Source organism: Lactuca saligna, chromosome 4, assembly GCF_052625555.1.
Source record: "Lactuca saligna cultivar CGN05327 chromosome 4, ASM5262555v1, whole genome shotgun sequence".
NCBI classification, from domain to species: Eukaryota; Viridiplantae; Streptophyta; class Magnoliopsida; order Asterales; family Asteraceae; genus Lactuca; species Lactuca saligna.
The window spans coordinates 252881310-252953398 of NC_136420.1; the positions used below are offsets into that span (position 1 = coordinate 252881310).

Below are 72089 nucleotides of genomic sequence, written 5' to 3' on the forward strand. Positions count from 1 at the left end.
GTAGTGGTGTAAAGATGTTTGTCAGCCAAAGCAAATAAGCATTTCTGACCTTCTGCCCTGGTGAACATGACTGAGTTCTGTTTCGGATCAATCTTTCCCATCTTCATTCGGTTTATATCGCTTGCAGAACCGACTGGAGTGATGATGGGCTTCTTCCTGAGAACATTAGCAACCTCTTGATCCAGCTTAGCCACCTCCAAAATATAGCAAACTAACATTCTCTTGAAATGGTCTATGATCGGACCATATTCTGCTTCATTGACAAGAAGAATGTTGTGCAAGACAATCCAATCATGAGGATTTAAGTTGGGAAGATCAGCCAGAGAGATGGAATGCTCGGATTTGTCAGATGCCCTCAAGACATTGAGTCTAACATTTACGAAGTTGCCTTCATGAACAAGTTTGAGAACCCGAACGTTGGTTATCTTCTGTGCGCTCCATGTCTGATACTGAGGTTGAGTGGTCCTCAGATAATAGTCTACAAGCTCCCTATCAACCTTCGGGTGAGGATGGGGAACTTCAGATATATGAGCGAATGCATGGAAGATAAAGGCTTTTCGAGTCAGGGGCATGTCGAACTGGGAATCGACCGAATTGACACGGTCTAAGGAGATCACCGGTTCTAACCAAAGAGTGCAGGGGGACTCAATGGATTCTTTGATAAGCACTTCGAGAGTCCAAGGAGGAAATAAAGTTTTTCTGCTTTCAAGGAGATCATGAGCCTCCTTTATCTTCCTCTCCTTGGCCTCGGCTTCCCTGACGATGCGAGCGTTTTCATCCAGCTCCTTCTCTCTGGTCTGTTTCCTCACTAAGCTGACAATCGATTCTTGATCATCACTTTCATCACTGTCATCAACAATTTGTTTGGCTTTGCTTTGAGCACTCAAACCTGATGCAGGAACAGTTGTTGGTTTGGGTGCTTTCGGAGGGACAAGTGATGAAAATGGAAGTGATTGACCTTTGGAACTCGGAGGGGGTTTCGATTGAGCTGTGGGCTTCTTTTCTCCCCCTTGTTTCGGATGGTTCTCCTGCTTAGGAATGCCTTCAATGCGGCTAAGCAGGGCAAGAGCAGGAGCGAGCTTCTCTGCAAGAATACGCCTCACCGAATAGTTAAGAATCGGATCATGGGCTTCGATAATATTAGACAAAGCCCCATGGACATCTGAAACACAACTCCTGACCACAGCTTTCTCAGACCGAAGAGAATCGATCTCCTTCTCGGCTTGGGAGAGCTGATGAGTTGCCAGAGTAAGCTCGGAAGACTTTCGAGCAAGCTCGTCCTTTGTGGTGGATTCGGCGGCAAGAGTGGCTTGAAAGGAAAGAAGACAATCCGCAACCGAATATTGAAAAGATTGATTCTCTTCTTTGAGTTTCTAGCAAAACCTGGCAAATAGGTCTTTTCTGTTTCGAACAAATGGACCAGCTTCTCCACAACGGTGCAAATCTTCTTGGTATTTATTTCTGATGCCGCCTACAAAGACTCCAGCCAGATCTGGGCGTCTTGAAATAGTTTTTCGACTTTTTCGGTCGCAACAGCACTAGCCTTTGTCGATTTATCAATAGCAGCAGCAGCTGAGCTGATGGAGGCTTCGTGTGCTTTGGAGAGAGATTCCACCATTCCCTGAATGGCAGCCTCCGAAAAGTGAGATGTTGAGGAAGAGGAAGAAGCCACAAGTTTGTCAATCTTCTCGTGGATTTCCTTGATTTGCTTTTTAGTAACTGGAGCATCATCATCATCATCACTTTGAAGTTGGTAGGGTCCGTAGTAGATGGAATCAAAAACCGTATCCTCCCCTCCCAAAAAGGTTTCGGTTTCAGCAGATGGAGTGGGAGATAAGGGTGCGGTGGGTGGTTCGGTAGTGGTAGTGGGTACGGGAATGGAAGTGGGTTCAGGTTGTGAAGTTTGAACCCCCGTATCAGATACGTTGGTTGGAACCTCAGTGGTGGTAGTTTTGGTGGCTTATGTGAAGAGTGATGGGGGAATGGAAGTTGTTGTGGTTGAAAGAGTAGTAGAGGTAGTTATGGGGGGAATAGAAATAGGGTTTGATATGGAGGGAATGGAAATGGAGGAGGTTATGATGGGAATGGAAGAGGTTATGGTGGGAATGGAAGAGGTGGATATAGGAGAAGGGGAAGGAGGTTTTGATGAAATAGGTACCTCATGAGCCGGCGAGTGAGGAGGAGTTTCGCCTCTAGCCGACTCATATGAGTCAGAATGGTTATCTTCTGAATCACTGGATGAAGAAGAGAGAATAAGTTTCCTCTTCGGCTGTACTTTCTTCTTCTTCGCTGGGGGGGGGGGGGGGAGATCTGTCTCTGAGGGTTTTCGCTTCTTAGGATAAGGACCCTTTGCCCCCTTTGTTGCTTTCTTGATCTTCCCTTTCTCGGGTTTCTTCCCTCTAGCAGCGGGTTTATCTACATCGTTGATGGACTGAACCATTTCCGCAGAAAGTTCCCGTGGACCCGAAGGACGAAAGTCCTTGTAGGCCTTCATTATAACGCTCTCATTGGACACCCCAGCGGACATAGAAACCGGAATGGATCCGACGAAGGAAAACTTGGTCGGATCGGTAACAATGATCTTGGTGGTGTGGAAGACACTGATGGAGGAGAGAAGGGAACTTGCAACTGTTGGAACATGAAGTTTATCCATGGCCCACTTGTTGATAAGCGTCCAAAATCTGGCGTAGGACACCTCAGTGTGGCGAGAGGAGGAGGCTAGGCTCTAAATGAGTTGTTTCCTGAGAACTGAGTCGTAGTCGAGGTTGATGCCGTGATATAGACCATAGAGAATGGTCATGAACAACTTGCTGGCCCCATCAGAACCAAAACTGCGCTCAGAGAGCCCTTTGAACAGAATGGTGAAGAAACCATTCCATGGAGGAGGAAGACACGACTTCTTGAACTTAGTGACCGTCGTAAGAATCTCCATGTAACCCATGTTGTAGAACATCGAAAATAACTGTCCTACTGTGATGGAATCGGGATTAACCCTAGATTCATTGGCTTCAAAACCTAGGAGCCAACAGAATCGTTGCTTGGAGATGGAGGTCTTGTGAGAAAGAAGGTCAAAGTAGATTCGATCCACTGATCTATAATAATGGGTAGTGGAGAAGACCTGGGAAAGGCATTCCATGGGCACAATCTCGACCTTGGAAAGAGCTAGCACCAATGGAGAGTATTTGAGACACTCCACCATGGGATACATATAATTCTCGTAAGCTTTAGGGTTTAAATCGATCACCAGACTTTTGTTGAGCGCGGATGGGAAGAATGTTGGTGCGGGAAGAGGTTTCCTGAACAGAGGAAGAGTCCGCCATTGTTGAATGTGGAAGATGATGAACAGTAGAGTATAAATTGCCTTATATTGCTCGTTTGATTTTTGAATCCTGTAAGTATGGAATGAAGCAGAGGTGTTCCTTTTATACTGTGGGTAGAGGAAAGAGAAAAATCATCCCACAAATCTTCTTGATACACAAAACGGTTTCGGATGTGACAGAAACGCGACGGTTGGCACCCCCGATGATTACGCATGAGAGAGAAAATCTGTTTCGTTTTGCACGCGTGCCCGTCACCTCACTATTGAAGCCGTTACTCTGTCGGCTGAGTCAGCATCTTATCTTTTAAATAGTTGTCATCCAAACATAAGATTATAATGGAACCGAACGAGATTTTTGGAAAATCAAAGATTTTCGTGCATAGAGTGTGAAAGATAAGGAAATAAAGCGAGATATATGTGGGAATTTGTGATGTTAATATAGACACAAAAAAGTTGATCCCGGGCACGAATCACTTTCTTCAAGGGCAAGAGAGACCTTAAAGTGTCTGTGTGGATTCCCGTTGAATTACGATCAATCACTTTCTAAGAAGTGTTGAAAGGCATCTTTTTATAAGGTTTAAAAGGGTGGCTTTCGCTTCAGTTTAGAATCCCGAACCTTGACATAAGACCGAGACTAAATGAAGTACCTGTGAGACCGATGTGGTCTGTTGAACAAGTAGGCTGGATTATGTATATAGTGACTTATTGAAGATGTGTGATGGTGAAATCTCAAAAAAAATATATAAACTGGATTCTAAGGGAAGAAATGCTATGGTAAATAACAATTTCATAAGAATCTCACAACCAAAAAGAGATTTCATGTTTACCGTCAATTCATGTTAGGTATGGAATTTTGGGTTTCACTAAGCATGTAGTGACACGAGGCTTAGATCATAAACACAGAGATTGTGTAACCATAAACCTCAGTGGTTAATTCTGAGAGTCTCAAGGGTTACGATATGAGACCAAAATATGATGGAGAAAAATATTGAGGTGGTGAAGAGAAACTATAGTACCTCTGCTTAAAATAGTGAGCAAGCAGTAAACTCTTAACCCATATGAGAAAAGAGTAAGGTAGCTCAGGATTAGAATAAATGGAGCAGCCTTATTGGGAAGATAAGGTTTGTATATACCTAGTCATTAAGGCTTTTATTCAAAATCAGGTTTGGACAACATGCAGCAACATGCTTCTAGGGATGCTTAACTATTAAAAACATTTGAGAACGAAACCTGGCCCATCGATATTTAAACAAGAATGAAAGAAAATTTTTTTTTTGGAGCTTTTAAGTTTTTGAAAAGAGAAAAACCAAACAGAATAAAAATAAAAAAAATTGAACCGAACCCGAAATGAACCGAACGCTCGGTTCATTTCGGTTCCTAAAAAATATTTTTGGATTTTTGGAAAACAACTTTACAAAAGTTTACAACCATAGACACCACCTTTTTGAGATTGAGCGAAAATATGTGCAATGGGACCGAACCCGAAATAGACCGAGCGTTCGGTTCATTTCGGTTCCCATGTGAACCGAACCCAAAATAGACCGAACGTTCGGTTCATTTCGCTTGTAACTTTTAACTTTGACATGGTGTTTTTGGTACCGATTCTGATTCCATCATTCCTAGACCTTGAAGGATTTTATTGAAACTTGCTTCATGCAGGGCTTTGGTGAAGATATCGGCCAGTTGATCAGTGGTTCGAACAAAGTGAATTTCGACATTTCCATCCTCCACATGATCCTTAATGAAGTGATACCTCAGTGCTATATGCTTGGTCTTAGAGTGTTGCACTGGGTTATGACAGATCCTAATTGCACTTTCTGAATCGCAATATAGTGGGATCTTTTTCATGTTGAGTCCATAATCTCTGAGCTGGCTTTGGATCCAAATGACTTGAGATGTGCAAGAGGTGGCTGCGATATACTCTGCTTCGGCTGTAGAAAGGGAAACGCAGGTTTGCTTCTTTGACTGCCAGCTGACCAACTTCCCATCAAGGAATTGGCAACCCCCTGTGGTGCTTTTCCTGTCTAAACCGCATCCTCCAAGGTCTGCATCAGAGAAGGCTTGAACGAAGAAGCCTGAGTTGGATGGATAGCATAGACCGAGAGAGGTAGTTCGCTTTAGATACCTGAGTATATTTTTCACTGCAAGCATATGTGGTTCTCGAGGGTTCACCTGAAACCTAGCACAATAACATACGGAAAACATGATATCAGGCCTGCTAGCAGTAAGATACATTAAGGACCCAATCATCTGGCGATATAGCGTAATGTCAACTACCGGTTTCTCCAGCGAAGGTGTGAGTTTGGTGTTGAATCCCATTGGAAATTTGACCTTTGAGTCTCCCATCATACCAAATTTGACAAGAATAGTTTTGGTGTATGCTTCCTAGTTGATAAAGATGCCTTCGGGTCCCTGTCTAATATTTAAACCAAGGAAAAAATTAATTGGACCCGTGGAGCTCATTTCAAATTTAGTCTCCATCAGCTTTCTGAATGCAGCTGTTAAGCTGGGATTCGTTGAGCCAAAGATGATATCATCGACATAAATTTGTAGAATCATAAGGTGGTTACCTTCCTTCTTACAAAAGAAGGTTGGGTCAACCGAACCTTGTTTGAATTTGGACATCTTTAAAAACTTAGTTAGCGTTTCATACCAGGCCCTAGGTGCTTGTTTCAGACCGTAAACCGCCTTGTCCAGAATATAGCAGTGATTTGGGAACTTCTCATTGACAAAACTAGGAGGTTGCTCCACGTAGACTGTTTCTTCGAGTTCTCCATTCAGAAAAGCGCATTTGACGTCCATTTGGTAGACCTCGAACTTTTTGTGTGCTGCATAGGCAAGAAATATTCGAACAGATTCCAGCCTTGCAACTGGAGCGAAAGTCTCTTCATAATCAATTCCTTCTTCCTGGCAATATCCTTTCACCACTAAACGAGCTTTGTTCCTTATTACGTTGCCTTCCTTGTCCATTTTATTTCTAAAGACCCATTTGAGACCAACAACGGAGGCATCTTGAGGAGTTGGAATGAGACGCCAAACTTTATTTCTTTCGAACTCAATAAGTTCATCTTGCATAGCTTGAACCCAATCAGAGTGATCAAGAGCAGTGTTTACCGTATTTGGTTCAACCTTTGAGACAAAAGAATTAAACATGCAGAACTCAACTTTGGAAAATAAAGAAGTTTGTTTTGCCTTCAGTTGAGATCTGGTCAACACCTTTTCAGAGACATCACCCACAACTTGTGAAACAGGATGATCTCTAGTCCATTTGACAAGAGGAGGGTAATTTGGATCATAGGAAGGATCCAATTCAGCGTTCACTAATTCTTCCAATTCTGATTGACTATCTTCGTCATAAAACGTATTAGCATTCTCCCCCTCGAATGATGAGCTTTCTAGTGCAGTGGGACTTTCGGGTGTAGTGAAGTGTTCGGGTGCTACTGTGCCTTCAGATGTTGTGGAGTGTTCGTGTGCTACAGTACCTTCAGGTGCTGTGGAGCGTTCGGGTGCTACCAGATCAGAGTGCTCCCCCTCAACTGGTGCATTGTGCTGAAAAGTTTTATTTGGAACTGATTCTCCGTCACCAAGTCGTTTGGCAACTTCATCGACGATTTGCTTCAGATGATTGATTTTGTTGTCCGCTGCCTTGGCTTCAGAGAGAGTTGCTTTCTCAGGTTCATCGAATAACTCCACAAACTACTCAAACAAATTTGCAATCGAGGCCGTAACATGACTTGTCTGATTGAAAATTTCTCCAATTGCTTCTTCAGTAGCGTTTATCCTTTTGACGAAGATGTCATTGAAAGTCACATAATATGTCTCTTCAATCTTCCTTGAACGCTTGTTTAAGACCCTATATGCTTTTGAAGTTAGAGAATATCCTAGAAAAATTCCTTCATCGGATTTTACGTCAAACGTGTTACGATGTTCTTTAGAATTGAAGATAAAGCATCGTGAGCCGAACACGTGAAAGAATTTGACATTCGGTTTTCTGTTGTTGATGATCTCATAAGGGGTGAGAGTGAAACGCTTATTGAGATAGGACCTTTTTTGTGTAAAACAAGCTGCAGAAATAGCATTAGCCCAGAAATATAATGGTAAGGAAGCGAAACTTAACATGGTTCTGGCCGCCTCACACAAAGATCGGTTTCGTCTTTCGACAATTCCATTTTGTTGAGGGGTGTAGGGAGCTGAGAAGTTGTGGCTGATTCCTTTATCTGCTAGAAATTCTTCAAATTCTTTATTTTTGAACTCCAGCCCATTGTCTCTTCTGATGTTCCGTACAACTTTCTTCAGCTTCACTTCAACTTGCTTGATAAACAACTTCAGCTTGTGAGTTGCCTCAGATTTGTGCTTCAGAAAGAACACCCATGTAAAACATGAAAAGTCATCGACAATAACAAGAATATACTTGTTACCGCCTATTCTTTCAATAGAAGATGGGCCACACAAGTCAATGTGAATTAACTCAAGTGGTTCAACGACCTTTGTGTTTATGATGGATGGGTGACTTTGACGACTTTGCTTCCCCATTTCACATGCAACACACAAATTTTCTCGATCAAATTTAAGCAATGGAAGACCCCTAACATGACCTCCTGTGACAAGTTTATTAATATCCTTGAAATTGAGATGGGAGAGCCTTCGGTGCCACAGCCAGCTTTCATCAGAATGTGCTTTGGATAACAGACAAATAGTTGGGTTTCCTTTGATAGGTTTGAGATTGAGAGGAAGCATTTCGCCTTTGCGCTCCGATTTGAGAATTACGCTTTTTGTATTCTTCTCTATGATTTCCGAACCCTCATCATCAAACGAAACTTTAAGACCCGTACCTCCAACAAGTTGAGACACACTGATGAGATTATGTTGCAGTCCTTCAACATATGCAACCTTTCTTATTGTGTAGTCTCCATTCATTATCATATCATAACCTTTAATCGTGCCAAACGAGTTTTTCCCAAACTTGACATTGCCACCATGTGAAAGAGATCGAAATTCCCTCAGCTCTTCTTCCCTTCCTGTCATGTGATGCGAGCATCCACTGTCAATGTACCATTCTTCGTCGAACTGCTCGTCACTGATAACCTGCAAGAATTAAGCAGATTTAGGAACCCAAAGTTTCTTGGGTCCATGTGAGCCTTTCACAGGAACAGGAATAGTGAGAGAGATATCAATGAAATATGTTCTTTTTATTAACGCTGTTTCATTTTTCTTTTGAATGGTGTAAACTTTAATTTTATTGGGATTTGTTGCAGTTGGTTTGATTTTCGGTTCAGGTGTTTGAACTTTGGAATTCTTTTGATCACTCTTGATCGAGGAAACCTTCGATTTTCCTTTCAAATCTGTTGAGGATTTTGGATTCTGAGTTCGAACAGAATTGGATTTAGAATGGGGTTGAGAAGAGTTAGAAAGAGAGAATTTAGCTTAAGAATTTTGCTTGACTTGATATTCTAGGTGACCTTTTTGTTGGTGGTCATGGGATAGACCGAACCTTGAGCCTTGATCACCTGTGCTCTCGGGACCGAACCTGTGCTTTCGGTTGCTTGAGAGCTCTGAGCCGAACTGATGCTTTCGGTTGCTTAAGTGCACTCGGGACCGAACGTTGTTTGTGTGTTCTGAGCCGAACCTATGCTTTCGGTTTTTTATGTGTTCTGAGCCGAACCTATGCTTTCGGTTGTTTGTGTGTTCTGAGCCGAACCTATGCTTTCGGTTTTGAGATTGCCAGAACTGTTTTCGTTCTGAGAGATTCTTCTTGTATCTCAGATTCCTCTGTTGCTTTTGGTTTTTCACCTGTTTGGGTTGCCTATGAATATTTGCCATTTGTTTTGGCTTTTGAACAACAGGTTCGTTTGTTGTAGATGACTTTTCGGTAGAAGGGGTGACTTCATCTAATGGGATTTCTTTAGTGCCACTAGTGCTTGGCACGTCAAAGTTATCAGGCTTGTTCAGTGGCTCCGAAATATATCTTCCTTTTGTTTTCCAGGATGTTCGCTCTGATAGACCAACTGTTTCATCAGCATTGTCGATAGGGGCGGACCAGAAGAATTATGAAGGTAGCTTTTACAGCGGAAGTTCTTCATCGAGCTCTGCTAAAGCTTTTACAGAGAAGTGTTCTTTATAGCGGAAGTTCTTTATCGAGCTCTGCTAAGGACTTGTTATATCTTCGACTTCTTATATTTTCTCGATCAAGTGGCGTTACGAATCATAAAGTTTGGGTTGTTACATGATATTTTTTTGATGGCTTATATCATTAGCTTATTTGAAGATCATTGTGACTTGGAGGGGGAGCTCTTCAAAGACAAGAAGTGATTCGGTTTCTTTGTTCTGAAATGGGTTTTTATGGCGGGTTTGGTTTTCATGAAGATTCTTTGGGATTACATTCGAAAATGAAGATTAAAGACATTACTTCAGTGCCTGATTTATATATCCTAGAGCCCGTGTTTGAAGACTATTGAAGAATCAAGATTCGTGGATTGCTTCATATATTCCTCGTTGTAGATCTTTTTATTTGCTAGATGCTTGTTTTGGAAGTTAAAGCATTGTCATCCATTCCATACTTTGAGGGGGAGATTGTAGGGTTTCAAAGAACTCCATGGATGATGGCAATGGGCCCCTTTGGCGAATTCTAGGTTAAAAGCCCAAGACTTGTCTTTTCCCTATAAATAGTCATGTATTATTCACAATTAGGGTTAAGAGAGTGAGGCAAAATGTAGCCTCCACGTTATGAGGTTTCTTGTAGAGTTAGATTATTATTTCTTAAGTGTAATTTGTTCCTCACAATTCAATAAATCGAGTGATCATTCGACATAATCTTCATATTTGTGTTTGTTCTTATTTTGCGCATCTTGTTTATCAAATCTCAATTAGGGTTTTAATCCCAACAAGTGGTATCAGAGCGGGTCTTTGAAGATCAATTGATTTTTGAAGTATCGGTTCTTGGTTTGATGATTTTCTGCACAACTTATTGAAGATTATTGGTGTTTTGGCGATTTGAAATCATAATTGTGTTCAAGCTACTGTTCATGAAAATTTATGATGTTCTTCTCTATTCATCGTGGTATTTTTTTCTATTTGTTCTCTGGATCTAATTTGCTTTGAGTACAAATCGTGTTCACTGTTATTCATTTTCTTTGGATCTGATTACTATACATTCAACAGATCCAATACCATTTTTTTTAACTGAGCCCGTTATTGCCAATTAATGTTCATTCGAGTCCTCTTCAGCCCAATTTCTATTAGCATTCATATGAGTTTTGGCTTGCTGTTGATGGATATCGCCGATTCACGTTGTTCTCGTAATTGTTGAAATTATCATAATCAAATTTTGATTTAAGGCCGAATTCATTCGATTTTGATCTCGATTTCTTTGATTCATTCTTGTTACCAATATTGAGTTGTTTCAATTGAAGTTAATCGGGATCGAATTCTAATCAACGTTCGTAATAATACTTCCTTCTGACTGATTGATATCCAATTGATGCTTTGATTTGAGAATCGAGTCTTTTTCTACAATCAAAAAGTGATGTTTTTGTCAATGATGTTGATGAAATCTATGAAGTTGTTGATTTGGTGTTCATTGAAGAATAAAAATCAAAATTTGGTGTTTTGATTATTTGGTATGGAAGAGCAAGTTTAATAGGAACGAAAGGTGTGGATTCGGAAAAATTTATCTACAATCGGAATGAAATAATATGAAGAAGATTTGAACTAAAGTAACGGAATTGCAAAGGTCTCGTTTTTGTAATTAATTGTTTCATAGTCTGATCGAAGTCTTCGCTATGATAAGCCAATTTCGCAATCTGAAGAGTGATGATCAGAACGAACGAAATTGGGATTGGAGTCATTTGTGGGTCAACCTGAAAGTCAAAATTACGAATTGATTCTCCTGTGAACGTTCTCGGTATAAAAAAACGAACATGTGCTTGGATTCGGGGGCTAACGTTGATTCGCATTCTGCTCTTAAAACATTGATTCGCAGCGAAAGTAGATACCGTGATTCACATCTCTCAGTCGATTATGTGTTCTGCATTGGATTGATTCGGAACGAAGGTAAAATCGGTGTTATTTTAGAGTCAACGAACTTGGAACTGGAATGGTTTAATCGGTGGAATCGGAGTTTTTAGTGAACGACTGGAAATAGCTGTGTTCGTCAATCATTGGTTTAAATGGGGAAGAAAACTCAAAGTTTCAACTTTGGTCCCTGCAACTTCAACAATTTGATGGTTCTAGTCCCTGAATTTTTTGTGACTTGGTAGTTTTGGATTATATTAAAAAATTGTTACAAATTAAAGGGAAAATGATGCAAAGTTACTTTTTCAGTCCCTGTCTTTCAGCAAAGTGACAGTTTCTGCCCAATTTTCGAAAATGTTTACAAAATGAAGGGCCGGTGAATAGTTTTGGATTTTTTTAACGCACATATTTTTTCGTGAACAGAAAAATAAAGATTCCATCAAGTCTTGGCGGTTCGGAAAGTCGTTTTTCGTGATAACGTCAAATTTTCAGGATTTTTTCGGATTTTATACTTCATTGTGTATATCCTTTTGTCGCGGGGGAGCTTAGTAAATTTTTATCCATTCAAGATCATTCTCATGACCATTTGAAGGTTTTATAATCATGTTTTTGATTATAAATCGGGGGAGAATTTGGTATGGCCATTTGAAATTGGATTCGTGACTTTTCAAAGTTGAAGATTTTTGATAAAGCTTATGGTAGAATTATGAAGGTAGCTTTTACAGCGGAAGTTCTTCATCGAGCTCTGCTAAAGCTTTTACAGAGAAGTATCCTTTACAGCGGAAGTTCTTTATCGAGCTCTGCTAACGACTTGTTATATCTCCGACATCTTATATTTTCTCGATCAAGTGGCGTTACGAATCATAAAGTTTGGGTTGTTACATGATATTTTTTTTGATGGCTTATATCATTAGCTTATTTGAAGATCATTGTGACTTGGAGGGGGGGCTTTTCAAAGACAAGAAGTGATTCAGTTTCTTTGTTCTGAAATGGGTTTTTATGGCGGGTTTGGTTTTCATGAAGATTCTTTGGGATTACATTCGAAAATGAAGTTTAAAAACATTACTTCAGTGCCTGATTTATATATCCTAGAGCCCGTGTTTGAAGACTATTGAAGAATCAAGATTCGTTGATTGCTTCATATATTCCTCGTTGCAGATCTTTTTATTTGCTAGATGCTTGTTTTGGAAGTTAAAGCATTGTCATCCATTCCATACTTTGAGGGGGAGATTATAGCGTTTCAAAGCACTCCATGGATGATGGCAATGGGCCCCTTTGGCGAATTCTAGGTTAAATGCCCAAGACTTATCTTTTCCCTATAAATAGTCATGTATTATTCACAATTAGGGTTAAGAGAGTGAGGCAAAATGTAGCTGCCACGTTGTGAGGTTTCTTGTAGAGTTAGATTCTTATTTCTTAAGGGTAATTTGTTCCTCACAATTCAATAAATCTAGTGATCATTCGACATAATCTTCATATTTGTGTTTGTTCTTATTTTGCGCATCTTGTTTATCAAATCTCAATTAGGGTTTTAATCCCAAAAGTGTGGACCTTCTGCTATAGAGAGTATCAGTGGAAGTAAGTACATTATTGTCATTGTAGATGATTTTTCACGCTTCACTTGGGTTTTCTTTCTTAAACAGAAATCAGATGCTACTACCAAGCTGAAGGCGTTCATCAAGCAAGTGGAAGTACAATTAAAGAAGACAGTCAGAAACATCAGAAGTGACAATGGTCTGGTGTCACACCCCAAAACCAAGAACGGCGGAAACGTTCTGGGGTGGAGGACGTCATGTAAGTATCACAACACAGTAAATGTAAATAATCAAACAACATCATCCATTGCATTAAATATATAATTTTAATACAAGTGTGTTCTGTACATTATAGACACCAAAAATAACGTATATCAAAATAATAAGATGAGTCTTGAATGCGCTCCATCTTCTCAAAAGTTGGCCTCGGTACCTGTCTACTGATGACCTGAGAATACAAGTTATTTTGAAAGAGTTTATCAGCATTAAGCTGGTGAGTTCATAAGTATTTTAGTGTCTGTATTTGTCATTCAAAAATGTTTGAACATGTATCAAGTATAAGTTTGTAAAATGTATGTAAAAGTTTGCAATTGCTTGTAAAAGTTTGAATCTCTCAGAAAAACCTATATTTTCTATTAAAGAAGCCTTCTACCAAGGCTTGTCTGTTTTGTATTTTCGTTTGATGTAAAAGTGTGTAATTTCCCAAATGTAACTATCATTTAACAAAATACAGTTTGTACATAAACGTTGAAGTGAGGTTATCACTAAAATATGTAATGGGTAAATTAATGTAGTACTGTAGCCTTTGTATTATAAGACTACTACGGTACTAACTACCTTAAACCGGATTTATATTAAGGCATTACGTGATAAATTGCACCATACTATTGACTAGTAACAACGACAAATGAATGGTCGTAATAACGGAATGACGTTTGGCACCCGCAGACCTGCAGGTCCGGCTGTAGCTAGCAGCAAGGTGTAGGATTGTCAATCCAGTATAGATCTATACGCAAACTCAACGCTCTCCCTTCAAGAGAATTCTGGCTACAACTCGAGCCATGACAGTTAAGTCATGCTCCGATTTAAATCACAATAATAAAGTATTCATGTATATGTACTATTTCTCGTTCTAGTATATTTATATGTATTGTTTCTAGCATCATTGTATATGTATTGTTTCTAGTATATGTATATGTATTGTTTCTAGCATCATTGTATATGTATTGTTTCTAGTATATGTATATGTATTGTTTCTAGCATCATTGTATATGTATTGTTTCTAGCATCATTGTATATGTATTGTTTCTAGTATCATTGTATATGTATTGTTTCTAGTATATGTATATGTATTGTTTCTAGCATCATTGTATATGTATTGTTCTCTGTTACCCCGATGGTAACAAACTACGATGTACTGATAAATATGAATCTGGAAGTACTTTTATGTCTATACATGTATATATTATATATAATTAATGTTGAAACGACCTTCGGATGGTCACCCGAAACTCCACCAGACCACATCCAAATCGAGGAAAAGGAAATAGGATAGGTGGCTTTCCTAAGCCTTTTAAACATTATTTATACATTTATACGTATATGGGCATGCAATTTATAAGAAGTAGAACAAAGTTTAATAAAAGCATTTGATAAGTAAAAAGAGTTTGTAAAACGTTTGAAGTGAAACAGTTTGATAAATAGTTTGAACATTTGTAAAAATCGTTGTTTTCCTAGTTATTAATCACATGTGGTTAAAGGTAATCACATGTGATTGAAACAATAACTATAAGTATTTGACTTGTATTCCCCCCCCCCCCCCATAAAGTGTTTAAAACATTTAAAATCATTTCAAAGGTTGATTCAAGGGATATGAACTCACTTGTGGTGAGTCGCTTGAATTGAGGTATCGGGTACCGTGCTATGTGTCAAACGGAGACTTGTTCACACGTACGAGCCTAGTTATCATATAATAAGCATATAAATAACTAATTAGCCACATAATAACTTAACAAAGTAAGATAATACAATTAGGAACATGTAAGCACTCTTATGAGTGTTTAAGGTTCAAATGGTTGCATCTAAGTTGTTACGGGACAAGGCAAAAGGGTTTGAAACATCAAATGGCCTTGTATAGGAGTTTACCACCCAACAAACCCCACATCTTGGAGTTTACGGCCGTAAACTCATGGGTTTATGGCCGTGAACTCCTCAAAGGTTGGTTTTGGGTGTTTTATGGTGCTATCTTGGTCCTAGCTCACTCCTAGCTTTGTTGGAATAACACATGAAGTAGTTTAAGGCTCTAGAACACTCCATATGGGAGTTTACGGCCTAAAGTCCTTCATCCTAGAGTTTACGGCCGTAAACTCTTGGAATTAAATTGATTTGAGGCTTTTAAACATCAAGGATGGCTTCCATGAATTTATCTAAGGCTAATGGGGACAAGAGGTACACTTTTGTGCCTTCACTTGGAGTTTACGGCCCAAGATATGTTCCTTGGCCGTAAACTCCTTTCAAGGAGTAGTTTTGATGTGTTCTACTCTCCATTCTAGTCCCAAGTATGCAAGGTAAATTGTCTTAAGGCCTTAGGTGTGCTTGGAATGATTTTTACACAAGAAAAGGGGGTTTACGGCCCAAGATCCTTTCCTTGGCCGTAAACTCCTAAAACTCTTTCATTTGGAAGTGTTTTTATGTCCAAAACAAGCACAAGAACTAGTGGTTAAAGTCTTTAAGCATTTGGGGAAAGTTTTAGGGCATTTAAGCCCTTGAAAAGGGGTTTACGGCCCAAGGGAGTTCCTTGGCCGTAAACTCCTAGAACTTATGTTTCTTGGATGATTCCTAGGTTATAAAGATCATACACAAGGTCCTTTACTCGTTGTCTAAGACGGAATCGGGACTAGGAAGCCATTTGGCTTCGTTTTGGAGTTTACTCCCCAAGAACGTTCTTGGGCGGTAAACTCACGGATCTTGTGTTTTGGACATGTAAATGATGTTATAAAGCATATAACAAGTATTAAAACACGTTTAGGAAAGTAGACTCACAATCCGGGATGAAAACCCGAAGATCCGTCAGAGAGAATTGGCTTTTCTCTAGTTGGAATTGTGAATAATGAATTAATTAAATTCAGAAATCTATTTATAGTCCTGGAATATTTTGACAGAAAATATTTTTATTCCAGAAGTCGGACTATAATATTGTGAAACTTATAGTGTTCAAGTTTCACGATCATAGGAGCGTTCATTCTCCAGATAAGTCCAGAAACGTAAATTTGATGTTAAAGCCGATGAGGGCATCTTTCTGGGTTACTCTCTGTCATCAAAAGCATACAGGGTGTTGCATAAGCGTTCCAGAAAACTTGAAGAGACTTATTATGTCACCTTTGATGACAATTATATGAAGAAGGTTCAAAGGACTGAAAGTGCCTCAGGAGACATATTCCTAGAATTTGGACAGGTCTCAATTTCAATATCCAACCTGTTTGAGGAATACATTCGGCTATTCGATGAACCAGAAAAAGCAATTCATTCAGAGGAAACAACAACAGATAACAAAATCAATAATAGCAAGAAGGTCATAGATGAAGCTACTAAAGAAATGGAAAGCAAACCACCACGTACTAAGTCATCAACAGGCTCTCCAAACAAAGATTCAACGTTCCAGGGGGAGAGCTCTATACCTTCAAAGACAACCGAAGTTTTTGTTGAGGGGGAGAATCCAAGTTCATCCCCAACATCTAAAGGTTCAGATAATAGGGAAAACACTGATCTAAAACTAACAAGTGAAAGTCAAATCGAGGGGGAGACACCAACTTCCACAAGAAATGCAGACTCTAATGCTGACAGAGATTTCACTTCGCCAGTCGAGGGGGGGAAGGAGAAAGACAGTGATAGTTCAACTGACGAAGGTGAGGGTGATCAGTCAGATGTTGAAATAGAAGTAGAAGCTGAATTGAATCCAGAATATGATCCAAACTATCCTCCATTAGTGAAATGGACAAAGGACCATCCCAAAGAGCAAATTATTGGTGAAACTTCTGAAAGTGTTCTTACTCGATCTCAACTGAAGGCGAAACAAACTGCATTATTCTCTAAAGTGGCTTTTCTCTAGTTGGAATTGTGAATAATGAATTAATTAAATTCAGAAATCTATTTATAGTCCTGGAATATTTTGACAGAAAATATTTTTATTCCAGAAGTCGGACTATAATATTGTGAAACTTATAGTGTTCAAGTTTCACGATCATAGGAGCGTTCATTCTCCAGATAAGTCCAGAAACGTAAACCCTAACGTACACAAACTTGTTCGGACAAGTCTGAAATTTACAGAAATTGGACTAGCTTCTATTGAATAGATGATGCTCGTACAAATGAAAATTTCGGGTGTCACATCATCCCCCCGTTAGAAGGAATTTCGTCCCGAAATTAGAATTTAAGCAAATAAGAAGTTACAAATAACTAAGCGAAGAGATGAGGATGTTTCAGTTTCATCTGATCCTCGCGTTCCCATGTGAATTCTGGTCCTCGCTTGGCGTTCCAGCGAACCTTCACGATAGGGATACGGCTTTGCTTCGTCTGCTTGACCTCACGGTCCATGATCTCTACAGGTTCTTCCATGAAGTTGAGGCTCTCGTTGATCTCGATTTCGTCGAGTGGGATTACGAGAGTCTCGTCGGATAGACACTTTTTCAAGTTAGATACGTGGAATGTAGAATGTACGTTACGAAGTGTGTCGGGTAGATCAAGTTTGTAAGCTACGGGGCCGACTCTTGCGAGAATCTCGAAAGGCCCTATGTACCTAGTATTAAGTTTCCCACGCTTACCGAAGCGTATCAAGCCCTTCCAGGGCGAGACTTTGAGAAGGACTCGGTCTCCCACCTGAAATTCCAAAGGTTTTCTGCGTTTATCAGCGTAGCTCTTTTGTCGGTCTCTAGAGGCTTTCAATCGTTCACGAATCTGAATGATCTTCTCTATCGTTTCCCGAATGATTTCCGGACCAGTGAGAGTACTGTCGGAAGCTTGCCCTCTTGCTAATTGGGTATCACCCACCTCAGCCCAGCACAGAGGGGATCTGCACTTTCGGCCGTAGAGAGCTTCAAATGGTGCTGCTTTTATGCTCGTGTGATAACTGTTGTTGTAGGAAAATTCGACGAGGGGTAAATGAGTATCCCACGCTTTTCCAAAGTCAATAACACAAGCACGCAACATATCTTCTAAAGTCTGGATTGTCCTCTCACTCTGTCCGTCAGTATGTGGATGGTAGGCTGTGCTCATGTCCAGCCTTGTTCCTAGGGAATGTTGTAGTGATTGCCAAAATCTTGAGGTGAACCTACTATCTCGATCAGAGATAATGGATATAGGTACACCATGTAATCGTACTACTTCCCTAAGGTATGTTCTCGTAAGTTTCTCCATTTTGTCGGTTTCTTTGATAGGTAGGAAGTGTGCAGACTTGGTCAATCTATCAACGATGACCCATATGGTATCAAGCCCACCCGTTGTCTTGGGCAACTTGGTTATGAAATCCATAGTGATCCGCTCCCACTTCCATTCTGGAATTTCTGGTTGTTGTAGTAAACCAGAGGGCTTCTGGTATTCGACCTTTACCTTCGCGCAAGTAAGGCATTTACTTACGAAGGTAGCAATCTCTGCTTTCATATTAGGCCACCAGTATAGCTTTTTAAGATCCAGATACATCTTATCTGAACCTGGGTGGACGGAATACCGAGTGTTGTGCGCCTTGGTCATGACTAGGTCTCGGAAACCACCGTGTTTCGGTGCCCAAATCCGATTCATGAAGTATAAGGCTCCATCACCCTTGGCTTCTAAGTTCTTGTCCATTCCTCTAAGGGATTCACCCGTCACATTTTCAGGTTTCATGGCTTCAAGTTGGGCCACCTGAATTTGGTTAGACAAGTGTGAATGGATGGTTATTGATAGTGACTTGACCTTGCGACCAGAATATTCTTTCCGACTCAGGGCGTCTGCTACTACGTTGGCTTTACCCGGATGATAACGAATATCGCATTCGTAATCACTGAGTAGCTCGACCCACCGTCGTTGCCTCATGTTGAGCTCCTTCTGATCGAATATGTGTTGTAGACTCTTGTGGTCGGTAAAGATAGTGCTCTTCGTTCCATACAAGTAATGTCTCCAGATCTTTAGAGCAAACACTACTGCTCCCAGTTCAAGATCGTGTGTCGTATAGTTAACTTCGTGTGTCTTCAACTGTCGGGAGGCGTAGGTGATGACCTTGCCTCGTTGCATCAGAACACACCCGAGCCCTGGGTTCGATGCATCGCAATAGACTACGAAGTCTTCTATCCCTTCGGGGAGAGATAGTATTGGCGCGGTGCACAAGGCTCGTTTGAGCGTTTGGAACGCTCTCTCTTGTTTCTCTTCCCAGTCAAAGGCCACGCCTTTCTGGGTCAGGGTTGTAAGAGGTTTCGCTATTCGGGAGAAATTCTGAATGAATCTGCGGTAGTAGCCAGCAAGACCTAGAAATTGACGAATTTCTGTCGGCGTTTTCGGTGCTGACCAGTTCTCAATGGCTTTAATTTTGGAGGGGTCCACGTGGATTCCCTCTTCGCTTACCACGTGTCCTAAGAATTCGACTCTTCGGATCCAAAATTCACATTTCGAGAACTTCGCATAAAGTTTCTCCGTTCATAAAGTTCCTAAAACTAGTCGGAGGTGATCGCCATGCTCTTCCTTACTCCGGGAGTAGATCAGGATGTCGTCAATGAAAACGATGACGAACTGATCCAACTAAGGTCGGCATACTCTGTTCATCAGGTCCATGAAAACTGATGGCGCATTGGTCAATCCGAATGGCATCACCAAGAACTCGTAGTGTCCGTAACGAGTTCGGAAGGCTGTCTTTGGAACATCCTCCTCTAGCACTCGTAACTGGTGATATCCGGATCTTAGATCAATTTTTGAAAAATAGTTCGCCCCTTGCAGTTGGTCAAATAAATCGTCTATGCGTGGTAGAGGGTAGCGATTTTTGACAGTCAGTTTGTTGAGTTCTCTGTAGTCGATGCACATACGGAATGATCCGTCTTTCTTCTTAACGAACAAGACCGGTGCTCCCCATGGTGAGAAGCTTGGTCTTATGAAGCCCTTGCTGAGTAGTTCGTTAAGTTGACCAGATAATTCCTGCATCTCTGCTGGTGCTAATCGGTAGGGAGACTTGGCTACTGGGGTAGCTCCTGGGACTAAGTCGATACAGAATTCAACCTGTCGTTGCGGAGGTAATCCAGGTAGTTCTTCTGGGAAAATGTCAGGAAAGTCGCTCACTACTGGAATGTTCTTGATTCCTTTCGTTTCGAGGTTCGTGTCGACGATGTGAGAAAGGAATGTGTGGTATTCTTTGCGCAGATATTTTTGTGCTTGAATACTTGATATAATGCGAAAACTCGCACCAGGTTTGTCGCCGTAGACTATAAGAGTTTCGTTAGACGGAAGGTTTAGTCGGATTGCTTTCTCGAAGCACATGATGTCGGCGCGATGTAGACTCAACCAATCCATGCCGATGATGACGTCGAAACTTTTTATTGAGACCGGCATGAGGTCGATTGGGAATGAATGGTTATCTAGGGTTAGGATACACCCTAAGTATATGCTACTGGTGTTTTCTGTTTTGCCGTTAGCCATTTCTACTGTGAATTGTTCTTTAAGTGCGTGTGGTTGTGGTTTAAGCATGCGAGCAAATTTGTGGTTTACGAAGCTTCGCTCCGCTCCACTATCGAACAGAATGCATGCATAGGAGTTATCGAGGAGGAACGTACCAGTCACCACTGTCGGGTCAGCGACTGCTTCCCCGTGGCCTATAGCTAGTACCCTCCCTGCTCCTCCAGTATTCCTCGCTTTAGGGCAGTCCCTCTTATAGTGGCCTGTTTCGCCACATCCATAACAAGTTGGGCTCGCGCCAGAGCCAGGGACTTGCGTGATTGGTTGCGCCGGAAATTTACAGATACGGACGGTGTGTCCTTTCCTGTTGCAGTTAGAGCACTGCATTTCACGGCAGGGGCCGTTGTGGTGGAAGTTGCATTTGTTGCACTTCGGAAAACTTCCAGCATACTGCTTCGTCGGTGCAGTAGCAGCAGGGGTTACTGCGGCATGTACAGCCACAGTTTGCTGCTTCTTGGCAGCTCGCTGCCTCTTCTTGTCATCCCAGAACTTCCGCTTGGTGTCAGCGGGTTTGGATGGTTCTGATATGGCTAGGGTTGTTGTGGTTGTAGGGGTTTTGACACCATGGTCAATGAGTCGCTGTGCCAGTCGCTTGGCACTGTCGAAGGTAGCGGGGTTGGATGCTAAGACATTCCCCTGATACGGAGGAACTAGCCCCCATATGTACCTTTCAATCCTCTTCCCTTCAGTGGGAACCATATTCGGGCAGAGGGCCACCAGTTCGCTAAAACGGGCAGTGTAAGCGATAATGTTGGTGCCCTTCATGGTCAGGCTCCAAAGCTCCTGTTCCAGTTTTTGGATCTCACCCCTCGGGCAGTATTCCTCAATCATGAGGTCTTTCATCGTATCCCAGCCTATGTCGTTGGCCACGACGAGAGTTAGAGATTTAACATGGCTGTTCCACCACGTCAGTGCCTTCCCTTCGAAGGTGCATGCGGCATATTTGACTTTGCACGCAGCAGGGCAAGAACAGATTTCGAAGACTGATTCAGTCTTCTCGAACCATTGCGAAAGGGCAATGACTCCGCCGGTCCCATGGAAGGGTTTCGGTTTACAGTTGGTGAAATCCTTGTAAGAGCACTCTCTCGAGCGCACAGGAGTTTCCACCGGAATGGAGTTAACCGGGGTTCCACCTCTGCTAGCATCTGATGAGTGATACTGAGCCATGGCAGTTGCCACTGCTGCAGCTACGGCAGCGTTCAGAGCTGCAGTATCGATGACTGCAGGTGGAGGAGGCGGTGGAGGTGCAGGATTATTCCTAGCCCTGGGAGATTTACGAGGAGGCATCTTTCAACTATAAGTTTATAAAGATGAGAAAAGTGGTAAGAATCAATTTGTAAGAAATGTGCGAATGACACATGGACTAACTAACCATAGCCCACAATTGAATGAGTGTTTGTGTTCATAACCAAAATGATGTGTAAGAAAACCCAAATGCACAGATTTATCCCACAGAGTAGGTAGTTGTCAAATAATACTGGTATTACTGATGTAACGAGTTTAATGAAAATTGACCTAACAGTAGGTCTTACATCATATCATACAGAAAGTTTGACAGTTCCTAGATTCCTAGTTAGAGTACTGAAAGTTAGGAATATTTTACAGATAAGTGTTACTTAGAGCACAGATGTTAAAAGACTAATCCGTAACCCAAAAGATAATGATGTACTAGACATCATCTAACGGCGATGAGTATTCCTCGGGAGAACCCTGAGGTCTCTCATTTGACGTACCACCTCTTGAGGGTGTCGCTCATCAGCTCTTTGACGAGCTCGAAGTTCCATGACCTCAGCTTGAGAGGCAACCAGACGTTGCTGCAGAGTTTCATTGGTTCTCCGGGTCCGTTCCATATCTTCTTCGAGACGGAGAATGCGGACTGTGTTGACACCAGAGTTGGCATCAATCTCCACGACTCGGTCGATGGCTGCTCGACCTTGCTCGACATTACGAGATATCCTACGGATAAGGACAGGTAGAGCTCGGTCAGCAGAGCCACCATCGTTGACGTTGTAAAAGGTTCGGTCCCCAAAGTATGGTAAGGGTTGACTCTGTTCGTCACTCCAGCGATTCAAGTTATCTACCCACAAGGGAGTGGGACCTAGAAAAGCTGGTCGAGGGTTGTTGTTCGGGGCTTGACCTACTAGAGGTAGGTTGTTGACTTCCGGCTCAGAGTCTAATCCATCTGAGAAGCCGTCAGCTTGATGATCATCCAATGGAATTAGGTGTTCATCATCAGACTCTGCTTCGAGCCATCCTGCGTTACCTTCATTTGGAAAGTACGGGTCGCCGTGATGGAATCCAGCCATCTAAATCTACGCGAGAAGAGAGGTACTAAGATATAGTATACAAGTAGTTGGTAGTACAAAATACACCTATAGTATTTTAAGTTTAAGTTCTATTGAATCTTCTTGTGGTATTGTTGGTAAGTTTTTAGACTTGTTAACACATCACAACCATTCTAGGGCATATGCTAATCACTCCTCGGACCAGCATAGTTGATCAGGCTATGCCATTCCCAGGGCTGACCATATATCCCCGAGCTTACCTGTGATATTTAACAATCGTAATACTTTTGTTCTTGTCGTTGTGACACTGGTTTTAGTACGAATGTATACTAGTATACTTAATTAAATATTTTAGTATTTTAAGTATAGACTCTTGGTCAGAGTGTTTTAATCCCGAATGGGTTTATAGTTTAGTATATCTTTTATGGGTTGATATACTTGATTCACTATAAACAAAGCCCTAATACCAATCTGTCACACCCCAAAACCAAGAACGGCGGAAACGTTCTGGGGCGGAGGACGTCATGTAAGTATCACAACACAGTAAATGTAAATAAGGAAACAACATCATCCATTGCATTAAATATATAATTTTAATACAAGTGTGTTCTGTACATTATAGACACCAAAAATAACGTATATCAAAATAATAAGATGAGTCTTGAATGCGCTCCATCTTCTCAAAAGTTGGCCTCGGTACCTGTCTACTGATGACCTGAGAATACAAGTTATTTTGAAAGAGTTTATCAGCATTAAGCTGGTGAGTTCATAAGTATTTTAGTGTCTGTAATTTTCATTCAAAAATGTTTGAACATGTATCAAGTATAAGTTTGTAAAATGTATGTAAAAGTTTGCAATTGCTTGTAAAAGTTTGAATCTCTCAGAAAAACCTATATTTTCTATTAAAGAAGCCTTCTACCAAGGCTTGTCTGTTTTGTATTTTCGTTTGATGTAAAAGTGTGTAATTTCCCAAATGTAACTATCATTTAACAAAATATAGTTTGTACATAAACGTTGAAGTGAGGTTATCACTAAAATATGTAATGGGTAAATTAATGTAGTACTGTAGCCTTTGTATTATAAGACTACTGCGGTACTAACTACCTTAAACCGGATTTATATTAAGGCATTACGTGATAAATTGCACCATACTATTGACTAGTAACAACGACAAATGAATGGTCGTAATAACGGAATGATGTTTGGCACCCGCAGACCTGCAGGTCCGGCTGTAGCTAGCAGCAAGGTGTAGGATTGTCAATCCAGTATAGATCTATACGCAAACTCAACGCTCTCCCTTCAAGAGAATTCTGGCTACAACTCGAGCCATGACAGTTAAGTCATGCTCCGATTTAAATCACAATAATAAAGTATTCATGTATATGTACTGTTTCTCGTTCTAGTATATGTATATGTATTGTTTCTAGCATCATTGTATATGTATTGTTTCTAGTATATGTATATGAATTGTTTCTAGCATCATTGTATATGTATTGTTTCTAGCATCATTGTATATGTATTGTTTCTAGTATCATTGTATATGTATTGTTTCTAGTATATGTATATGTATTGTTTCTAGCATCATTGTATATGTATTGTTCTGTGTTACCCCGATGGTAACAAGCTATGATGTACTGATAAATATGAATCTGGAAGTACTTTTATGTCTATACATGTATATATTATATATAATTAATGTTGAAACGACCTTCGGATGGTCACCCGAAACTCCACCAGACCACATCCAAATCGAGGAAAAGGAAATAGGATAGGTGGCTTTCCTAAGCCTTTTAAACATTATTTATACATTTATACGTATATGGGCATGCAATTTATAAGAAGTAGAACAAAGTTTAATAAAAGCATTTGATAAGTAAAAAGAGTTTGTAAAACGTTTGAAGTGAAACAGTTTGATAAATAGTTTGAACATTTGTAAAAATCGTTGTTTTCCTAGTTATTAATCACATGTGGTTAAAGGTAATCACATGTGATTGAAACAATAACTATAAGTATTTGACTTGTATTTCCCCCCCCCCCATAAATTGTTTAAAACATTTAAAATCATTTCAAAGGTTGATTCAAGGGGTATGAACTCACTTGTGGTGAGTCGCTTGAATTGAGGTATCGGGTACCGTGCTATGTGTCAAACGGAGACTTGTTCACACGTACGAGCCTAGTTATCATATAATAAGCATATAAATAACTAATTAGCCACATAATAACTTAACAAAGTAAGATAATACAATTAGGAACATGTAAGCACTCTTATGAGTGTTTAAGGTTCAAATGGTTGCATCTAAGTTGTTACGGGACAAGGCAAAAGGGTTTGAAACATCAAATGGCCTTGTATAGGAGTTTACCACCCAACAAACCCCACATCTTGGAGTTTACGGCCGTAAACTCATGGGTTTATGGCCGTGAACTCCTCAAAGGTTGGTTTTGGGTGTTTTATGGTGCTATCTTGGTCCTAGCTCACTCCTAGCTTTGTTGGAATAACACATGAAGTAGTTTAAGGCTCTAGAACACTCCATATGGGAGTTTACGGCCTAAAGTCCTTCATCCTAGAGTTTACGGCCGTAAACTCTTGGAATTAAATTGATTTGAGGCTTTTAAACATCAAGGATGGCTTCCATGAATTTATCTAAGGCTAATGGGGACAAGAGGTACACTTTTGTGCCTTCACTTGGAGTTTACGGCCCAAGATATGTTCCTTGGCCGTAAACTCCTTTCAAGGAGTAGTTTTGATGTGTTCTACTCTCCATTCTAGTCCCAAGTATGCAAGGTAAATTGTCTTAAGGCCTTAGGTGTGCTTGGAATGATTTTTACACAAGAAAAGGGGGTTTACGGCCCAAGATCCTTTCCTTGGCCGTAAACTCCTAAAACTCTTTCATTTGGAAGTGTTTTTATGTCCAAAACAAGCACAAGAACTAGTGGTTAAAGTCTTTAAGCATTTGGGGAAAGTTTTAGGGCATTTAAGCCCTTGAAAAGGGGTTTACGGCCCAAGGGAGTTCCTTGGCCGTAAACTCCTAGAACTTATGTTTCTTGGATGATTCCTAGGTTATAAAGATCATACACAAGGTCCTTTACTCGTTGTCTAAGACGGAATCGGGACTAGGAAGCCATTTGGCTTCGTTTTGGAGTTTACTCCCCAAGAACGTTCTTGGGCGGTAAACTCACGGATCTTGTGTTTTGGACATGTAAATGATGTTATAAAGCATATAACAAGTATTAAAACACGTTTAGGAAAGTAGACTCACAATCCGGGATGAAAACCCGAAGATCCGTCAGAGAGAATTGGCTTTTCTCTAGTTGGAATTGTGAATAATGAATTAATTAAATTCAGAAATCTATTTATAGTCCTGGAATATTTTGACAGAAAATATTTTTATTCCAGAAGTCGGACTATAATATTGTGAAACTTATAGTGTTCAAGTTTCACGATCATAGGAGCGTTCATTCTCCAGATAAGTCCAGAAACGTAAATTTGATGTTAAAGCCGATGAGGGCATCTTTCTGGGTTACTCTCTGTCATCAAAAGCATACAGGGTGTTGCATAAGCGTTCCAGAAAACTTGAAGAGACTTATTATGTCACCTTTGATGACAATTATATGAAGAAGGTTCAAAGGACTGAAAGTGCCTCAGGAGACATATTCCTAGAATTTGGACAGGTCTCAATTTCAATATCCAACCTGTTTGAGGAATACATTCGGCTATTCGATGAACCAGAAAAAGCAATTCATTCAGAGGAAACAACAACAGATAACAAAATCAATAATAGCAAGAAGGTCATAGATGAAGCTACTAAAGAAATGGAAAGCAAACCACCACGTACTAAGTCATCAACAGGCTCTCCAAACAAAGATTCAACGTTCCAGGGGGAGAGCTCTATACCTTCAAAGACAACCGAAGTTTTTGTTGAGGGGGAGAATCCAAGTTCATCCCCAACATCTAAAGGTTCAGATAATAGGGAAAACACTGATCTAAAACTAACAAGTGAAAGTCAAATCGAGGGGGAGACACCAACTTCCACAAGAAATGCAGACTCTAATGCTGACAGAGATTTCACTTCGCCAGTCGAGGGGGGGAAGGAGAAAGACAGTGATAGTTCAACTGACGAAGGTGAGGGTGATCAGTCAGATGTTGAAATAGAAGTAGAAGCTGAATTGAATCCAGAATATGATCCAAACTATCCTCCATTAGTGAAATGGACAAAGGACCATCCCAAAGAGCAAATTATTGGTGAAACTTCTGAAAGTGTTCTTACTCGATCTCAACTGAAGGCGAAACAAACTGCATTATTCTCTAAAGTGGAATTTTGTATGTTTAATTCTTTTATTTCCAAAATTGAGCCGAAAACTGTAAATGTTGCACTTGATCATTCAGATTGATTCCTACACCGAAAGATGCTTCTGTTGTCGGCCTGAAATGGATGTTTAGAAATAAGCTGGACAAAGAGGGGAATGTCATTCGTAACAAGGCTTGGTTGGTAGTAAAAGGTTATTTTCAAGAAGAAGGGATAAATTATGAAGAAACCTTTGCTTTAGTAGCAAGGTTGGAATCTGTCAGAATCTTCCTTGCATATGCTGCTCACAAGAACTTCGAAGTTTTCCAAATGGATGTCAGATGCGCTTTCTTGAATGGAGAATTAGAAGAAACCGTCTATGTTGAACAAACGCCTGGTTTTGTGAATGAAAAATACCCTGATCATTGCTATGTGTTGGATAAAGCTGTCTATAGGCTAAAACAAGCACCGAGAGCCTGGTATGATACGTTAATTCGCTTCTTGAAAATGTCAAAATTTAAATAAGGTTCGGTTGACCCAACCTTATTTCATAAGAAGGAAGGCGAACATTTGATGATTATTCAGATTTATGTTGATGATATCATCTTCGGCCCTGTGAATCCTAGCTTAACAGCTGAATTCAGGAAGTTGATGGAGACTAAATTTGAAATGAGCACAATGGGTCTAATTAACTTTTTCCTTGGTTTGAATATTATACAGGGACCAGAAGCTATCTTTATAAACTAGGAGGCATACACCAAGAACTTACTGACAAAATTTGGAATGAAGGGTGATTCAAAAGTGAAGGTTCCTATGGCATTTGGCACTAAGCTAACCCCATCCCTGGAGAAACCTGCTGTGGATATAACTCTTTATCGTCAAATGACAGGGTCCCTTATGTATCTAACAGCTAGTAGACGAGATATTATGTTTTATGTTTGTTACTATGCCAGGTTTCAAGCCAATCCAAGAGAACCTCACATGCTTGCTGTGAAGAACATTTTTCGATATCTGAAGAAAACTTCATCTCTCGGTCTTTGGTATCCTGAAAGATCTGGATTCTTCATCCAAGCCTTTTATGATGCTGATCTAGGAGGATGTGGACTGGACAGAAAAAGTACTACAGGTGGATGCCAATTTCTTGATGGAAAACTTGTTAGTTGGCAGTCCAAAAAACAAACTTGTGTTTCGTTATCCACAGCCGAAGTTGAATACATTGCTGCAGCATCTTGCACCTCTCAAGTGGTTTGGATTCAAAGTCAACTAAGAGATTACGGGCTGAGTATGAAGAAGATTCCTCTCTATTACGACTCTGATAGTGCAATTAGGATTTGTCATAATCCAGTGCAACACTAAAAAACCAAGCACATTGCACTTAGGTATCATTTCATCAAGGATCATGTAGAAGATGGGAATGTGGAAGTACACTTTGTTCGATCTGTTGATCAACTGGCTGACATCTTTACTAAAGCCTTACCAGAAGCAACCTTTAACAAAATCTTACAAGGCTTGGGAATGATGGAAAGAGAGTCGGTACCAAATCCTTAAATCTCTCATTAAAAATTAGACAAACAAAATGGACAGACTGCTCGGTCTATTTCGGCTCTAGATTTTTAGGGAACCGAAATGGACAGACCGCTCAGTCTATCTCGGCTCCTTAATTTTCTGGAACCGAAATGAACCGAATGCTCGGTCTATTTTGCTTCACTCATTTAAAGATAAGGTTTCGGTTGTATATTTTGTGCATATGTTTCTTTTGATTTGAACTTAATTATTTTATCTTTCTGTTTTTATTCTTTTTCAGAAAATTTCAAAAATCCAAAAGTATTTTATCTTTCTGTTTTTATTCTTTTTCAGAAAATTTCAAAAATCCAAAATGATTTTATCTTTCTGTTTTTATTCTTTTTCAGAAAATTTCAAAAATCCAAAAATATTTTATCTTTCTGTTTTTATTCTTTTTCAGAAAATTTAAAAAGTCCAAAAATATTTTATCTTTATGTTTTTATTCTTTTTTAGAAAATTTCAAAAATCCAAAAACATTTTATATTTCTGTTTTTATTATTATTTTTTCAGAAAAATTCAAAACTTTCACTAAGTTTTATTTGTCTCGATTGTTTGTTCGGTTTGTTTGGTGTGTTTCTTTATTCTTCTTAGGTGATATTAATACCCGTACAACCGACTGTGGATCTAATGAAGGTATGATTCAATTTCAAAATGAACTAGTTAAGGGTCCCTAAAAGCATGTTGTTGCATGTTGTCTTAAGCCTCTACGATCTTGAGTAGGCCTTAATGATTCGATCAACACCTATCGTTTCTTCCAAATTAGGCTAATTTATACTACTCGGTCTAGAGCTACCTTACTCTTCTCATATGAGTTAAGAGTTTCTCTACTCTGTCAGGATTATCTAGCAGAAGGTACATTTGGTTCTTTAGCCACCTCCTTATATTCTCCATCTACTTTCGGTTCACTAACGTAACCCTTGAGACTCTCGGTCTTTACCACTGAGGTTTATGGTTACACAACATTTGTGTTTGTGATCTTAGATACGTTTACCACGTGCTGAGTGAAACCCAATCTCCAACACCAAAAATGAATTGACGGTGAATTATATATTCAAGAACTTACTGGTTACCTAAGGAAATCTCTAATTTTATTTTTGTGTGATCTTTTATGAAATTGTCTACCACCGAGGCATTTCTTCCCAAAGAGATCCAGTTTTTTTTTTTTTTTTTTTTTGAGATTTCTGATTCCTCTATAGTCACTAAAATAATATATCTCACCTACCTGTTCTGCAGACCAAATCGGTCTCACAAGTACTTCTTCCAACGTTCGGTTTTATATTAAAACTCGAAGTTTGGTTGAAGACAAGCTACCCTAAGCCTATGATTAAAAGAATCCTTTCAATGTTTATTAACAAACAGTTGATCGTATTTTTCGGGAAACCACACAAGCACTTTAAGTCTCTCTTGACTTTGAAGGAAGTGATTCTTGCCCAAAATCCTCTGCTTTCTGTCTAATAATAAGACATCACTTACATCCCATACACATTTGATTTGTTTCTTAATCTTTGTCACACTTATGCACGAAAAATTTTATTTTCCAACATTTAGGCGCGTGAATTTGATCGGTTTCTAAACCCATGCGTGCTGACGTATTCCTGGGAGTAACCACACTGTCACATCACGCTTTTTCAGGCGACGTTTTAGTGACCTCATCATCATGGTTTTCTCTCTCTCCAGGCATTGGTATATAAAGGGTTCTTTTACCAGCACTCAATTCTCTCAAACGTAAACAACAAGTAAACATTGTTCATCCTCTTCTCCATTCATCAATGGTGACTTCCTCTTCAGCACATGATCAGACGGCATCATCATCTATGCTCACCATTAAACCTAACAAAAATATGATCATCAAACTTAGTCCGCTCTTGTATGACTCATATATGCTGCAGGTTGTGGAATGTTTAAAATATTCCCCCTAGTTTTAGCCCTAACCTAGGTTGAAGCAGTCCCAATGTCGCTGTTATCACAGGTTTATTCCACGGCGACTTATGACAAAAAAAAAGATCATATCTATTTCACCATCCACAACAAGAAGACTTCGATTTCAAAGGTGAAGTTCTGTTCGATTTTGGGTCTTGCAGTCGATTCTTCTATCATCTCGCCAGACTTTATCACCACATCTCAGTTATTTTCAATGATGTACGAGATGGGGTATACTGATGTGCTAACGACGATTACCAAAGTGAAGAAATCTTGTTTACCTTTTCAATGGAATGGCTTGCTCACTCTACTGATTAAGGGTTTAGCAGAACGAAGTGGTGGTTCTGATACTACAAGCAAGTGTTTTCTCGCTATTCTTTACGGCCTCTACAACGGGATCAATCTTGATTATGGCTCCATAATCTGGTCTCAGGTCGTGCAGAGTCTTAATACATTGACACACCATTCAGAAATTTCATGTGGGTGTTTTTGGACCTTGATTACAAGGAAGGCCATTGATTCTTTAGAGATTCCGATCATGAAGGATGCTCTATTTGCTTCTATTGCCACATTCCATACAAAGAAGATAATTCTCTCTAATCCATGCAAGTTTCCTCATTATGGAATGATTCCTGAAACGATGTATCATTGTGTTATGGAATAGAGCAATGTCTTGGCTGACTGTAGGAAACTTCTTCCTATCAGACCGAGAGTTCTATCTCTTGAGCAGCACGCAACTTTGGATGCACTGGAGAAGCCTGCCAACAGAGGAAAGAGAATTTTAAAGAAAGAGGATCCTGAGGAACGTAAGTCCAAGTCCTCTAAACGCAAGTCTAGTGAAGGAGATTCTTCTCAACCGAAACAGAAGAAAATAAAGAAGATGGCTCGCAGACCTAGGGAGAACACTCCTCCAAGCACAGATCCTGCTGATGAGCAAAGTGAGGAAGAAGAGGTTCATCATGTCTCACCCCGAGAGCCCACTCCTCCACGTTCTCCTACTCCACCAGAATCTCCAAATCATAACAAAGTTCCAACTCCACCCCAATCATCGAAACAGACAGTTCCACTTTCTGATCCTACTGTTACTACACCCCTTACCACTCAAACAACAACTTTGCCAATCCCACCACCAATTACTTCAGTTCCTATTTCTACTATACCCTTATCTTCTCCACTCATAACCGAATCAACAACCACTACCATTCCCAAATCCACAGTGGAAGTTAATGTATCTCATACAGGGGCTACTACTGTGCCTGAAACTCCAGTCATCAACATACCACCTTCACCAACCCCATCATCTGATTCTGGTGCTACTCTTGGGGGAGATGATGAGGATTTTGACTCCATCTACTACAGTCCTATAGACTTCCAACCGATGATGAATCTGATGCTCCTGTCACAAGTCAACAAATACAAGGCATTCATGAGAAGTTGGATCGATTGCTTGCCGACAGCAAAGTTTATGGTGGTGTTGTTCTTAAAGCATTTCTGGAGACAGCCATTAAATAGTATATTGACGCAATTGACAAATCTACGGAGGCAGTTAATGAGTCTATATCTACATGTAATCAGGCTACGAAGGAAGTTTCTGAGGTTGTTCATACAACTCATATTTTTCTTGATTCATTGAAGTCTCGTGCTGACACCAATGCAACAAAATATCAATCATCGGTGGATTCCTTTTCTAAGTCTCTTCATGATGAAACTGCTAAGTTTGAGGCTGTCCGCTCTGAGCTCAAAACAGAAACCACTTATTTCTTAAAATCATTGGATTCTTGTTTTGATGCTCTTGTTGCTAATCTTGAAACTGAGAGTACCTTGAAGGAAGATCTGGCTAAACAACAAGCTACCATTGACGTACAGAAAGTGCAGCTGGCCCAAGCAGAGAAAGAAATTTCATTGTTAAAAACTCAGAGGGCTGTGTATAAAAGTTGTGCAGGAGATGTAAAAGATATGCTGACCAATTTGCTTGAAGCACATGATCCAATCTTAACTTTGACTATTCGGAAACATCTTCAATCCAAACTTCTCCCTGCTATTGCAATTCTAAGTGAAATGAAGGGTGTTTTGGAGGGAGTTGTACCTCCAAAACAAGGGGGAGAGGGTAGTGCACACCTGAAAGTAAAAACAGAACTGAAGGTTAATTTAGCTTCGGGTTCTGGTTCTTAATCAAAGCAGAAAGAGGTTCGTGTTGACAGTGATAGTGATACTGAAGAAACAATAGCTAATGCTCTCAAACAAAAGAAAAGAGACAGACAGCTTGATGAAACAATGAAAGTGGCTAGAGAAGCAGAAGAAAGGGAAAGGAAGAATAAGGAAGACGAGGATGCCTTGCAATGCAAGAAGGCTTTGTTTCCAGTGTGGAACAGAGATACACTTATCAATCAAGTGATTGAGTTTCCTTCTGTCTATTGGTTAGAACCAGTTGCTTCGTTTGATTGTGATAACTCCAAAGACTCGTAGTTTGACATGCCTATTACTAGAAAATCTTTTACATTTCTATGCTTTGAGGCGACTGCTGAGGTTCCACATCCACATCCAAAGGTTGATAGGGAATTAATTGAATTTTACTTGAAGAATGGTCAACCATAGTACTTGACTTGGAGTGCATAGAAGATTACGAAAGTCAAGGTACTGAAACCTTCACCTGCTGGGAGATTCATAAATGTTAATTTCAAAATCACCCGTGGTTCAGCAAACACGAAGTCTTTAATCTCTCTGTCAGATCTTCCTAACCTCAATACGCATGAGTGGATTTTGCTATACAACATTCTGCTCTCTAATCTTAAGGAGTATGAGCTGATTTTAGAACATCTTAAAAGAATGTTGGCCTCCTATATTCATGAGCTTGCAACTATGGATCATGAGATAGCAAAGGTTATGAACAAAAAGCCGACTGTGAAGCCAACATCTAAACCTGGTGACGTAAACAAAATGAAATTGGGGCAGATAGATTCAACAAATCTAACTGTCATGTTTACAAAAGGTGATAGACACAAGTTTCTTTTTGCTCTGGTCGATAAGCATCTATTTTCAACAGATTGTTTGGAGCATATCATCAGTATCATACATCGATGCAAGCAGAACTCAGCGGCTGATAAGAAGAACTTTACTGACATGCTTCGGTGGTATATTACTTTTCGTCACCATATGTTATCCATTATACCGAAGGTGTTCAAGACTGTAAAGAAGCCTCCAACTGTTAAAAGGGAATGAGGTTTCGGCTCCAAAGACGCAAAGGGGGAGATTTTTGAGTCCATTTGTTTTGCGTCTTGGGCCTTACATATATTTTGTATCCGGATTGGTCCTGTCCATCCGTGTCTATCTAGATTAGTTTCATTGTTATCTAGATTAGCTATTAGGGTTATAGTATATATATGCATGCATGTATGCGTATATTAGAAGTTGTCTATTACGTTGATTCTTGTAACCCTAAATACCTCTACAGATTGAAGTTCTTTATCGAGCTCTTCTGAGGTGTTATTACATTAATCATTCGACATATTCAGTGCCATGCTTGTGTTCTTTATTACGTTCTTATTTAATATCTTGCTTAGAATCATACGATCCTAAAAGAACTTTGTTCTAACAGTCTTGTTGCGCAACGCGCATGCATTTTCCTAGTTTATGATAATTGATGCACAATAACTAGGAAAATGATCTAATCACAGATAGTTCTAGATTCATTTGACATGTGGATTACCATCGCCAAGTCAATTAAAGGGGAAGATTGGAAAATTTGTTCGACCTTTTGTTCAAACAATTGCGACATTCAAAAACCTAAGAAAACCAAAAATTTATTGAAAATAGAACATGAAATCGACTTTAAAATTTTGAGACAGGATTAGGAGCTATTTTTATTTTTCTATCAGATGAAGGGTTGAGAAGTAACTATTAACTAGAGAGAAGGAAGAGAAGTGAAACATGAACCTTTGGAGGGAAATGAGAGGTTAATTAACCAAGATTGCAGATAAAGATGAACTGAGTAGGCGCTTTACAAAAGGCATTGGTTATATTATGAGAAAATCTTCAAAATCCCAATTCGGACCAAAAGAGATTGAGGCAAAAAAGTGGAAAGGAAATAAAAGACACAAACATCATCATTGTGAAAGGAAGATAAAATAAATTACATGCGGTGGACGTTCTTCGTTGGCATATATTTGTTTGGTCGATTTCTAGTCCATCGTTGATCAAAGGAACAAATGAAAGGATACTCTTGTTCGATAACTGAAAAACCAATACAATAATGAAGATGATTGGAGCCGGTGTCATGAATTGGTATGTTCTTCTAGGGTTTCTTCCACCTTTCTACCTTCATATCTTCATCAACATCGAAATTCATCTTATTTATCTGCAAAATAAAACCTAATAATCAAAGACGCAAAACTAAAACTCACAACAGATGCGGTTTTGAGAAACCAAGATAGACTAAACCAAGAATAAAAATCAAATCTCAAATCTTGAAATCCCTTATTGGAAGAAAATCGTAAATGCAAGAAGAGGGGAACTTATTTGTTCAACAATGGTCAATCGTTCAAGAGCATCGAAAGCTTACCCAACCTCTATTTATATGCAAGGATTTCTTGTTCCAAGAAATTAGGGGGAGATAGAATCATGTGGGTTTCATAGGAACGTGGTAAAATAAAAGAGGGGTCGCAAAAGGAGGAACCATCTCCGTTTAGGAAAGTGGGTGCTAACCGGGATATTGAAGACGGAGGCATCGGGGGAAGAGGGTATGCGTATGGGAGAAACCGATCGACTAACATGGGATGTCTAGGTCGAGAAAACAATTAAGAACTACCGTAATAATAATAATTGTAAACCAAATGTATACCCGCATAAAGAAGCGACCATAAACAACTCTTTTGGCAAATTATTTCTTACGAGGAAATACTTATTGTTTGTATATACATTTAATGTAAATTAATTAACATCGGTGTCTAGTTTAAAAAATATAAATGAATTGCATTTTAAAATTTTCATTTTGCTCCAAATTAATTTTCTTAATAGTCTCCTTCATTGAAGGCTTCAAACTTTTGGAAATTATTAATGATTTATTTATTTATAATTGATTTGTACAACAAACTTTGTAATTTATACCTCTTAAAATTCAAGATATGACTAATATGTTTTATAATATAACTAGTCGTTTACCCGCGCCAAGCGACGGATAGCAAAGAGTTTCTTTCGGAAGATCGTTTTAATATGATGATTAGTTTCCTTTAGACGTGAGTTAATCATTGCGGCCTTTTAGTAGACTATTTTGTCTCAGATAGTTCATTTCAACAAATAGTTTATAACTAGGTGCATAGTTATACAATACGGCAAAAGTTGAGTATACAACAATCTGAAATCATGTAGTTTTGTATGTTTTGTACGTTTATAACATGTCGAATATATAAACTATACCAATCTGCAATCATGTTGATTCATCTGCTAGCCCTGCATTAAACATAAAATGAGCATATAAGATAGATATTTGAACAAATTGTAAAATAATAAGTTCTTGATTGTACCTTGTTAATCACATGAAACTTCTTTGTACACAACGTTTGATGTGTAGATTCCATCATTATCAAATGTTTTTTTCCGGATTTACTTTTACCTTAGTATTGACACGTGATACTCCTTTGGAGAACGCCACATAAAGTTGGCCATGTAAGAATACCGATTCTGGTAGATAAACACCTATGTTTGGAATTGATTGTCCTTGAGTTTTATAGATTGTCATAGAGATACTAAGCTGAATTGGAAACTGCTTTGGTTTTAGTTTGAATGGGAACATCTCATTGTCAAACAAACATATAGGAAGTCTTGGCAAAAACACTCTTTTTCCAGCATGCTGGCCAACAGCTATCTCTGCATCAATGACATTTTGTTGGAAAGCTCAACATATCAATCTGGTGTCATTACATAACCCATTTGAGGGATCAATATTTCGCAAAAGTATTATTGGGAACCCACTTTTTAACTTAAGATAATGAGGGGGTATACCACTAACATTTAGCGAGTTCAAATATTCCATCAGATATAAGTTATTTTTGTCGTCTTCCGCTTCATCAAAACTGTAGTAAACTTTTTGCTCGTCAGAAAATCATTCGATCATCTTATTATTAATCTCATCAACACTTTAATTTTTAGTTGATAATATCACCCTCGAAACGATAACTTTTGAATCGACGTCGTTGGATTGAAAAGAAGGAAATATTGCATCAACCAGAACATCTACTAAATTAGTTTTATCAGTGTACGGAATGGACATGTTATCAGGTATACGAATAAAGGTCTCGTCCAATGTTTCCTCTTTTCCATCACTGACTCGTAATAAAAAATCAGATGTAACAGCCCGGATTTCCAGGTATCTTTTATTCATATATTTTTGGTGTTTTGTGAGGTGACTCGGCGAGTTGGAGCTCAAACTCGCTAAGTAGGATCGCGATTCTAGACGCGGGTTCGCGCCTGGACTTGGCGAGTCCAAGGAATGGACTCGGCGAGTCTACGCTGTTTAATGAAACCCTAATTTCCCGGTCCTAAGCTCTATTTAAAGGACCTTATGGCCCTTCATTGTGGCTACCTTGATCCTTGAGAGCACCAAAGCAGCTAAGGGTTCCTGTGAGTGAGATAAGAGGCCATTGTTCACCAAATTTGTGTGTATTTGCAAGAAAGGAAGGGGAAAGTCAAGCTATAAGAGTTGGGGGATCGAGCACGAGTGGTTTCCAGGATTCGCGAGTTATTGAGATATACGAGGTGAGTCTTCTCACTATACTGTACCCGGAAGGGTTTGACTGTGTGACCGGAAGGTCGAATATGATATGAGATATATGCATCATGTGTGATAAGTTAATCGTTATATGTGCCATGTATGATATGCTTGATATGGGCCGGAAGGCATTATGTTATGGACCGGAAGGCGTTGTAATATGGATCGTAAGGTTGACGTGGGTAGGACCGGAAGGTTTACCCGGTCGGGACGGAAGTCCCCTGAGACACACGAACCGGAAGGTCAGGGCCTGGAAAGGCGTATGTGCGTAGGTTGTATTTTGGGGAACTCACTAAGCAATTATGCTTACAGTTGTTGTGTTATGTGTTTCAGGTACTAGCGAGGACCGTGGGAAGGCGTCGGCGTGATCGTACACATTATTGGGGAAAACTATTTTATGATCTTTGTGATGTATTCGGTTGTGACAATATTGTTTACGTTTGAATTTAAAATATTAATCGATGTTTTGATGTTTGCAAAAATGAAAAAATTGGTTTTAAAATTTACGTCGTTACATCAGAAAACCATGGGTTATTTACCGCTCTTATATTGATATTTAATTGAAGCCTTTTAACTGAAGCCCCCATAGAGGTGACATTCGTAAGCTAGAGTCCACAATTTGTGCTCAAGTGCCATGTCTCACGACTGGCAACACTTATCTAAAGTCACCTCCCATTACCATTATCTTTCCACCGAAAGGGAGCTTCTCATCTGTGATGTCTTGCATTGTCTGATCAACTTCTTCTACCGCCCGCCTCTTAGCCATTGTTGCTTCATCCCATATGCTTATCTTTACCTCGTGAAGTAGCTGAGCCTTCTCGATTTGTTTTGTGATCTTTCACATCGAGTTATTATCAAGATTGTGAGGAATTCCAAATCGTGAATGAGTTGTTCTCCATCTTGGCATGCTATTAGCTGCAACACCTGATGTGGCCGTTGCAAGTGCAATAAGACCACATGCACGAATATTGGCCAACAAATCTTTGTACAAAAATGTCTTTTCAGTTCCATCGGTGCAATCTATGAAGAACACACCTGGAATAATTTCATCCAAATACCTCATTATCTCATCATATGCAAACTTCTGGTCAGGACTGAAAGAGTCATATGCATGTAAGTCTCCATACTCCACATTTATAGAGTATTCTTCTTGCACCTCACGATAGCCTCTTGATTGTAAATCGATGTGTGCACTGACATTTGGAAGGTCATAATCACTAAGCTTTTTACTCATAGATTCTAGGAAGACACTAATTTCAGCGAGGACCATATTTTGCACTCGCTCAGGACATCCATATTGTTTCCTATAATCTTCAGAAAGAGAATCATAGTGGTCGGACCATAACTTGCGAGCATTTCCTGGTTCACAAAAAATCAACATTGTCGCAAATAACCTTCTAAGTATGCTGGGAAATTGAAATAAGGAAGCCTCTACAAGACATTGTGATAAATTATCATCGGTGTCTATTAAACCTCTTTCAATAGCCGCTTTTCAAAATGTAGGATGTAATACACCATTGGTTGTGTATATATCTTCAAAGCAGGTAGGCCCAATAATATGACATAAAAGCAGGCGTATGTTGTATCTATCTCCTTCAGTTGGATTAGCATAAACCAGTTCACCAATCATTGATTTATGTTTCTTGGTCCTCCAACAAAAATGTTTGGGAAAATCCTTATACAAATATTTTATCACATCGGAATATTCTTTATTCTTCTCGAAAAATGCCGTGAACATTGAATTTTTTCTTTCTCCTTATCAACAATGTATTCCATTCTGTCACCGTCTTTGAAACTAACCAACTATTGATTCGGGAGATGTATTTGCAAGGCCATCACATAAGGGTGGATTTGTGAAATAGGAAAGCTAAAGGCTCGTCATAATTACTCAAGAGGGGATACATAACGTGTGTCTCGAAACATCTGTATCTCATTAATAACAACATTTTCTTGGTCTTTATCAATATGGCTAACTTTTTTGTTATGCCCCTTATAGACATATTTGAAGAGGTACTTCACAGACTTTATACTCGAACAAACCTCAACATTGATATCACAATTAAACATCATTAACAACTTTGGGTTATATGGAGCCACCCATCTATTATCCAATTTTGTATTTTCTTACAGTCACCTCAATTCCATTATTTCTCCTTCAATATAACGGATATGAGTCCTCTCCTTGTGATGTCTTTTCATTGAACTGCCTAGTATATCTAAAATGACATTTGTTTGGCACACCCTACATACATGGACTTTTTTCTCGTAAGCTACCACAAGGACCGTGCATCATGTGACTTTTGACAAGATCATGTATTTCAAGAAACTTTATTGGGTTAGGAATTTCGGCACATACCAGTCTGTCATAATCGTTTGGATTATTCATCTTATATCTAGGTGTCATTATTAGGAGGAAATGTGCATGTGGCAATCCATGCTTTTGAAACTCTATCACATATGTATATGACCCCACCACACCGTTTATATGCATCTGGAATAATTGTACCTTGAGCTGGCTGTCCAGGCAATAACTCATCATTGATTTCTTTCCATTTTGGGTTGCATGCCATTTTAAGGAATATGTCAGACCTCCCATCATCTTAAACTAAAGTCATGGCATACAAAAATATTCGTCGAATGTCACGTGGACCTCCAATAAAACTTGCAGGTAACACAACTCGTTGTCCAACCCTACTTGGTTGAGCCTCGCCGGCATTAAAGCAATCAACAACACCCTAGTATAAAGCGACTCTAATTTTGGTTTGGTGCTTTTCAACAAAACCCAAATGTGAAGTCTCAATCTTTATATAGGTATCAACTGCAAACTATTGGAACAATCTCTCTCCTATCAAAATCACATTATCATTCGATCGTATCTAGAAGTTGTAACAATAGTACTCCCGCATACTTACAATATTTCTGCCTTTTTTTGAAGTAGATTATGTGATATCATAATTTATGTGAAAAATATAAATTTAATATCCACATATTTAAGGCAATATATGTTACATGTTTTAAATATGTAAAAGAATGTTAAAGGTGTACCTTCTGAACCTATATCATTGTCTTTGTTGTCACTATGAATTTCATCCATGGCGACCCCATATCTTGGTATTTTAGGATGCCATCCATACTCGCCATTGGGAAATAATAAAGGATACGACAAAGAATCATAACAACCAAAGTGAGGTTGAATTTCAATACTATAGTCAGACCTCCCATAGACAATAATACTTCTTTTATATCCAATGATGTTGTTATTTTCTTCAACCTAAATACCAGCAACCTATGCAAAGGTGTAGCTCAATAGGGTGATTAATATGATATGTATAATAATGAATATGACACATTTTATTTTAAAAAGAATAAAGATAAATGATAATATTCACACCTCAGATGTGGTCGGCTTATTGTACACCCTTTGGTCAAGTTCCACTAATGCAGTCAAAGTCACTCTATAATTTTCTAGCGGTCCTAGATCGGAAAGACGTTTAAATGTTCTAACATACGAATTCGAAGCAAGAATACGTGTTAGTTTTTGAATGATTCTTCTATCAACATTATTCCAAGAGGATCTCTATGATATTTCAACTTCACCATCATAAAAGTACAACTATAAATACCTCGAGTTTCCATCCCTTGAAATTAACTGATCGATATTATGATAGAGTGTTCCATGTACACTAAAAGTGTAAACTCCAAAAGTCATATTGGCCAATTCTTTATCCACCTTTACACCCATTGATGTGAAAGAAAAGTTTGAGTTATACGCCCTTATAACCCGAAGATTTCTTCTAGCTGCTCTTGCCTTGTGAAGAGTTGGTGCAATTCTGTGGGAATAGGGGAGTATGCCAGTTTTGTGTTCCCACTCATGCAACAAAAGGTAGGAAATTCATATTATAGTCGCTTTGCTCTACAATGAACACAAGGGTTTTGAGTCTTTAATATACGATGTTCCATACGGATGTTTTCATAAACAAAATCATATGGATCCTCCTGAAAGGCGTATACTCTTCTTTTTGTCATCATATTTCGTTCCTTTCTTTATTGATAATATTCTTTATTATAAGTATTGGTCCTCTAAGCTGCACTTATAACACTCACAGAGGAATCTTCGTTGATATTTGTTTCGTTTGTCTCTATTGTAGTGCAACTTGTGAGTGTTGTAGGTTGACTACATCCTTCACCGTTAGCTATCATTCTCATTTTGTTTTTCTTCTTTTTTCGTGCGTAATAGTTTCTATTGTATCTTTTTTCGATTTTCTACAAATATTTTATTTTGATAAATAGTCATATATTATAAATGCAAATATATACTCATATAAGCGACATACCTTTTTTTATATCTATCGCGTTTTGGAAATCATCACAGTTTTCGTTTCCTTATCTACAGTCCTCATTGCACACTATAATGGAAATGTTAAGAATAAACACTTATTATATCATCAAGAATGTAAGATTTTGCAATATAGACCATGTGATTTAGTAGTCATGTATGTGTGTGTTTCACACAATCAATACAATAAAAAAATACAAGAAACTAATAGATGTTTATCAAAAATTTCCATAGATATCCAAAAATTATTATATATCAAGTCATAATGCAACACAAGAAAAATAAACCATACACGAAAAAATTCATCACATGTCTAACATTAATGTAAATCAACTCTAAAAGCAACGCACTCATAAAAGTTGTCAAAAAAAACACCACAAATGTCTCACACGGAATTAAAAATGCTTCTAGGCATATTCACGATGTTAAATGCTTTGGGCATCCTCGGTTAGATCTCCACGTTGGTTAATTCGGTTGATATCAAAATTTTCACTAAAAAATAATATAAAAACTATTAAAACGGATTGATTTAGTTATTTTACTATCGCTACAAGTATATAATTTCCTAGAAAAACTTACTTGTATTCAAATGAACCAATTTTACCTGAGAAACAAATATGATATATTTTCTCTTTATTGCATAGCAAGTCTTCCCAATCTGATGACGTGTCTGTGCGGTTATATATAGTTTCATCTTTATTATACTCCCCATATTTATAATCAAATATTTCCAAAGTCATCTAAATTTCTTTTAGTGTAATAATGATAATGATAATGATAATGATAATGATAATGATAATAATAATAATAATAATAATAATAATAATAATAATAATAATAATAATAATAATAATAGGGTTTAGGTTATTTCTGGTCACTTAACTTTTGGTTTTGTGCTCATTTAGTCACTTAACTCTTTTTATGTTTTAAAAAGTCATCAAACTTTTGGCTTTGAGCTCATTTAGTCACTTAACTTTTGGCTTGGTCACATATAGTCACATAACTTTTAAAATTGTGCTCACTTAGTCACTAAACTTTTAAATTTTTTCAAAAGTTTAGTGACTAAATGACCACAATTTTAAAAGTTAGGTGATTAAATGAGCACAAATCTAAAAGATAAGTGACCAAAACAAAAGTTAAGTAACTAAATGAGCACAAAATCAAACGTTTGATGACCTTTTAAAACTTAAAGAGAGTTAAGTGACCTAATGAGCACAAAACCAAAAGTTAAGTGACCAAAAATTACTTAAACCCATAATAATAATAATAATAATAATAATAATAATAAATAATAATAATAATAATCATAATAATAATAATAATAATAATAATAATAATAATAATAATAATAATAATAATAATAATAATAAACACTTACGGGCCATCTTGGAGATACAATGTGAATGAAGTTAATGACATTAAACCAAAGTAACGGGAATAGTTTCGCTTGTCTTTGATGATTTTTCCAACAATATCTAAAAATAGCGATAATTAAAAGGATAACTTGTTATTATTTTAATACTTTAGAATGCTACAAATATATAAGTTATTAAATTTACCGATCATTTTTCTCTCTATTCGATCCTCGATTAAACTTTTAATCAAGGGAACCAATGGAAAAATCGGAAACCATGATTGATAGGATCGGCCAAACGATTAAACCGTTTGTTATTGTTGATCCTAATCATCAAATCACCACATAATAAACTGTATTCTTGATACCTCGGATACTCAACATAGGTTGGTTCGATTTGGAAATGGTTTAAAGAGAACACATCACCCAATAGATTTTCTCCATTAATAAAACGCATCATTTGTTGTGAAACAACTGCTACAAATTTCTCTATCTAATAGAAAATGTAATATTTTTATAAACAAAATACTTATGGTAAATTATGAAAATGAAAATAAGATATAAATGGTTTTTTAAACATACATTTTGATCAATGAGAACAATGAAGAGTTTACGTATCTTCAAATGAAATCCACACGGACGGGTGTCAAAATATATCATAAATGGAAGTTTAGTTGCAATGAAAATGCATCAACATAAATGTGACTGTTCATGATTCTACAAAAAGAAAATCAGATGTGATTGATTAAAATTGTCAAAATTGAAATTAAATCTTACTTTTTTTTGAAATGGTTAAGATAGAAACCATAATGAACATTTAATTTCCTAGTAAGGGCTTGTTTTAAACAATACGAAGAAGTTTAGGTGTAGATTAAGTTTAATACAGGACAATTTGTTAAGTAATATGTTCAAAAAACAAAATATTATTTCCTAGTAAGGTCTACCGAACTACCATCCTTATATCTTAGTGATTTTTTTTTCCAAATATGAAGGATTAAAAACGAATTATTATACATTACCAGCCCATATAACAATATGGTACAAATGCAACAAAACCTTGCATATTGTATTAGTTTTTCAAAACATATAATGATAAATAAGGTTAGGTGGCAAAAAATATCCACTTACTATTATATTTTTGTGGTTTATTTATTTGTTTCACAACTGTTTATAAAATTGGATGATTACAACTCATGTTAGGAAGGGTTGACTTTTAAGTTTTTATATGTGAACCCCATACAATTTGCCAATGGACGTGATGCTTGTTTTGGTGAAGTTTAGGTGGTTTAAAAATATGATTTTATCTCAAGACTAATTTTTTGTTCCATTACACTTAATTATAACATTCAACTATATCAACTGTAATTTATGATTTAAAATGGATTGGCTTTTTCACTTGTGAACGTGACACAATTTTTTTTTTTTTTTCATTGGTTATCACAACAAAGATCTTCCCTATGAATTTTATGAAAAGGAAACAGCAATGAAAAAGTATATCCTTTTTGTATGGTGAGTAAAGCTAACAAAAACAATAAAAAGGATGATAATATACTACATTTGATTATTTTATTAACTATAATTTTTAACAAAAGAAACAAAACGGATGACAATATACAAGAAGTGATTATTTTATTAACTATAATATTATGTATTACGAAACAGTGAACCTTTCAATATATACATCATGAACAAATATGATTAAATAGTTATAAACAAAACCAAAACCATAATACCAAAAAAGGAAAATCAATTCCCAATTTCTACTCTATGTCACGTTTCTTTAAGCAACAAAGGGATAAAAGAGCATATATGTAATTACCATACTCCGTATTCATGTATGTGAAATGTCTAAGAGCATTGGTTATAAACAAAGTACATAAATACAAATATAAACCAATCAACTTATATCTCTACTCTCTATCCACACCAACAAGGAAATCAGAAAAATAAAGATGCATATGGGCAACCTCAACAAGTACAGAAATAACAAACACATCCACTCTTAGCCTTATCTATTCGATTGCAATACCAATAAAGAAAATAATGCTAGTCATAATTATCAGGTTGACAATCCATTTTATGCAACAAAAAATAGAGTCTTAATAGCCAATGCTCTTGACGAAAGTGTTAAAAGCTTGAAGTTCAAATAGTGCTATAAATGAGTATATTTTCATATGTTTATTAGTAGTTTGCATATACAACCCATACATATATACGGTGTCACAAACAAATATATACACACATAAGTTTATCACTTCAAACAGAAGAAAGAAGAAGATTATCATTTGAAACAAAAGTCAAAAGAAGATTATCATTTCAAAGAGAATAAGTTTATCACTTCAAACAGAAGCCAAAAGAAGATTATACACACACTAGTTACAACAGATGGAAGAAGTACAATGAACATGAATTCATGTCACGAAATGCAATGCAGTAATCTTCCCTTTCCCGATTCCTTGTTGGTGAATTGTGTTGTAAGAGTAAAAAAATAAGAACATCTATTAGATCTATAGGTGGAAATTGATATCATACCATAAATAATAACATTAATAAATATACTAAAAAATTTTAAAAAACAATATAATAACTGTCAAAAGTCATACTATAAATAGTTTAAATCATACCAAACTTAATCATATTATTATAGTAGTTTAATTAAGATAATATTACACTAAAAATATTAACATTAACAAATATACTAAAAAATTTAGAAATCAATATAGTAACTGTAAAAAGTCTGTTGGGCTTTGAAGATTGCGTCTTTTGGGCTCATCTGATTATGCTATTTTGTATTCCGGTTTGGGCCTTTCCAACCGTGAGCCTTTTATGTTTTGTATATAAGTTTACGCTTGCATGCATATTAGGTCAAGGTTCTTTAGAGATCTAAAAATAACGATACATCTAGACGACAACAGGTTTCTTTGATCTTTCTTGTAACCTTCCAATCCTCTACAGTTGATGTTCTTAATCGAGCTCTTCTGAGGATTTTGTTTAATCATTCGACACGTTTGATTCAATCTTGTCTCGTTCTTATTATTGTGTTTTTATCGTCTTTGTTTACTTACTTGTTCAAGATCTATTCGATCTTTATAGATTAAGAGATTGTTAAATCTCATCAATTGGTATCAGAGCAGGAGGCTGTGTAATTGATACACATCTTTTCTGTGAAAAAGATTTCCATTAGGGTTTTTCCGCAATCATCAGTATTTATTGACCCGTCATCTCTTTATTGACGTATCTTGATATTTATTACTTTGCCCTAATCTGCTTTATTACAAGTCTGATCTTTGAACAGGTTTTTACGATCATAATGGACGCGACACAATCAAACCTTATTAATATTTCCAACAACATTGGTTCGACGACAAAGATTCCGATCTTATACACCCATCACTATGAAGTATGGGCACATCACTTCGAAGACTATGTTATTGGATCGGAGGAGAATGGGTATCTGATTTGGGAAGCCATCACCAATGGACCGTTTTCTCATTCTGCAACGTCCAAAATCATCAAGACACAAAAAGAGTACAATGATCTGCTAAAGGACGTGAAAGATATTGCACAAGATGAAAAGGATAAGTTCCAGTGCAATATCAAGGCATTAAGGTTGATCAGATTCGCCCTTCAGTCCGATACATTCAGATTGGTTAGCTCATGCACGACGGCAAAGGATGTTTGGGATAGACTTCGCGAACTGTATTCTACAGACGAATATCTTGAACATTCGATTCAAACTTTGCTTCTATCTGAGTTTGGAGAATTCAGGCAAGGGGTTGAAGAATCTGTGACCCAGACGTTCGATCGCTTCAATCATCTTCTCAGCAAGATGATCAAACACGATATTGAAAGGAAGCTCATCGAACAGAAGGTTACATTCCTGAATGGTCTGAGGTCTGAATGGAGAGCAGTAGTTTCCACAGTTAAAGCCCATGAGCAGTTTAAATCATACTCTTTGGCGAAACTGGTGGGAATTCTCAAGTCTCAAGAGAAGATCGTGGTGCAAGAAAAGAACGTCGTTTCCAGTCTTGGTTCGTTAGCCCTCCTGTCAAAAAGTAAAGCTGTTATGGAGGATGAAGACCTCAACCTGGAAGAATATGATCTCACATCAGAGGATTATGCCTTGATGGTGTCCAATCCCAAAAGGTTCATAAAGAAGAGATTCCCCAACAACAAAAACCAGAACTGGCAGGGGAGTTACAGCTCTGAAAAGGTGATTAATGAACCGAAAGCTGAGGAGCACAAGAAGGAACCGAAGGTGGATGGCGACTCTGGAGTGAGCTGTTTCTATTGTGGTGGGAAAAATCATTATGCTAAGGACTGTGTCCTTAAGAAAATGGCTGAAAAAGATGATGGGAACGACGAGGAAGCCGTGTTGCAGAAAAGATTGGATGAGTTGAGAAAGAAGAAGTCTGCTGCTAACCCGCCTATGAATGCTCTTATTGTGCAGGGTTCTGTTCTAGGTGATGAGTTCGGTAGCACGGAAGTTTGGTCTACCGACTCAGAAGACGAGGAAGTGAGGCAGCCTACTCATGGAAAGGCCTACTTGTCTAAGGAAGAAAGCAGTGGTGGAAAATGCCTCATGGTTTCTGACGTATCTCAAATGAGGGGATACAACACCGATGGAGGCAGTGATGGACAGAAAGCAAAAGAGGACATGTGCTTTACAGCCAAACCGCTCAGCCAGCAGTTCAATGAGCTCGATGAACTGATAAAGAAGGTACAATCTGTTTTTATTTCATGCAAAGTACCATCATCCTCTTATGAGAAAGAACTCAAAAACATCAATACAAGAATATCTCATCTAGATAGTAGCTTAACTCAAACTCGGGTCACAAATTCTAACCTAACTGATCAATTGAGCAGGGCGGCGTCGAAGAGTGAGGAGCGGAGAATGTGGATAGAGTTAAAGGAGTCGGAATTAGTCAAAGTTAAAGATGAAAACATTTATTTGCAAAGAGACAATTTGAAATTGTTAAAACAACAAAATGTTTTTTGTTTAATTGCTAAACGTCTGTATTCTAATATTACTCAGCTTCACTTGGATTGTGAAATAGGACAAAGGATTCACCGCATGATTTTGCCCTTCCTAGAGTTTAAGGAAGATGAAATCGATGCTGAAGCCTATAATTGTGAGAGTGTGATATCGTCTGATGATATCAATCCCACCTACATGTATGGACTGGACAAAATTGAATCCTTCATTAAATCCAAAGATCACAAAGACATGCTTAAAAATCTTTTGGATGAAAATGACAAACTTAAACTGAGAACCGAAACCATGCAAAAATTTGACTCTTTAAACGCCAACGTAAGCTCAGAAAACAAAATTGATGTTGAAAATGCATCTGAGCTTAACGAGGACGATAACATGAGCGAAATTTCTGTAGAGGACACGGTTGACTGCTCAGAATTTGTTAAAACCGAACCTGAAAATCACAAGAATCTAATTTCTGAAAACTCAGTGGAGTTCGCTCGGTTGTCCCATCAAAAGTCCCCAAAATTAGTTGAGAAAGCTGTTGTGTATCAAAGGGTCAGGACCACTCCAAATCAAGTTTACAAGGTGACAGGAGTAACTGAACATCAAACAGCTGAACTTGTAGCCATTGTAAACGAAGACAATGCTGATGGCTGTGATGAGTACTTCTGGGAAGCTCCAATTGATAATGCAGACGAAACCATTGGTTTATCTGAAAGAACTTCCTGGAAGAGCAAAGGAAGATACATACCTGAGCCCTTGAATAAACCGAACAACTTCAATGAGCCGAGCACCAGTGGTACAAAAGATATTCCTCAGAAGAATGATCACTCGGCAAAAGAAGGCGTTCCCTCTACTTCCTCAGCTCAAATTAAAACTCCTACAGTTCAAAAGGAACTAGCTAGGGAGACACCGAATACGAAAGCAAATGTTCATCATCAACCTTCTCAGATGAGGAACATGAAGAGAGAAAGAAACAACAGATACCGGAAGAACCTTTCGGAAAGGAAACAATTCTGGCATTCCCAGAATGCATATTTCACTCATCAAGACAAGAATCTGAAGTATGAAAACAATCCAGGAGGAAAGATTGAAAGTCACAAAAACCGAAACCCAAGGTTCGGTTCACAAGAAGAAATCAACCGAAACCAAAGGCTCGGTTCTGAAAAGGACTTCAACCAGAACCAAAGGTTCGGTTCCAAAGACAGCTCCAACCGAACGCAAAGGTTCGGTTCTGAAGTCAAAAGAAAACAAAACACTAAGGTCGTTCTCTCCAATGATCAAAAACAAAAGGGTCACCTAGAGTCTCCTTCCAAGACTTCCTCTCCTTCTAATTCTTCTCATTCTTCTAACTCTTCCTCATCCACTGTTTTATCTCAATCTCGTTCTAAATCTGATTCTTCTTGTTCTCGAAAATCTCATCAATTGGTATCAGCTGAGCAAAAGTGGAAGCAGAAGGTCAATAAATCCACACCAAAGTCCAAATCTAACTCACCTAATCTTAACAAAATAAAGGTTTACACCATTAAAAGGAAAGATAAAACAACTCTTGTAAAACGAACTTATCTTGTTGATATCTCTCTCATTGCTCCTGTTTCCATGCAAAGCTCACGTGGACCCAAGAAACTTTGGGTTCCTAAATCTGTCTAATTTTTGCAGGTTATAAGTGACGAGCAGTTCGACGAAGAATGGTACATTGATAGTGGCTGCTCATGTCACATGACAGGGAGGAAAGAGGAGCTTAGGGAATACAGATCTCTTGCAAATGGTGGCAACGTCAAGTTTGGAAACAATTCATTCGACACCATAAAGGGATACGGGATGATAACCAATGGGGACTTCACTATAAGGAAGGTGGCTTATGTAGAAGGACTCCAACACAACCTCATTAGTGTATCTCAGCTTGTTGGAGGTACAGGTCTCAAAGTCTCGTTCGATGATGAAGGGTCCGAAATCATAGAGAAAAAGTCAAATAAAGTGATTCTCAAGTCAGAGCGAAAGGGTGAAATGTTTCCCTTAAACATCAAACCCATCAAAGGAAACCCAGCTATATGCTTGTTGTCAAAAGCTCAATCCGACGAAAGCTGGCTGTGGCACCGCAGATTATCTCATCTTAATTTTAAAGATATCAACCGTCTTGTTACTGGAGGTCATGTAAGGGGCCTTCCAATGCTCAAGTTCGACAAGGATCATCTGTGTGCTGCATGCGAAATGGGAAAGCAGAGTCGTCAAAGTCATCCATCTATAATCAACACAAAAGTTGTTGAACCACTCGAATTAATTCATATTGATTTGTGTGGTCCTTCATCTATCGAAAGCATCGGTGGTAGCAAGTATATTCTTGTTATCATTGATGACTTTTCACGATTTACATGGGTGTTCTTTCTAAAGCTAAAATCTGAAGCGACTCAAAAGCTGATAGTGTTTATCAAGAAAATTGAAGTACAACTCAAGAAGATTGTTCGCAACATCAGAAGCGACAATGGTCTCGAATTCAAGAACAGGGAGTTTGAAGAATTTCTTGCAGAAAAGGGAATTAGTCATAATTTCTCAGCTCCCTACACACCGCAACAGAACGGAATAGTCGAAAGACGAAACCGATCTTTGTGTGAAGCTGCCCGAACTATGCTAAGTTTCGCTTCCTTACCTCTTTATTTTTTGGCTGATGCTATTCCGGCTGCTTGTTTTACACAGAACAGGTCATATCTTAACAATAGGTTCACGCTCACTCCATATGAGATACTGAACAACAGAAAGCCAAATGTGAAATTTTTCCATGTGTTCGGCTAAAGGTGCTTCATCTTTAATTCTAAAGAACAACGCAACAAGTTTGATGTCAAAGCCGACGAGGGAATATTTCTGGGTTACTCACTCACATCCAAGGCATACAGGGTCCTAAACAAGCGTTCGAGAAAGATTGAAGAGACATACTATGTGACCTTTGACGACAACTATGTCAAGAAGCTACAGGCTAAAGAAGACATCACTGGGGAAATCTTTCCTCTAAATGGCCAGGTTACAGTCTCGGTCGCCAACTTATTCGAGACATTAATGGACATCTTTGACGAACCGGAGAACGCTTCACTTTCAGAAGCAGGTGCAGCAGAAAACAAAGTTGATCACATGGAGCAGATTGTCGAAGACGCTGCAAGGAGAATGCATGAAGAAGCATCAATCTCTAACGACTCTCCTTCCAACGACGCTCAAGTCGAGGGGGAGCCAAGTGCTCAAGTCGAGGGGGAGCCAAGCGCTCAAGTCCAGGGGGAGCCAAGTTCTACAACTTCAACCAAAGAGGTCTCAACACCAGAAAGCTCAGAATCACACGAAACACCTGAACCTCATGTCTTTCAAAGCTCATCAACTGAGGGGGAACATAATGATATGACACTCGGTTACGATAGCCAATCTGAGCCAGACGAAATAATTAATGTTGAACTAGACCCAACCTTTGATCCAAATTACCCTCCTCTTATCAAATGGACCAGAGATCATCCCATCTCTCAAGTAGTTGGAGATGTATCTGAAAAGGTTTTGACCCGATCACAACTGAAGGCAAAACAGACTTCCTTATTTTCAAAGGTTGAGTTTTGCATGTTCAACTCATTTGTATCAAAAGTTGAACCAAAGACAGTTAACACCGCTCTCGATCACTCTGATTGGGTTCAAGCAATGCAAGACGAGCTGAACGAATTTGAAAGGAACAAAGTCTGGCGCCTAATTCCAACTCCTCCAGATGCTTCGGTTGTTTGTCTCAAATGGGTTTTTAGGAACAAAATGGACAAGGAAGGTAATGTTATACGGAACAAGGCTCGTCTGGTGGTAAAGGGATATTGTCAGGAGGAAGGGATAGACTATGAAGAGACTTTCGCTCCAGTAGCTCGGCTAGAATCTGTTAGAATATTTCTGGCTTATGCTGCTCACAAGAACTTTGAGGTTTTCCAAATGGACGTCAAGTGTGCATTTCTCAATGGAGAACTCGAAGAAACGGTGTACGTGGAGCAACCTCCTGGGTTCGTGAACGAAAAGCATCCAAATCATTGTTATATTCTGGATAAAGCTGTGTACGGCCTTAAACAAGCTCCGAGAGCCTGGTATGAAACGCTTACAAAATTTTTAAAGATGTCTAAATTCAAACAAGGTTTGGTTGACCCAACCTTCTTTCGCAAAAAGGAAGGTAACCACCTTATGATAGTTCAAATTTATGTCGATGACATCATCTTTGGCTCCACGAATCCCAGCTTAACGGCTGAATTCAGAAAGCTGATGGAGACTAAGTTTGAAATGAGCTCAATGGGTCCAATTAACTTTTTCCTTGGTTTAAACATAAGACAGGGACCCGGAGGCATCTTTATTAATCAGGAAGCTTACACGAAGACTCTCCTAGCAAAGTTTGGTATGATGGGAGACTCAAAAGTTAAAGTCCCAATGGCATTCAGCACCAAGCTTACCCTATCCCTAGACAAACCGGCTGTTGATATCACGCTCTATCGTCAAATGATTGGCTCATTAATGTATCTAACTGCTAGCAGACCTGATATCATGTTTTCTGTGTGTTATTGTGCTCGATTTCAGGCAAACCCACGTGAACCTCACATGCTTGCAGTGAAGAATATCTTACGATATCTCAAGCGAACCACCTCCTTAGGTCTTTGGTATCCATCCAAATCAGGCTTCTTTGTTCAAGCCTATTCTGATGCTGACCTCAGAGGATGTGGACTTGACCGTAAAAGCACAACTGGTGGTTGTCAATTTCTTGACGGGAAGCTAGTCAGCTGGCAATCCAAGAAACAAACGTGCGTGTCGTTGTCTACTGCCGAAGCGGAATATATTGCAGCTGCATCCTGCACATCACAAGTAATTTGGATCCAAAGTCAACTTCGAGATTACGGACTAAATATGAAGAAGATCCCACTATATTGTGACTCTGAAAGTGCAATTAGGATCTGTCATAACCCAGTGCAACACTCCAAAACCAAACACATAGCACTGAGGTATCACTTCATCAAAGATCACGTGGAAGATGGAAACGTCGAAGTTCACTTCGTACGAACCACTGATCAACTGGCTGACGTCTTTACAAAAGCTCTTCCTGAAGCATCATTCAATCAAATATTGCAAGGCTTAGGTATGATGGTTGCAGAATCGGTCCCAAATCCTCAAGTCTCTATTTAAGAATCAGGAACCGAAGCCAACAGACCGCTCTGTTACTTTCTGCTCTGGCGCTTTAACGGAACCGAAGCTAACAGACCGCTCGGTCACTCTCTGCTCTGGTAAAATAACGGAACCGAACCAACCAGACCGCTCGGTCACTCTCTGCTCTGGTGAAATAAAGGAACCGAACCAACCAGACCGCTCGGTCACTCTCTGCTCTGGTGAAATAACGGAACCGAACCAACCAGACCGCTCGGTCACTCTCTGCTCTGGTGAAATAACGGAACCGAACCAACCAGACCGCTCGGTCACTCTCTGTCTCTGTTCTAAATGATTCACGGATCCAATCCAAACAGACCACTCGGTTCTTCCTGATTGTAAAACCATCACCGAAATACTCAGATCGTTCGGTCTATCTCTGCTTCTTTCTTTTGTACAAATTTTATCTTTCTGTTTTTTATTTCTTTTTCAGAAAATTCCAAATTAACAAAAATATTTTATCCTTCTGTTTTTCTTTATTTCTCAGAAAATTCCAAAATTACAAAAATATGTTATATTTCTAGTATGTGTACTTTTTGCACGAGTGAATACAAGCATCTCCTTATTTTATTTTTATCAGACTAGTTAGACGTCCCTAGAAGCATGCTGCTGTATGTTGTCTCAAGCCTCTATGACCTCGAGCATGCCTTAATGATTCGATCAATACCTATCGTTTCTTCCCAATCAGGCTATTCTCTCATACTCGGTCTAGAGCTACCTTCTTTTACTCATCTGAAACATGAGTTGCTCTGCTTCGTCCCATTTCTGTAGCAGAAGGTACGTTCGGTCTCTTAACCATCTCTTCAACTTCTTCATTTGCATTCTCTCCCCAAAGTAACCCTTGATGCTCTCGGTCTTTACCACTGAGGCTTATGGTTGCACAAAATCTGTGTTTATGATCTTAGATTCGTTTACCAAGTTCTAAGTGAAACCCAAAATCCAACACCTAAAATGAATTGACGGTGAGTAAATAACTCAAGCTTTCACTTGGAAATCTCTTTTTCTTTATGCGTGATCTTTTATGAAATTGTCTCGTCCTAAGACATTTCTTCCCAAAGAGGTCCAGTTTAATTTTTTTTTGAGATTTCTGTCTATATCATTCTTATCACGAAATACTTCCCACCTACCTGTTCAACAGATCACATCGGTCTCACAGGTAACTCTACCAACACTCAGTTTTATGTCAAGACTTAATGTTTGGTTTGAGTTCAGCCACCCTTTAGCCATCAACAAAAGATGCCTTTCATTGTTTCTTTAAAGAAAACTGATCGTATTTCTCGGGAAACCACACAAACACTTCAGGTCTCTCTTGGCTTTGAAGGAAGCGATTCTTGCCCGGAATCTTCTGCTTTCTGTCTTCTATCTAGACAACACCCACTTCCAAACACATTTGATTTATTTCTTTGTCTTTCACACTCTTATGCACAGAATTTTTTTCCAACATTCTAATTGCTGTTTGGCACATGGTTCTAAGTTTCAGTTGTAACCAAACAAGGGCACAAGGAATTTCAAACGGTACGAAAAAGATTTGGGCGCGTGCAAAGGATTCATTTCACACCCACGTGTGCTGACGTATTCCTGGGATACACCATAACTTCCAATCGCGCATTTTCAGGCGACGTTTTGGTTTTTTCATCATCACGGTTTTCTCTCTCCTGTGAACGGTATAAATAAGACGTGATCGTGTTCTTTGGCAGTTACCTCTCAAGCATTATCTCTCTGAAACAGTTACCACTGTTCATCTTCTTCCAAAACTCAACAATGGCGACTTCTTCTTCCGCTCACGATCAATCTGCATCTTCTTCTTTACTCTCAATCAAACTAAATCAGAACATGATCATAGAGATGTCTCCATTCCTCTATGACTCATACATGCTATACGTGGTGGAATGCCTCAAATATTCCCCACTGGTGTTAGCACTTACGCAAGTGGAGGCCGTTCCTATGTCCCTGCTCTCCCAAGTCTACACCACGGCCAGCTATGATAGGCACAAAGACCGCATCTTCTTCACTATTCACAACAAGAAGACTTCAGTATCCAAAACACGGTTTTGCTCTCTTCTAGGGCTTGCCGTCGACTCCTCTGTCATCTCACCGGACTTCATCACCACCGCCCAGATATTTACGATGATGTATGAGATGGGGTATACAGATGTTCTAACCTCTATTGCCAAAGTCAAGAAATCCTATCTTCCATCTCAGTGGAACGGATTGCTTACCCTTTTGATTAAGGGTTTAGCGGAGAGATGTGGTGGTTCCGACACCACAAGCAAAGGGTTTCTAACAATCCTGTACGGTCTTTACAATGGCATTAATCTTGACTATGGGTCTATCATCTGGGCTCAAGTGGTTCAGAGTCTCAACACTACTGCCAGGCACTCCGAGATTTCTTGCGGCAGGTTTTGGACCCTTATCACCAGAAGGGCTATTGATTCTCTTGACATCCTAGTAATGAAGGATGTTCTTACAGCTTCAATTGCCACTTACCACACCAAGAAAATCATAGTCTCAGATCCAACTAAGTTCCTTCACTATGGACTAATCCCTGAGTCCATGTATCGATGCGTCACGCCCCACAGCAAGATCATGGCGGACTACAGCTCAAGGACCCCCTTGCCTCCTAGGGTTCTTTCTGAGGAACAACGTGCTGCTCTTGAGGCCCTGGATCAGCGTGCTAACCGGGGCAAGAGAGTGAGCAAAAAGGAGAAGGCGGAGAAGAAAGCAACCGCACCACAAAAGGAGAAAAAGAGAAGGTCCTCCAAACGCAAATCCGAGGCAGAGGCACCTTCTCAATCCAAATCGAAAAAGGTAAAGAAGATAGCTAAAAGAGCCAAAGGATCTCCTTCTTCTGAATCAGAACTGAATGCACCATCCGAAACAGAAGCTGCTGATCCTCAAACCGAAACTACACCCGTTTCGTCTCCACAACAACCATCCTCACCAGTCTCTCCTTGTATTCCCAACTCACCCTCCCCACCTAAATCTCCCCAAATAACCAAATCACCTTCTCCTCCTACTTCCCCAAAATTTCCAACCCCAACCCAATCACCCAAACAGAAAGTCACAAGTTCTGTTCCAACATCAATCCCCCAAACCACAACAGAACCTAATATTCCCTTCTCTGTTTCTCAACCTTCATCCTCTATCTCCAAGCCTATTATCACCGAATCTGTTACCATCACCACTACCCAACCACCAGTAACGGTCAACGTATCTGATACGGGGGCTGCTTCTGTGGTTGAAACCCCGGTCATCAACCTTCCCTCCTCCCCTTCTCCATCTTCCAACTCCGGTGCTACCTTAGGGGGTGATGATGAAGACTTAGATTCCATCTATTACAGCCCCTACCGGATACCTACCGACACTGATGCAGATACCCCTGCATCAAGTCAGCAGCTTCAGGAAATTCACGCCAAACTTGACAGTCTGCTGGCTGACAGTAAACCTATGGGGGTGCTGTGCTGAAAGCCTTTATAGAGTCTGCGATCCAGACTTACACCGAAGCCTTGGATCGTTCCACTGATGCCGTAGCTAATTCAGCGGCCTCATGCTCCAAAGCTACTAAGGAATTTTTTGAGGTTGTTCATACAACTCAGATCTTTCTTGATTCTCTCAAGGCTCATGCTGACTCTAATGCTTCCAAATTTCAAGCGTCCGTAGACTCTTTTTCAGCTACCCTTCAGGGAGAAACCAGCAAATTTGAGGCTCTACGTGCTGACCTCAAAACTGAATCCACTTCATTCGTCAAATATTTGGATTCACGTTTTGCCTCTCTGGCAGCCGAGAGCACCCTGAAGGAAGAACTTATAAAACACCAGGCGACTATTGATTTACAAAAGATCCAACTGGCCCAGGCACAACAAGAAATAACTTTGCTTCAAACTCAGCGGGCAGTTCTTCAAAGTTGCGCTGGTGACGTTAAAAATATGTTAACAGGCGTTCTTGACTCCCATGATCCCTTCCTAACCCTCACTATTCGTCAGCATCTCCAGGCAAAACTCCTTCCTGCAATTACTATCTTAAGTGAAATGAAGGGTGTCTCGGAGAAGCTTGTTCTTCCGAGACAAGGGGGAGAGGAAGGTGTGTCCAAAACAGAATCGAAGGGTAATGTAGCTTCGGGTTCTGGTAAACAAGTCCTAGTTGAGAGCGAATCAGAATCAGGCGAAACCATCACTAAAGCTCTTCAACGCAAGAAAAGGGACAAAGAGCTTGATGAAACTTTAAAGATAGCTCGTGAGGTCGAGGCCAGAGAAAGGAAAATCAGGGAGGATGAGGAGGCTATTCAAGCTAAAAAGACTCTGTTCCCAGATTGGGACAGAGACACACTCATCACTCAAGCGATTGAGTTTCCTTCTATTTATTGGTTGAAACCGATTGCATCTTTTGAGTGTGAAAATTCAAGAGACTCGCAGTTCGACATGCCCATTACGCAAAGCCTTCACATTTCACTGCTTTGATGTCACTGCCAATGTCCCTCATCCGAACCCGAAGGTTGACAGAGAGCTCATCGATTTCTATCTGAAATTCGGTCAACCACAGTACTTGACATGGAGTGCCCAGAAAATTATTAATGTCAAGGTACTGAAACCAACCCAGGCTGGGAAATTTGTGAACGTCAATTTCAAAATCAATAGAGGAACGGCCAACACCGAACATCTTATTTCTCTGGCAGATCTTCCCAGTCTGAACCCGCACGATTGGATCTTGCTATACAACATTCTTCTCTCCAACCAGAGAGAATATGAACCAATTCTTTCTCATCTTAAAAGAATGTTGGCTTCCTACGTCCATCAGCTCGCCACTATGGATCAGGAAATAGCAAAAGTGATGAACAAGAAACCCACTGTCAAGCCCACTTCCAAGACCGGAGATGTTCATAAAATGAAGTTGGGGCAAATTGATTCTTCCAATCTGACGGTTATGTTCACCAGGGGCGACAAGCATAAGTTTCTGTTTGCTTTGGTAGACAAGCATCTGTTTTCTACAGAGTGTCTGGAGCACATCATCAATATCATTCACCGATGCAAACAGAACTCAACAGTAGACAAGAAGAACTTTACAGATATGCTTCGTTGGTATATTACCTTCAGGCATCATATTCTGGCTTTGATACCGAAAATTTTTGAAACGGTAAAGAAGCCCTCTGCTTTGAAAAGAGAGTGAAGGTCTCGCTCCAAATTAACGCAAAGGGGGAGATTGTTGGGCTTTGAAGATTGCGTCTTTTGGGCTCATCTGATTATGCTATTTTGTATTCCGGTTTGGGCCTGTCCAACCGTGAGCCTTTTATGTTTTGTATATAAGTTTACGCTTGCATGCATATTAGGTCAAGGTTCTTTAGAGATCTAAAAATAACGATACATCTAGACGACAACAGGTTTCTTTGATCTTTCTTGTAACCTTCCAATCCTCTACAGTTGCTGTTCTTAATCGAGCTCTTCTGAGGATTTTGTTTAATCATTCGACACGTTTGATTTAATCTTGTCTCGTTCTTATTATTGTGTTTTTATCGTCTTTGTTTACTTACTTGTTCAAGATCTATTCGATCTTTATAGATTAAGAGATTGTTAATTCTCATCAAAGTCATACCAAAATTAATCATATTATTAGTATATTTTCATTAAAATAATATCATACTAAAAACAACACATATATCAAAAGCTGAAATTGTGGTCAAATGAGTAGGTAACATAATAATGTAATAAAAAGAAACATGAATGTTAAAGCACCTAACCTTCATGATTTTGGCACTAGCAAATCATCACTATCTTATCATTCACCGATGCAAACAGAACTCAACAGCAGACAAGAAGAACTTTACAGATATGCTTCGTTGGTATATTACCTTCAGGCATCATATTCTGGCTTTGATACCGAAAATTTTTGAAACGGTAAAGAAGCCCTCTGCTTTGAAAAGAGAGTGAAGGTCTCGCTCCAAATTGACGCAAAGGGGGAGATTGTTGGGCTTTGAAGATTGCGTCTTTTGGGCTCATCTAATTATGCTATTTTGTATTCCGGTTTGGGCTTGTCCAACCGTGAGCCTTTTATGTTTTGTATATAAGTTTACGCTTGCATGCATATTAGGTCAAGGTTCTTTAGAGATCTAAAAATAACGATACATCTAGACGACAACAGGTTTCTTTGATCTTTCTTGTAACCTTCCAATCCTCTACAGTTGATGTTCTTAATCGAGCTCTTCTGAGGATTTTGTTTAATCATTCGACACGTTTGATTTAATCTTGTCTCGTTCTTATTATTGTGTTTTTATCGTCTTTGTTTACTTACTTGTTCAAGATCTATTCGATCTTTATAGATTAAGAGATTGTTAAATCTCATCAAAGTCATACCAAAATTAATCATATTATTAGTATATTTTCATTAAAATAATATCATACTAAAAACAACACATATATCAAAAGCTGAAATTGTGGTCAAATGAGTAGGTAACATAATAATGTAATAAAAAGAAACATGAATGTTAAAGCACCTAACCTTCATGATTTTGGCACTAGCAAATCATCACTATCTTCATCTAGAATACGTTGCAAACAGTTTACATTATTATCTAAAGATTCAAAAATAGTACACAACATTATATTATTGTAATAATTTCTGACATGCCTTTACAACTTTCTTTACTTTAGCTTATATGAAAGTTATCACAATTCACAAGGGCAATTAGAGATGACAAAAAAACCCGTACCCAACGTGTACCCGAAACCCTAACCCGAGTTAACCGGGGATGGGGATGGAGATGGGTATTACCTGAATATAAAAAGCGGGGATGGGGATGCGGATGGTTTTACCTGTCGGGTACCCATACCCTTACCCGAAACCGGCCCCAATGGGTACCCGATATATATATATATATATATATATATATATATATATATATATATATATATATATATATATAGTATTATTTATGTTTTTATTTTTAATAATTCATAAGAAAATGTTCATTAGACAAAATAAAGTTTTCTAACAATCAAACGTATGGTTTTGGGAAGACTTTTTATGTCTTTTTTTGCAAAGAATGATTTAATTTGAAACCTTGAATGTTATTGTTCGTGTTTGAATACATTCAGTGATTGTAGTGTTTTATATTAGTTATGTTAGTTTTTGTTTTGTTGGTTAATATATAATTATGAGTTATTTTTCATAAAAGTTCAAAACTTTGTAACAGGGAAAAATCCCCGATTACCCATTGGGGATCCTCGATACCCATTGGGAATGGGATGGGGATAGATTTTTAATCCCCAATGGGGATGGGGTCGGGTATGGGGATGAGGATGGAGATTCGGGTATGGGGATGGGGAACACGAAACCCGGTATACCCGTACCTATTGCCATCCCTAAGGGCAATAGTTAAAAACATTGTGAGCTACATGGTGAAATCATCCCAGCGAGTTCAATTGGATGCTAATAACCTAATTCAAGTAAATCATTAATAAGAATATGACAGATTGAATATTTTACTAGAAACCAAGGAGCGGAATGTTGAATATTTTACAGAATACCCATGGCACAATAATTGTCAGATGGATGAATAGAGGTTAACTGAAAAGAAATAAGAGTTTTATGTTGGGAAATTATAAATCTTTTAAGTGGATTATATATAAAAGATAAAGGTAAAAAAAGAACATACCCTAGGAGCTTTTTCTATTATTTTGAATCTAGAAAGTATAGAGTCTAATAAGTTGTCATTCATTAAAGTGGAGGCGAATAAACACTTCTTATCTAGAATAGCAGAAGCTTTTTTCATAACCTGACTGATAATAAGTTGGAAGAAAAAAGGAAAAAAAAAGAGCTGAATATCAAATTCCAATAAATATACAAATAGAAAAGGTTGCAGAAACTAACCGTATCTTCAGGTGAAAAACCACTCCTCTCTAAAGTAATTTTTATCATCAAATGTTTTGAAAAACTCCACAATCATGCCAATATATTTTTGCTTTCACTCACCCTGAAAAAATTTACTTAGATAAATGACCTTCTTACCCCTTAGTGAAGAATAGAAGTGGCAATGCTAATACATAATGATCTAAACAATTGACCTTGTCATCAAGGAACTTGTTCACAATTAGTCAAACTAACCTCTGTTCTTTGAGGCGCATTTTGATTAGTAATTTGAGTATAAATCTTGTATTAATTGCTATTTTTAAATTTTTAATATAAGAATATTATGTTTAACAATTTGTTTAAAAAAAAGTAAATAAAAAATGTCATTTTTCAAAACAAATCATTTTATTTTTTGTATAAATATACCCATTAAAAGAACATCGTGGAGTCATTTGTTTCTCTGTTGCTAAAAGTATAGCAAAATTAAAAAACCAAAAGGTTTTTGTATACATTAGAAATTATAGGACTCCAACGGAATTGAATTGCCTTTATTTAGCAACCAAACATGCCATGGAATGGAATCTCAAATTCCAATTCCATTAATCCCTTTAGTTTTTAATCAAATAGCTATTTATATTGCCTTGGTAATGTCAAGTTTACCAAGCTGAATGGCCAACTCAAATCTATAATCGGTCTGTAGCAACTTCCAAGGCCTCTTCATCTACAGGTCTTCTACTATCGAGATGTGTCGATACTACATCACGCTGCAACATAACAAAACTTATATATTAATCATATTTTTGCACAATACAAAAAAAAAACACATTTATTTTGACCACTTTATCCGGTTAGCCACTTAATTAAACCCTTTATACTCTTTTTTTAATGTTTTAAGAAGCCGTTTTCTCCCATTAATCGGTTTTGAAAAATATTAAAATACAGAAAAGAAAAACATATTTTCAACATTTGTAAGATTTGGTCACTGGACACTAAACTACTTTTTTATGCTTATTACAATAATAGTTCAGTGTCTAAATTTATATTGTAAAAGAAGATTGTGTTTTTCTGTATTTTGCCTTGATATAAACCTAGGTAACAATGGTTTTTTTTTCTGAAGTATTGAACTTTTAAATCACTATACAAAATAGTCAAGCGGCTAAATTAATATAATGCTTTTCTGTATATTGCGCTTTGCACAAATGTAAATGGAGAAAAATGATAAAGATTAAGGATCTTACATTGTATTTTAGCACGAAGAATGATGAATAAATGGAAATGCCACTAAATCACCATTATCAGCCCATTATAGATTCTAAAAATGAAGAAAGAAAAACAAAAACAATATTGTTTCTTATACTTAAGCAGAAGTGGTGACAGAAAAGATGATATGTGAACAATATATAAGCAAAATAAAGATAAGGTTTAAGCCACCAGCATACCTAAAATTCAAATATTGTTTCTTATACCAAAAGCCCTTGTTTTCATGTTGTCGATCTTCCTTTGGCTCTCTCCTTTTGAAAGCCATCTATTTTAAGGTTTAAGGCACCGGCATACCTGAAATTGAAATTAAAATCGAAAATATCCAAATCATATTGATGATGAAAGATGATGAAGAACTAAGAATCACATAGAGAGATCAGGGCCAACTGATCAAGATAGGATTGAAAACTTAGTTATGAAGCCATAATTGGAGTTTCAGACAAAAACATCTAGAAACTTGTTTAACTTTGATGAATGACTCTACTCATTCAGTTCATACGATGATGAACACGCAAATACATACAATCATACTAAAAAATGACTTACATTGGTTATGATTTTCAATTCAAAATTGGTAACAGTTGAAGATGATGGCGATGTTAGGGTTTATCATTTATCAAACACATATACACACACTGATGGAGGCTTAAAGTGAAAAATTGGGGTTTAGGAAGAAAGGTGAGGGCTTTCATTGTCGTTTTCATCAAAGACCAACTTCATTCTTCGTAATATGCACACTGATGGATGTTGGTGGTGACGGTTAGGGTTGTGGAGACTGTTAGGGTTTGTCGTCGTAACAGAAGGTAGAAGAGGGGCAAGAGAGGGGGCGATGGTGGAGGTAACTTAAGGTTAGGGTTTCCAGTGAATGGTATGTGACGAAAGGGTTATGGTAACATAGGGATACCGGAGATGGAAGAGAGTAAGGAGAGAGATAGGAGAGATGTTGCTGGTACGATGGTAGTTTGGGAAGAAGGAGAAGCGGTGTAGCGGATGGCTTAGGGTTTTCTTGATGAAGATGACTAAATTCGGGTTTCAAGGAGTAATTGTGAGTCCAGGAATAAAAAATATTGTTTGATTCCCGAATTAATTCCCTAAACGATTCATGTAGTTCTATCGGGTAATAAGTTGTACATCAGGTAGTAGGTATTGTACCTCTTAAATTTCAAGAAATATGTAATATATTTAATAAGATAGATAAGATAATATAATATAAGCAGTATAAGATAGAAGGTTTAAGTGTCTCTAATTAAAACTTAAATTGTTCTGAGGGCTGAGATTATAATGATGCTGATGCACTAGTTGCAATCAATATTATTAATAATATGAGAACTTTTTAGTAGAGTTTTCCCAATTATAATGATGCTGATGCACTAGTTGCAATCAATATTATTAATAATATGAGAACTTTTTAGTAGAGTTTTCCCATGAAAAAATATTCAAATGAAAAAAGCTTATTATATCTCCAAATTATGAGAGCTTTATCGATTTGTTTTTTTATGGATTGTATAGGTTATGTAGTAACAACCGGTCGAGAATATATGGAACCCATACATTAATTGAAAAAAGTTAGTGGAAAAAGCTTGTTAACTAAAATGCTCCTTGAAAAAAATAATTATTTGAAAAAGATTTTCCATTTGATTTTTTGAAAATTTAAGAGCTTTTATGTTTGAGAAAACTTCTAAATAGCTTCTAATGTGGATGTTCTAATTCCTAATTCCTAATTCTACTAGAATATGTGCAAAATACATGATTGGACCATAGAATACCAATGTAGCACCTGGTTCTTGGTACGTATTTTTTTATTTATATTTTTGCATTTTGGCCTTGGACTCGACGAGTTAAAGAACCAACTCGCCAAGTAGAAGCGGGATGTGATGCGGGGTTTAAGCTGTGGACTCGATGAATTGGGTCCCGGACTCGGCAAGTAGGCCCTGTCTAGATAAAAACCCTAACCCGAGGGTTTGCACCATATTTAAATGTGACAACCTGATATTTCGATTCTATGTAATGACTTAAAAAGCCAAGTATTGTAACCACTTTTGAAAATAATGAAATTAACTTTGAAAATAAAATATACAAAAGTCTCTATTTTGGTTACCTACTATGTTAGATATCATTAAACCGTGAGCGTACATAAAAATAACATCCAAATCTGACTTCGTATGAGAAAGTTATGATTTTTCCAAGTTCGGTATAGCAGTAGACAGCTAAAAACTTGAAACAGAGAGCGAGCGACTTTTGGCCGGAATAACCTAAATGAGAATCGAAGGTCTTAACAATGGTAAAAAGTTTGGCAAAAACAGACATCGGGTAAAGAAGTTATGGATTTCTAACGAACTTTTCTTACCTCGACCTTTTAAAAATAAATAATAAAAATAATTTCAAAATTTACCGACGGAGTCTAAACGAAAGTTGTAGAGCGTAGTCTCACCTACATGTGGATATAAAAAACGTCGAAAACGGAGTTCGTATGAAGAAGATATGAATTTTTGAAGTTTACTAAATAATTAAAATATAAATTTAAATTAAATTTCGGTATTATCCGAAGGGGGAGTCACTGGGCCAATCCAAGTTACGTCCGGTATAACAGCATATGCCCAACATACTCGAGGACTAGGCCTCGGAACGTCCATGTTGCCCCTCTACGAAGCTATGCCCAGTCCCATCCAAGGCAGTTGAGGATGCGGTCATGCATGACGCACACGTACGTCCAGCGTAACCTCGTACACCCAGCGTATCGAGGCGGTTCCCAGTCCCTATAAAAAGGATGCGAGGGTTTCGGGGAAACTTCTTACGTTCTCTCCTCTTTCTTGCGTTTTTGCCTCGTTTTTCGTGCACGTGGTATCCCGAAGCCCCGGTTTCCATACTCAAGCCCCAAAGGTAGTTTGCGATCCCGAGATTCCCGAGAATCCCGAGAAAATCCGCTTTCTCAAGTCAAATTTCTGCTCGATTTTCGTCTCGCCTTCTTCGATCTATCAAGTGAGTTCATACCCCTATAAACTACGCTTTTAAATGTTTGATAAATGCTTTTTATACAATATTAACAGGTGGAAATGCAAGTAAACACGCGGTTATTATCGTGTGTAACCTAAAGTTTCACTATATAAACTTCTTTTCTAAGTAATCATATGTGATTCATAAACTACTACATGAGTATTTTCATATGAAATATATATTCTCGATAACACCTTGTCTTGTGGAAATAAAACATGTTTATATATATATATATATATATATATATATATATATATATATATATATATATATATATACGAATCAAACGCTTCATTTATACATTAAGTATATGTGACCAGTTAGGTCACTTTACGTGTTATACTTTACATAACAAGTGAGCATTACACAAGGGTTTACTATATGAATGAAACACACTTTGAAAAACTATAATAGGTATAGTTTACGAGAAAATCATGACCACTTTAATACTAGGAACACTATATCAAAGAAATAGTTTCATATACAAGAACAAATGGACATTTTCATACGTAAATCTGTTTTATACTAAATTTTGTGAGACATTTCACATACTTACGAGTATGCATTTTAAGTCCCGTATTATATACCATAATCCTTTGTAGGGGTAGCATGATACTTGTGTATAGATCTATACGGGATTGACAATCCCACACCTAGGTTGTTAGCTACAGCTAGGCCGGCAGGCCTGGGGTGACAAACGTCATAACTTTCCAATGCCTGAAGAACGTTGATATAGGCATCCTGGTCACATGGAGTATTAAAACGCGTTGATTTACGGTTATAAGACTCACATGGAGTATTAAAACGCGTTGATTTACGGGGTTTTTCAAATGCCTTAACGATTTATACATAAAACTACTATTTTAGGCATGAAAAGCACTATTGCATTACAATTTTGGAAAAATCAAACTACCATCTACTATAGTAGAAAATATGGGATTTTCTAGGAACATTTAACATGTACAAACCATTTTCATTCTTTTTCATATAAACATTGTCACTAAATACTTATGAACTCACCAGCTTAAATGCTGACCTACTCTTTCAAAACCACTTGTATTTCTCAGGGATTCAGTAATACAGGTAAACTGCAGCTTTTGAAGAAGGGATGTTGCGGCGTTAGTTTAATTTCTTTTTAAACATCATATTGTAATTTATTTTGAAACAAGTACCTTTCAACAATGTAAACTTTTAAATTCTATATGTCATTGTTGTATTTCTTTCTTTACTATGTATTCAATTGTTGCGATACTACGTGAAGTCATCCGCCCTCGAACGATTCCACCGTTCTGGTTTGGGGGTGTGACAGATTGGTATCTAGCATTGTTTATAGTGAACTAAGTATATCGAAACACATATGATATACAAACTATAAATGCATAGGGACTCAAGGTCTCTGACAAAACGTTTTTACACCTAAAACCTCGTTTCATTTAATTTAGATTATTTTGGGTTGTAAAAGTACAAATACATGCATACAACAATATATTTTCATGGTTAGAACTATACAAGAAGTATTAAGACAAGTTGGACACTAAAATTAGTCCTCGATTTTTGTAATCGAATTTGGGACGAATATAGCCTGATCAACTATATTTATCCGAGATTGGACTAACGTATGTCGAGGAATGGTCGTAGTGAGCAACAAGTCAAAACTTACCAAAATAAACACTAGTATCAAACATACAAATTTAAATACTATAGGATTATTTGGTGCATGCAATAGTTTAATCGACATGTTTAGTGTTACATGTTTTCAAATTTTGTTCAATTCTCATAACCCTATTCTCATATAGTCAAATGGATGGATTCCACCCACCAGGGGACCCCTACTACCCAAATCAGGGCAATGGAGGATGGGTAGAGGAGGATCCCGAAGAGATGAAGAACCTATCGAGTTGGAGGAAGGGGATGACTCTGGGACGGACTCAGAACCAGAAGTAGTCGACCCTCTAGCCACTCAACCTCCCGCTATTAGGAGGAACTTTCAGGGACTGAATCCCGTTTGGGTAAGTCACCTCCACCATTGGAACCAACAACAAGGGATACATACTCCCTATGGTATGTATCGGGACTTCTATGACATCAAGGATGGAGGTTCAGCCGACCGAGCACTCCTGGTCATGGTGGGCAAACTAGCCAACCAGTCCTATCAATCTGGGGTCCAAGCAAACCGACTTCACGAAGTCAAAGTGGAAGTACAAGTTCACACGTCCGACATCCGTCGACTGGATAGGTTGTAGGATGACACCCAACTCCGCGCCGACGCATTCCAAGCACAAATGATTGCAGCCCTCTCAGAGATGAGGGAATAACAAGCTGCCTTCGATAGACGTCCTATGGAAGCAAAGCAATCAGACGTGGAGTCAAGCTCCAAGTGCAACCTATTCACAAGTAGTGCTTGCTAAATCCCAAAAGTTTGTTATAGAATAGGAACTCGGCTAAAAGTCTTACTTTTCTTTAACTTTTGTATCAGAGATCCTTAGAAGGGTCGAAAATTTTCCTAACACGAAATGTAACTCGGCATGTGTTTAATATATATGAAGAAATTACGTTGTGTGTAAATTCTTTGACTACCACTTAGATTCATAAGTTTATCTAACACTATGCAAACTTTTATTATGAGTCAAACTCTAAACCATGGGTAGGTCAATCGAATGTATAAATTGATAAACATGACAAATTTATTAACACACTAAAAACTTATGTTCTTCATTCTATTTCTTTATCAGCACAATGTTGCCCTGTAGATTTACACGCTGTGTCAACAACGCACCACCTCCACCACCACCCCCTCCCACGACGGAAAATGCCACATTGATAGATGCTATAACGGCTGCAGTAACATCGGCAATGGTCCAAATGAGTAACAATGGTTCTGGTGGGGGAGTAAATAGTTCTACAAATTGCCAACGTCAAGGTCACCCAGGGGATTGTACATACAAAGATTTCATGAATAGCAAACCCATTACTTTTAATGGGGTTGGAGGAATAATGGCTCTATCACAGTGGATAGAGAAAATTGAAGGGGTTTTCAAAATTTGTTCTTATCCGGAAGGGAACAAAGTGAATTTCACTGCCTGTACTTTCTCTGAGAGAGCTCTGACATGGTGGAATGGCCATGTCAAGTCACTAACGCTAGCAGTGGCTAACTATATGGGCTGGGAGAACCTAAAACAAATATTACTAAAAGAGTATTGTCTACGGGGCGAATTACAAAAGCTCGAATAGGAACTTTTGGGCCTTACCATGGTAGGCTCAGATATCATGACCTATACCAACTGGTTCAGTGATTTGGCAATCCTTTGCCCAGGAATAATTGCTCTAGAGAGCAAGAAGATCGAAAGGTACATATGGGGACTATCACCCTAGATTTGAGGAAGTGTTCTAGCTTCCAAACCAATCACCTTCGATAGCACCAAACAGTTGGCACAAGCTCTCGTAGACCATGGGGTCTGCCAAGACTTCACAACTACCACATCAGAACAACCCATAGGAAGCAACAATAACAACAACAACAACAACAATAACAACAATACAAACAACAACAAGAAGAAGAGGTTCTGGAACAAAAGGAAGAGTCAACCTTCACATGAACCTTCCAAGAAACAACAGATTATGGCAGTCCATGCCGCTACTGCCCCCACTGCTGCACCAATTACCACTACACCGGCAAAGCCATATGCCAAAAACCTGCCGAAATGCAGCAATTGAAATTTCCATCACAATGTAAATTGTCGGGAGATGCACTACAACAACTGCAACAAGAATGGGCACACTGGCCATTTCTGTAGAGCATCAGCACAACCGATCACCCAAGTCCAAGGAGTCGGTGTAGGGTAAGCATGTTATGGATGCGGTGAGGCTAGACACTACAAGAGAGAATTCCCTAAGTCAAGGAATGTTGGCGGCATAGGAAAAGTGTTGGCAATAGGGCAGAACGAAGCAATAGCTGATCCCACAGTGGTTACGGGTACATTTCTCCTCAATAACGCTTATGCATGCATACCCTTTGATTGTGGTGCGGAGAGGAGTTTCGTGAGTCATAAATTCAAGCATATACTAAAACAGAACCCTAAATCACTCAATAAGATATTCATAGTAGAAATGGAAAACGGTAGAACAGAAAGCACGAATGATATGTACATAGGCTGCACACTAACTCTAAACGAACATGTCACACCCCGAAACCAATGGCGGAAACGTTCTGGGGCAGAGGACGTCATGTAAGTATCACAACCAATGTACATACTAAGAATAGTAAACACAAAACATTACATTACATATGAATAATTACATTTGTTTAAAAGTAAAGTGATACATGTTTTAACTGTACAATAGTTTGAAAAAAAGTAACGACATGTCTTCTAAAATGCTCCGTCTTCTCCAAAAGATTGCGGGTACCTATCTAATGTGGACATGAGAATACAAGCAGATTGAAAATCAGCATAAAGCTGGTGAGTTCATAAGTTGTTTGTTTATGTAAAAAGATCACGTTTCCTTTGGTTTTCTGAAAAGTTGTTATCCAAGAAAATCCCATATTTTCTTATAAATACAGTTTAGTTATAACTTCTAAATTTCCGTTTGGTACAACAGTAGATACTTTAATACGTAAAACCATAGATTGAAAACCGCTGGGAATACCATCCAGGACAACAATAGGTAGTTTTAATATATAAAACTATAGATTTAAGTAAGATATAGAATCCGTGAATAAACTTATATTTTATATTAATACGTATTGTGAGTCAGATAACTATGCTAATATGACACGATACCTCCTTGACATTCTTAAGGTGTCAGATGATATCCTAAATTTGTCACCACAGGCGTGCCCTCCTAACTGTAGGTAGCAGTTAAGGTGTGGGATTATCTGTCCCGAATAGATCTATTCGCAAATTCCATGCTCTCCCTCCAGGAGACTCTGGTTATACTTCCGGGGAGGATTTACTGATGACCCAAATGGCTTAATGAAGATAAATCTCACAAGCTAGTATTAAATTATTCACAGTGTACTCGGTCGTTATCAAACATCATAATCATTTTGAAACATAATACAGTAAAAATGATTGAATACAAAGAAATTATCTAGCATCATACTCTAAATTAAACAGAGATAAACTGAATCAGGCATAGTTTATCTATTAACTTTGCATGAAATCTGTGTCCGTAAAACAAGAACTGAAGATCCCAAATTATCTCTATAATAATTTGATTGGTTTGATTCTTTCCTTTATCAATAATTGAAATCCATGTCATTATATTCGATAGAACATCCCTTATGCTCCGCACAATACATAAGGGGTAAAGATATCTAAGAGTTTGCCAGATATTTATAGAATTTCATCAGTTTTAGGTTTCGAAAACATTTATAATTTGCTTGTATTCCCCCCTGAAAGCATTGAAAAACATGGAAAAAGGTGTAGGGATATGAACTCACCAGTCAAGAAACGTGTCGGTTTGGATGCTAAATGTCAGTTTGAGGCTTGATTACACTTGAGGTTCCTATGTAATATGAAGAGATACATAAATTGTATCTAATTAGACCTTGATTTACTAATTAACATGAATTAACACTTTGAGGGGCGAAAACACTTCAATTCAAGTTTTTGGAGTGACCCGGGTAGCATCTAAAGGTGTGTAAAGCTTTGATATGGAGTTTTCTCTTCAAGAGTAAACTCGTAAAGGAGTTTATGGTCCAAATGACCAACTCCCCATGAGTTTACAGCCATAAACTCATGGTGGGGTGTTCTTGGTTACTAAATGGCCTTATAACACTTGACGGGCGATGCTAGGCTTGGTATTAAGGCATTGGAATGAATTTTGAACATCATAGGGACCATTTGAGGAGTTTATGGCAGTAAACTAGGAGTTTACAGCCGTAAAATATTATGTACCAAGTCTTAATGTGTTTTGGTGGTCCTAGATTAATCACATGTGATTCTAACTCATTTTACAAGTCATTGGATAAAGTTAAGGCACCATTTGACTAAGTTATAGGAGTTTACGGCCCAAGAACCTTTCCTTGGGGGGTTTATAGCCATGAACTGCTAAGGGAGTGGTTTTTATCAAGTTTAAGGTCCCTAACACATTTTTGGTTGCTTCTAGGCATTATTCCAAGGCTTAGGAGGTGTTTAAGGGGCATCTTAACACCTTGAGAGGTGTTTACGGCCTATGAATTGGTGTTTACGGTCCAAGGATGTGATTGGGTTGTAAACTTATGTTTACCCCTTTAAATGATGAGTTTTTGGTGTTCCAAGTCCAGTAATGTAAGCCCCTAAGTCATATCGAAGCTCCAAATGTGGTTTGGAAGGCTTTTAAAGCTCCAAAACCCCCTCTATGTGTGTTTACGACCTAAGGCTGTTCTAGGGCCATAAACACATGTTTATGGTCTTATTTCATAGTTTAAACATGAATTTGAAGGCTAAAGATGTTATACTATGAGCTAGGATAGTTATCTTACCGATTTGGAGCGTGATTTGGATGATTTTTGGATCAAACTTGGGTTTCTAGTGAGAGAGTAGAGAGAGAGAGGAGAAAAGCTTCAAATGAGACCCAAATCAACTTTATATATGGTTTGGGTTTGGGGCTCGGTGGAATTCTACCCGATACTGACGTTGAACGGGGCTTTTGGTCGTACCCGATTTGGTTACCGTAACCCGACGTGGTCGAAACTTATAATTTTTCCAAATAAATATTTGGAATGTTTTCACACAATTCGAATGTTTTCCGACACTTATGGTGTCAAAATGATAAGTCCCAATTTTATTA

General features: G+C 38.4%; 1 protein-coding gene across 1 annotated transcript; it reads right to left on the reverse strand.

Annotated features, from left to right (window-relative positions):
- Nucleotides 1-38205: 38205 nt before the first annotated feature.
- On the reverse strand, nucleotides 38206-38748 carry LOC145040588 (uncharacterized). The gene has a single exon (XM_078988500.1). It carries the CDS (start codon nucleotides 38746-38748, stop codon nucleotides 38206-38208), a length of 543 nt encoding a protein of 180 aa, XP_078844626.1.
- Nucleotides 38749-72089: the final 33341 nt, after the last annotated feature.

Excerpts from the sequence above, each read along its gene's own strand:
- LOC145040588 (XM_078988500.1), bottom strand. The coding sequence starts at position 38,748 with ATGTTGATTTTTTGTGAACCAGGAAATGCTCGCAAGTTATGGTCCGAC.